The sequence below is a fragment of the Curcuma longa genome, chromosome 20, assembly GCF_044706935.1.
Source record: "Curcuma longa cultivar G26 ecotype Majalengka, Jawa Barat chromosome 20, ITB_CL_G26_1.1, whole genome shotgun sequence".
Lineage (NCBI taxonomy): Eukaryota > Viridiplantae > Streptophyta > Magnoliopsida > Zingiberales > Zingiberaceae > Curcuma > Curcuma longa.
This window is the reverse complement of record NC_133880.1, coordinates 3309035-3380331: the sequence shown is the minus strand read 5'-3', so window position 1 is coordinate 3380331 and position 71297 is coordinate 3309035. Positions and strand designations below refer to the sequence as shown.

Here is a 71297-nt window from a genome sequence, read left to right as displayed (position 1 = left end):
TGCAATCAATGAGAGAGATAAGCATCCATCTGGGTTACGACTCATTACATCCAATAGTGAAAAAGGTCTGGAGATGCTGCTTCATATAAGTGTTCGGTGTTGGTTGTCTATCCTAGTGCATTCTCAATAATTCCTATTCAGCCAGAAATAATCACCAGTTATTGGATGAATTTTTGATGCAAAACCACATCATTAATCTTCTATTTAAGATAGTGGCACAGTCTTTTTTTCTTCAACAACAAATTGTGACTGCTGAAATGACTGATTTTGGAAAAAACATTAATAATACAGTCATACTCAAATTGTGGGGAGAAGGAACAAGCTACAAAGGGTGTATAATGCTTTCAGACATATTTTGCCACATGTTCTTCAACATGTTTAATAATGTAGGCACATATTTAATAATGTAGACCTACTGGAGGTGATAAATATTTATCAACTAGCATGGGGAAATTGGGGATAAGGGAGAAGTACTCATAACCAAGTACAGTGTCTATCAAGAAAAAAAGCTTTGAAAAGTACTTGCATTTATGTTGTGTTCACTTGGATGGAAATAAAATAAAGAAAAATGATTGATTTCTTTTGCTTACTAGAAAGGAAATAAAGAAGAAGAAAGAATTTAATTCCATCCATGTCCTCTTATTTTATTCATCTCCTTTCTCTTCTCTTCACTTAAAACTATTTCATCTCCCTTCTATTTCCTCCCCTTCAAGAAAACACAACATTAGTTTGTTTGAAGAGATGAAACAACTAGAAATTCAGGTTAGGTGATCTAAAAGATCTTGTCTGTATTGCAGGCATCAATATGAAAAGGCAGTGATGTGAATTGTCAAAAGAAAAACCATAAGCTCTGGTGTAAAAGTTTGGAAGTTAGAATTTCTACCTAGCAACTAAGATGCGATTATGAGAAGTTGTATAGTTTTCCAACTCGCTGACACCATCTACCTACTACAGTTACTAAAACTACCAGAAACCTTTTCCCTTTAGTCTTTCAGTTAACTCAAGAAACAATTATCTTAATGTGTGTCACAATAAATAAGCAGGTTCTCAAGTCAAAATAAAGAAAAAGAAGTCAAAAAATCATGAATTTATACCTAAGGTTGCTTGAAATGGCCATGTAAACACCATAGGCAACACTGGTAGATACTATGGGCACATCCTCTGTTTCAGCTGCAACATCCTTGTTAATTGTCTGCCTTGCCTTGATCAAGGCATTGGTTACACCAGTCCCAATCTGTAAAACATCCAATAGAATCCACCAACATATTTTAACTGACAATTTCCATAAGTATTGGATCAAATTATGAGAACAAATCCTGTTTTTATGAAAAAAAAAACACCTATTAAGAATCCAGAGTCTGTTTAAAAGAATGCATGATGAATTTTGAGCAAGTGGGTCTGAGAGGGGCTTCTTTATAGTGTAACTCAATAGTTGGAAGAAAAATGTGTTGCATAGAACAGAACCATTACAATTGCATATAGCATTCAATAAAATGTCTACTGAAAAAAATAGCTTACATAGATTAACAATCATACATAACTATTAACTCTAACACTCCCCTAAAGCTACACCATAAATATTGATCCATGTTTAGTTTGCTACACATAATAAAGGGCCTCACAAATAGAAAATATTGATGTAGCACTCAACAAAATTGATAAAGACGTATCACTGCAACTGTTGAGATCGGTAACATAATGCTGACTGAAATTGGTGTTGATGTTCAAAAGTGACTTTGACGAGTTGATATAAACTTAAAAAAAAAAAAATTTATACAATGTTTTCCTTAACTTCCCCTCAAATTGAAGATATTACAAGATACAGAAATTTTAGAAGATCAAGTGATAATTTTGAATGGGTTTTGAAAAAAAAATAGGATTCAATATTACTATGAGAAACAAAGAGAAAGAAGATTGAAAAGTTTAGACATCTACTTGAGAGAGAGAGGATATTAGGATGGAAACAATGACTAATCTATGTTTTGAGGTTGCAACCAACTGAAAAATTAGCCTAAGGACAGGTTTACTTAGATGAAAAGATAGGAGGAAGGAAGAAGGGAGCAAGAGAAAACCTTGACTGTTTACCTCACCTCTACTAGACATGAAGCATTTCACTTTGAGATAAGATCTACATTCCACCTCCTCTTCTTTAACACGGAAAGAAAACAGAGAGGAAGAGGAGGTGACACTCAGATGGTCAAACGATTCATTTCGTTGTAGCTGATCAACACAAAATGTTTTTTTTTAAACCATGCCTTATGTATCTGCAGAGGATATCCTATTTCTTCTCCAAGTTAAACCTTCATTACCATTTGAATAAAGTTAGCATTATTTCATCTGAATTTTTTTCACTATGGTATCTGGTGGATTTGTCTCTTGATTAAAAATTTAAACTACCCCAGAAGAATCCCAACTACACTAAGAAAGAATAATTTGAAAATTTTCCCATCTGATGATAATTCTACTGTCTGCAATTCAGTTTTATGTTAGCCTTCAACATCTTTGCATTTCGTGGAGCACCCATAAAAGCACCACAATGACACAACTGCAACAGAATTTGCAATCAATGCTTTCAGAGGTGGCCAGCGCAAAATCAAAATTATTAACTATGCAAAAACAGAGATATGATGATGCAACTCAGTGAAAATTTAAAAATTTTAGAGGTGTAGAAATCAAGAGCCAATTTTACTATTTAGATGTTGACTATTGCCACAACAACTTGAAAAACTGTGTAATTTCTTTTCCTTTCCTCTTCAAACAATCACAATATCTGATTCAATACTAATACATTACTGCTGAAGGTAACAACTCCCAGTCAACTCTAGCATAATTATAAAAATGACCTAATGGAAGTTAAAAGGATAAAAATGTGGGTGTGCAAGTTGACAAGCTCAAGCACATGGACCATCATGTATAAATAATTTATCAAAGGTATAATGAGGATGAAGCTATACAAGAAAGGTCACAAATGAGTTTAAGAACTATACCACAATGATGGACTTGGACACTCTGTGTTCCACCCACCTATTTGAGACCAGGTACATGGGTCTAATCTTTGTATTGAACTCTATGCCATATTTCATGAAGATATAAATGCAAAATGAATTACTAGTAATTCTTAGTATGTGCTTAGATGCATTAAAGAACCATGTTGCCAGCAAGTTGAATATCATTTTGATTGGTTAGTTATGTTAGATATGAAGGACCTGATCTCCATGTAAATGAGTCCAATACTAAATGAAACTGAGTTCAACCTTTTCTCAAGGTAAGTATCAAAACATTTTTCCTTATGCCGTAATTACTGATATTTAAGTCCTATTTCATGGTGCTACACAAGGAAACATGAGAAAATGAAGAAAAAAAATATTTTACACTATTCAAGTATCAATCCAGATGTAAACGTTCAACGTTTTTATAACAAACACAGATATAATAAGTTACTATCAGACTTGAAAAAAAAGGAATGATTGAATAAGGGGACAATTATGCCATACCAGGGAAGCACTAGTTCCAACAACAAAAAGCTTTGATCCATTTCTCTGCAAAAGAGGTGGAAGAACTTTAAGAAATAATTTGATGGTCAAGCATAAAGGAAGGACTTATTGGTTAATCAAGATTGAATAAAACAAACGGTTATCAAGAAATATCAATAGTTTACCACAATTGCACCAACCCTCTGCAAGAGTGAATACGATGTTCCAGCTAAAGCAATCTGATAAGAAAATAATTCATATTTACTAATATTGTCAAAAGCATTTATAGACAAGTATAAGAACAACACTTACTTGAAAAGCATTATCAGGACAGCTATAGAAGAACTTTGCAATTGGTCCAGTGTTCAACTGAAGAGGTGCTCGTAGTGATACTGTCGGAGCAGGAAGCCACACAAGCATGAAATCAGCTACTATGGCCATTACCTAAGCAACATTAAGAACTTAAAAATGACAGTGCCATTTGTACAAACCTATCAATGTTTAGCACACTGTTAGATGTGTAAAATATGCAAGTCAAATCACCAATCTATAACTAACTTTAAAGTTAGCAAGCTAGTATGCCGATAAAACTTGCTTATGCCAGCACTGCAGCACAACCAAGCATGTTATGATTGTCATGGAGTGAGATAATGACCACATGACATAAAGTTCTTAATGTACATGAATAATAGAAAAGTAGAACATAGTAAAAAAGATGAAAAAGGGCAAGAAAAATCTTGAGGAATCACTATTTCCGGTTTGAATAAATTTGCAACTAATTCAGATTTCAAGCTTTGTCCACTAAACAACGTAGGTTTAAACAAGAGATAGGACTCTGACCCTGAGATTACAATCTGTTGTTCGAATGCAGTAAAATCATCAAGTTTTCATTTATTATGACCATGATCTTCACAACTTCCAAATTGCTCAATGTTCTTAGATGTCAACTCAAGAATCCTGAGGATGCAACTCTTATATATACCACTCCAAAATACAGGGATCTAAGTAAAAACAATTTAAATCAAGAGAAAGTAAGGCAAAGATGATGAAAATAAAAAATAATTAGTACTTAACATTTCTATATGATATGGACTATATCAAATGGTATTAGGTTAATTGCTAAAATTGGCTAACTATTGAGGCCTGTAACAACATTAATCAAGAATTATAACAACTACATCAACTTCTAAGTTCAACCAATTATAATCTTATCATATACAATTCGCATGACATGTCCATGTGTCTCTGTTTCAACGGTAAATACCTCAATGAGGTGATCATGTTTCTTAGAAACATCAAAATTTAGGTCCATTTTAGCAATTAGCTGCTAATTTAATTAAACTAATGTATATCTTTTAGCATTTGATTTTGAAATAAACCATGTGAACATGCCACACTTATTGATTGATGATAGAATTGCCATACTTCTAAGGTTATCTATATATCTTATCAAATCTTATTTTCTTTATAATTGTCATTTACCTCAAAGCTTAGTCGGTTTTCAGGAATTAGCCATAAGTTAATTATAGATTCAACAATTTTTCCGTAATGTTCCATTCTATATAACTGACTCAAATTCACGAATTATTAGGATTGTGTTCATCAATTTTGTATAAATCACAAAGCTCCAAACATGAAATTGAATTAGTTCATTAGTAGATAATCCACAAAACCATGTTAAAGTCCACAAAATAATTCCAGAATTGAAGCTTTAGGCTTCGTTTCATATTAGGAGAAGAAGAAAGAAATGGAGGCAGGGAAATGCGGTTGGGACCCACCTTTCCCTCTGTAACTTTGCAAAGAAATGGAGGGGGAAAAGAGTCTCCTGAAGAAGCATTTCCCTCGTTTTAAGCAAAATTGCTTCTGCCCAAAGCGCTGATCTGGCAGAATGCCACTAATTGACTAAGAAAAAAACTGAAATCATTTTTTTGTTCATCCATTTTAAATTTTTAAATGATCAATTCCACAAACCAAAGAATCCTTCTCCTTTTCTTCCCCTTAGGAAACAAAGGGCAGGAAAAATCATGATTTCTATCCCCCAAGGAAACATAAATAAAGGATTAATTTCTTTATCATTCCCAATTAAATTCTTTCCTTATCCTCACTTCCCTTCCTCGTACTTTCCTTCCTTACTAGGAAAACAACCAAAGAAAAGTAAGGACATTTATTTCAGCTGTGCAATTCACTCTGCCTTACATTTGAATGCTTTTTAGGTACTTCTTTCAGATAACTTTGGAACTAAGGCAACAGATCATCTGCCGCTATGCTTTAGAATTGTAGTTTTTAGTCATCGTTAACCACTGTTGTTATAAGCATATGCATAACAATGTAAACATGATAGTTATTTGTGCCTCCTGTACTCTTCCTGCCTATAAGCATATGCATAACCATGCGAACAGTTGTTTGTGCAATCCTTCTTCTTGCCTCTCTTTTCCTGTTCAAGACTGCATCTTTATTACCCTTCCAACCTCCACTAGATCCCACTTCCTCGATGATGGCAGATCTGTTTTTCCTTGAGTTCTGAGGGTTGTTCTATTCCCAGTCTTGCATCAACAGAGACTGTCTAACTTAAAGTGTGTGGTCAAAAGTCTGAAGTATTGTTGCGAGCATACTACATAACAGTCAAGTGCTACATACTTACACCTACAGCGTGGGTAAAAATGGCAAGTTGTATGTAGCTATGCAATTGATTTCTTAGTAGTTAGTTGTGTAGTTGGTTACTCTCTAGTTATGTTCTATAATCATATCTATGAAAAAGAATGTAGTTAATTTAAGGAAATGGATATAATAGAAAGGCACCCATTTACAAATTCTTCATTAATTTTCTTGTCTATCAATTTACAAGATCGCTGTTCTTTTCTTCGAGAACTTATATGACAGGTTATTTCCCTTCCGAGTGGCTAGTCATTTTGGAATTGATTAGGTTCTGTCCTACTTTTTAATTGCAATTATTCCATTTCCTCATTGCATATAAGAATGTGAGAACAATATACCATAACTGAGAAGTTGAATCATTCTCAAATAAAGGGAAAAAAGACTAATTACCAGAGCCTTTGAACATCAAACTTACTTAAATAGACAATAAAGGAAGCATCACGCCTTTATACATACCACATCACAGATAACGAAATCCAATTCCTTCACAAAGTTCTCTCTGCGACGCTCCCATTCAGCAGCTGTCTAAAAACAAGTAAGCCCAATAGATCAAGATTAGATGAAGACAAAGATACTTTGAAAATTAAGATATGCATAAATGAATAAGATGGTGAGGTCTCTATGAAAGGAAAAATCATTAGATGCTTGAATGCATGCTATGCTGTAAATAGTAGAAAGTAAAGTGACATCGATGTCAAAACAAATATGAATGACCAACCACAGACTCAGCTAGAAAACTGACCGTCCTATTCAGTTACTGCATGTGTGGCATAAAATCTAGGCAGGGAAAAACAACCAAACGTGTGTTGTGTCTGCTTGGGGTATTGGAAGCGATTTCTGAAGATTGATAATAGTTATCCTGCTGGAATATTATTCTGTGCCACCAATTCAGATAACTATTATTGAGAACAGTTTCTTCATTGGGATAACTATTTGAATAGTAGGGTAGAGAGAAGGAACAGGGAAAGGAACACAAATAGTTCATTTCCTTTATTAATTTTTTTGTTACTTTCCCTCCCCAGCTCCTCTTGCTTCCTACTCAGGAATCATTCATCCAAGAAATGGTAAAGCACCTACATCATGAGAAAGTGGAAATGGGAAAGCGGCAAAAGCATGACTAAGAGAAATTAGTCGAAGCATCATCAACGAGAATGGTAGAGAACACTGTCCAATAGAAGAGAAAGGCAACCCCGTTCGTTCCCATTTCTAGGAAAGAACAGCCATTGCGAGTACCCGAGACACCTAGAATACAATGAACGGATCCACGATAACACAGGCCAAATTTTGTGAATGGACAGACATATAGAGCACGGATGCTTTCCCAAGGGATAGAATAAAACACCTTGGTGAAGATGCCGACGCCGCACTCCATGGCGAGCTTAGCCAAGAAAAGGTCGTCGGCGAGGAGCCGCTCCTTGAATCCCCCAAACTGGAGCAGCCAGCGAAAGACCGGCGACCTCTCGAGCTCAAAAAACCGCTGCACTATCAATCCGGGGATCCTCCCATTCTCGATCGCGTCGGCCAAGTCCTTAGGGAGGCTCTCCAGCGTTCGCTCAGCCTTTGCCAGGGCGAGCCACGCTTCGGCGCGGTTGTTATTGCCCGATTCGCCGCTCTCCCCTCCGTCGCCCCCGCCACCTCCACTTCCGCCATTGCCGCCGTCCCCGAAGCCCCCGCTTCGGCCGGATCGGGTTGCAATGGAGCGACGGGCGGGGGAGGGTAGCGAGATTCGGAGGCGACGGGGAGGTAGCGAGGGGCCAAGGAAGATGACGGTGGAGGGAGCGGCAAAAGCGCGGCGGGAGAAGGAGTTGGGGGAAGGGAAGCGAAGGTTGGAGAGGGACGTCCCTCCGGGAGCCGCGGCTGCCATGGTCGGGGCGGAGAGGAGTGGTTGGAACGTTGGGGTTTGGTTTGTGGCGGGCGGAGAAAACCTTGATCGCTATTTATAGTCCGTCACTTTCGAGTAGGTAGGGTTGTCAGAAAGCGTTCGTGCAAGGCGACAAGTCTGCCGTTTCTTTTGGGCCTTCCTCTCAACCGCTGACCGACGTCTTAGACCGGACCGGAAGAGTCCACGGTCCGGTCTATTTACTGGGGCTCCTATCCACGCGTCACGCGACCATTGGCTGCTTCATGTATGTATGGTCGGCGATGCCATGTATGACACCTTCACATCATACAAACATCCGTTTTCCCGCGCAAAAACGGAGGGAGAACCACCGCTGTTATAAAAGGCAGCGGGAGAAGAGAAGAGAAGAGAGCAGGGTTTGCTTGTGCGGCATCGATCCCGAAACCCTACGTCCGTCGATTCCGGCCTCGATTCATCGCCTTCGACTCCGCCTCCAGCTTGATCCCGTCGATTCCGGCGATCTCCTGCAGCTCTCGGTCGGAAAGTACAGGAGAGAAGAGAAGCGCCTTCTTCGATTAGATCTACCCTTCGGCGAGTTTTTGAAAGCTTGGATGGTTGGTCGGCTAGGGTCTCCGAGGATAAATATTTGAGTTGATAAGTGCTGCTTGGGACATGGAGGACGTGAAGCCCTCGATTGCGTCGCTCGCGGATGACGGCGGCGCCATGGAAGCTCGTGTCGCTGATGCGTGCAAGGTTTGCCTGCATTTGCCGTCCAATTGATTGGCATATGCGATGTGATTTGCAGATTTGTTATGCAGAGTAAGCTGACTCTTGACGAAAGCATACCTTACTGTTTTGTTCTGTGTTTGTGGAGCTGAATCTTTGTTTCTACTTGCAGTGTTGCAGATGAAGGCAGGCTACATATTAAGTGGTTTATATGGTTCAGATTGGGAGAAGAGGCTTGAGGTATAAAAGGCATTCCTTACTTTCTGCTATATGTTATCTTGACTGAATAACTGGACACTGGTTTTAGATTGTTCTCTTCCTGCACATATGGTTCCATATAGTCAACCCCAGATAGTTGGAACTCATGTCTTGTTGTTGTTGTTGTTGGCTAGGTGAAAGAGCTACAAGAAAACATTGTCTACTTGTGTCTTCTTAGCAGGTGTTCTTTCAATTTACTTATATAGTGCATCTTGTGCTATTGGCTGTCAATTCAAGCATTACAAGATGTGTTCAAGAATCCCCAATTTTCAGTAGTTTCCTCCTACACCTTTTTCTGTCTCTACTATTGTGAGCTGATTATTTGACTCAGGTTTCTCATCGTAGTTGTGATTGCTATTGTGAGGAATTTATTCCTTCAGTGAAGCCCTTTTGGTTGAACTGGACATGCTGGTGTGAGTCGTAGTAGCAACAAAGGCACGGAAGGCAAAAATAGTTCAGATAGTTTTTATTCTATGGCATTGTATTTGCTCATTCCAAGCATGTAGTACAGGTCAAATTCTAGGACCACCTAGGATATCTCCAAGTCTCTGCTGGTCATAATGTTTATGTTTTGCCTCTGTGATCGTCCAAGGTGTGCAGTTTTCTGCAATCTTCATATGCCAATTTCATCATTTTTAACCTTCAGTTTCTTGTTTAACCTTGTGATCTAGTGTCCATCGAAGAATAAATAATTTAAATCCAGCTTTTCATAATTGTCTTTATTTGAATCATATTGGACTCGAGAAGGTTTAGATCAAAATCTAGCCTTCATAATTTAATGTCATTATCTAACTTGTTCTAAAGCAACATTCATTGTCTCCAGATGGATGCCTTGCTCTCACCAAGCTCGAAAGCCCTCACGGATACCAGAGCCCATCGAAAGATGTCAGGCATCAATGACCGTCCAAACAGGTACTTGTGAAAGGACACCTTTATTGTTTGACCTCTCTGGTGGATAACTTGATTCAGTGCCTCTCCTATATGTTCTTGCAGTGGAAGAAAGGCCAACGGTGCTACTGCCTCTCCAAGCACCAATGATGTGCCAGCTTCAAACTCAGCTGTTAAAGCTGAAGTGCTCACAGTGTGTTACTCGACTATCTCTAATTTATGCTAACCTACCACCTAAAGATGTTACTGACCATTTTCCCCTGCGAGTCATCAGAGGGTCTGATACAAGCAATCAGTACAAAAATTAAATGCCACATAATAAAGAAAATATTGCTTAAGCCCCTCCAAATTACTGAATGTGTTATTTCTGAATATTCTGGTCTGTTTTTTAACATGGTCAGTGAGTCAAAGGATGCATAGTATTCAAGTGCCAGAAGACAATATTGTGTTTTCAACGTTTTGAATAATACCATTTATATTTTTAGCAAGAATCAACCATCTAAACAAAGGATAAGAAAATCTTTATGACAGGAAAGTAAAAAAAACAAAAATATGGCATTTCAGAATGAAACTTCAATTATTCTAGTGGAGACATGCCTATTAGTATTATCTCCAAGTGCCTCATGTCCTAAATAGTTCCAACAGATGCGGCTCGGTAATGATGCCATATACAATGCATGCGATCATTAATGTCTCAAATAGACAACCGCTATACGTAACAAATTTCTTGAAGAGCATTGAATCAGTGAAGAGGAAACTTGGTATTTTTTACTCAACTGTATTGGATCTCAAAAAACTAGTTGAAAACCAAATTTATACATCAATATTAGCTCCTTCACATTACTACGTTTATTAGTGACCAACTGATGAATAATAATATTATACAGAGCGATTTATTGTTGACGACTACAAATGACAATTAAAAATGATGACTTAAAGAGTGGAGGATGAAGAACACTCACCCAAGGAAAAGAAATAGATGGCATCCTATCTTCCAGACATCAGGTTGACTAGCGATTGGTTCGCAAAGGTGCCCATGTCCCAGTCTTCGGTCGCCGAAGATAGTGTCATCAACGATACTACTATTTGTCTCATACTTGGCCTCTGCTGGGGATTTTCTTGAGTGCAACACTTTGCGAGCCAGGCCATCTAGAGTAAATGAAGAGACCATAAATGAACCTACTGTTTTAAGAGATAAAGCTTACATCAAACCCCTTCACCGTGAAGGGAGGCTTAAAATACCAAGTGGATAAATTTCCTTGTGCTAATGTTAAGGCATTCTAATTTATTATTCTATTTGTATTACTAACAAGTAGGTGTCACCTAAGTTGTAGTATGGTGGTAAGCCTATATTCAAGCAGGAGACTTGGGTTTGATCCCTGACAACAGCAATTTATGTTTATATCATTTGCATTAATCTTAAAGGTATCTGTTTGTACCTTCTTGTAAGCAGGTGTCATAGTTATATTTATTTAGGCACTATGGTTCCATTTAACTTGGCTACTATTTAAGCATTTCAGTTGCTCGGTGAAGGAAGGTTTCATCATATTATCCTATTTGAGTAGCTAGTTTCTCACCGCGAGAACGGAGTCAAGTGGATAGTCCTCACCAAGCCTCGGATCAACAAGCTTTTTCAGTTCTTCCTTTGGATCAGGTTTGCCAAGGGCTTCATCGAACTGCAGTATTTTGATGTAATGTAAATAAAATGTTTTTTTCTTAAAACTTCCTAATGATCAAAATATGGATGTTATGGATAAAATGCTTAGGGAAGTGGAATACAACCAGAGCAACCAATCCCCTTGATTCTGTAGCCGAGCTATCAGTTTTCACAATTGCATCTTTGGCTGAAATAAGTTCATAAAGAACAACTCCAAATGCATAGACATCCACCTTTGGAGAAACTTCACCATACTGTGCATATCTGCAAGATAAACCAGCCATTGCAAATTGTTTATTTCTACATTACATACACGAATATGCGGTCAAATTGATAATAAAAAACAGAAACCAGACTGTGTCATTCATTCCTAGAGATGAAAATAGTGAAAAGGAATATGTATCTCAAAGTAGAGAAAGGCTTCCATGCTTCTTACTCTGGAGGCATATAACCAAATGTACCAACAAGCCTTGTTTGCAAAGATGCACCTACTTCAGTAAGTTTTGCTAAACCAAAATCTGCAACCTTCAAAATACATGAATTATCAGCATTCGATGGGAGCATTTATCTTCCAATTCAACAAGGCTACCTTTGCTCGGAAGTTCTTGTTTATCAAAATATTAGGTGATTTAATATCACGATGTATATACACTGGAACTGTATGCTCATGGATATACTCCAGACCCCTGGCTGAATCAAGGGCAATTTGTACCCTTGTAAGCCATGGCAAAGGCTCTCTACCTACATGAAAATATATAAACATATGGCATGAAGGTATTTCATCAAGGAAAAAAACTCAAATTAATCAATTCAAGGTAGGTTTCGTGCTTTGAGTAGACTCTTTACCTAGCCCACGCAAATGCTCACTTAAGTTACCATTTTCAATGAACTCGTAAACAAGGAACAAGGAAACCTCAGTACAGTATCCAATCAAACGCACCTGCATAACATGACAACATATTCTAAAAAGTCAAATTATGGTGAAGGATTTAGTTTATAAAACTGAGAAGTATTCTATCCACTTAACAGTCCTAAATATGGTTTTAAATGTCGACCCGTGCAGGTCAACATAGGCGAAATTTATCATTCCGTTTGCTGACCGGTATAGCATCGTCAGGCATGGAGCCATGAGGTCCACTGCGACCTTGCGGCGGGTTGCGGGGTCGTGACGGCCAGTTTTTTTTTTATAAATAAAATAAAATATTACCTTTTTCATATTTTTTTCTTTCTTTTTTTTAATTTTTAAAAAATATATAATTTTTTTCCCATTCATCTAAGGTTAATTTTTTTCTTTCATGCTTCCATAAGGTAAATAGTAAAAAAAAGAAGCTAGAATACAAGTTATTAGAAAAGATAAAAACATATAATATAATTTCTAATCTTATAAAATATACTATTATTAATGAATTAAATTATTATATATATATATATTTAATTTAATTTTAAATTGATCAAAATAAATCTAAACTAAATCCAGTTTAAATCTACTTAATTATGTTATATTTACTTGGTGAACTTCATTAACACTAAATCAACTTTTACTCAAAAAAAAGATCAAATATTTCATGAGATATTATCAAATCTAACTAAAAATAAACATCTATAGTAATCAAATGTTAATAAAATATTTTTAATTAATATATTTTATATTTAAAAAATATCAAAACTATTCTGGCACCTCACAATATAGTATCAAAATCGTATCATTTCGGTCATAAACCGAAATTTTAGCACAGTTCGAAAGTTTAAACCTTGATCCTAAATATAAAAAATTTATAACTGATAAAGTAATGGTATGCAATCTTAGACTAACGTGGGATCAAATTCCAAAATATATGCTTTTGGGAAAATAATGATGTGTTCGACTGAATGATTCCCTGTGAATTCCCACAGGATTAACATTCAAATATTTGATTGCAAAAATAAACTTAAAATACTAAATCTCATCGAATTATGATTCTTAAAAACAATTATTCCTCCTCTATTTCATTCAACTAATACATATTTTTATTCAATTTAACCCTTCCAAAAATATCTATTATGAATATGGACCAGCACAACGAAAAAAAGTGATCAGGCATGCTAAGGCATAAGATGGACTAACAGAGTCAGATGAGCTAAACAAGCCTAGTGGGTTGAGCATGCTAGCTAAACCGGTTTGGTCGAGCACACCAATAATGTTGGGCATGGCAATGGTCTAGTAGGGCTAGGCAGATTGGTCATGCCAAATCGATTAATGGGGGCACTCATGTTGAGCAGACCTCTTAGGTTAGATGAGTCAATCAGCCAAGAGGGCACCTAACTAGCTTAGATCATGCTAGCTGCGCGAGTCAAACAAAATATTTCAGGTGGAGAATTTATTATTGTGAAAACAATCCCTTATATACTCTACATAAGATTCCTATTACTAACATAAGAATTGTTATTTTGAGTCTATTCCAATCCACGAACCAAACTAAGGTACTTAGTAAGTTCCTTGTCAATTTACTTTGGCAAACCATGTGCACAAGTCTTTAGCTTACCATGATTTAAAAATAACGATACAAGGTGGGGGCATTCCAAATTCACCTTTTTTCTTTTTAAAAAAAAATTCAAAAGATAAGAGTGAACCATAAGCCGTTAATTAGAAAAGGAGCATTTCAAATTCTACTTAAGTCAATGAGGTTATCTAAGAAAAAAAAATAGATCCGCCACCTTAGCGGCCCCCGTAAAGTTGGCCCCACTGGTATGGAGGGAGGTAAATTCAGATACACAGGCAGGAGGCATATGGTGGGATAAATTTTAAGTCATCAATTTTTGTGAGATTCAACCTCTGACTGATACATCAAAAATGTCATGCGTCTATCATCTGTGCTACTCCTAGCAACATGCTAGATAAAATAGAATATAAATAACAAGTAACTTAACTATTTCAACTATGTTGACAGGAAGTATCATGGGTTGGGTGGTAGAAACTTTTTTGTCAAAAAAAACAAAAATTTTAAACATATAGATAATCCTTGGTGAGGAAAAAAACTTGCTGAAGAGTTGACTGTATAACTGGAGAAACTATATAAGGTGAATGTTCTCATATTCAATATGATAGGTCAGGTTGGTAAAAACAGGAAAACAAACACATTCCAACATTTAAAAACATAAGAAAAGTGTAGTTGAGTAAAAATACTTTTGAAACATGGTTAATCTAGTCATACAGACCAATCAATAGGATTCATATATGATTGGATTCAGATGTATCCAGAAATTTTAATAAGGTCATGAAGCTAGAACCAATTGCTTTGATGAGGTATAAGTAGGGATTGAAATCTTGAACCGTTTCGCTCGAAACCGATAAAATTTTTTGTTCTACCAGCAGACCAGACCAGCACCGGCACCGACACAGCATTCCGACCGGGATGAGGCGTTGGCCGAGTCCAATAACGCCTCCGAAGGTGTCGCGCGGGCCCCAGTGCGTGGCCCGCGTGTGCCCCAGGTGTGTGGCCCACACATGCCCCGTCACGGTCGTGCACGGAATTTTTTAAAACTTAGATTTTAAACAGTGATTTTAATAATCAACTCCTAGTTATAGTTGGGATAATTTAAATAGATTTAATTAAAACATCTTAAATTATCCTATTTTTTGTTAAAAATATTTTATTTTTTATTTTTAAATATTTTTTAAAACCTCTTAAATATTTTATTTTTATTTTTAAATATTTTTTTTTTTTTTTTAGATCAAAATTTTATTTTTAGTTAATATATTTTATATTTTAAAAATATCGAAATTATATCACGACACGACACGACACGATACAGTACCGAAATTGTATCGTTCCGGTTTGGGACCGAAACCTCGACACAACTCGATATTTTAAACCTTGGATATAAGTATGACAACCGACAACCACTAAGGTTTCCAACTGTTGTTATAGCATGCGACAACCACTCTCGAGTCCTAACTATTTAGGGTTAGCTATATCAATTTTATCCAACCATTGGAATAAAATAAAAGCCAATTTCAGAAATTGATTTATATCAAAATACTTCCGCAAGATTTGGCAACAATCAGGATCCCCAAGTGAAAAAGATAACTCTTGAACTAGAAAATGGAAGACGAAAAAGGCCCAGCAAAATGTGTAATCCTGTCAACTCATGCTGTATAGAATAAATTAAAACTTACCAAATTCAAGTGATGGACATTTGTTAAGACTTTCAGTTCAGCAAGAAATTCATTAGTTGCCTGCATGTCCATTTTCTTGATTGCAGCTTTCTGCAGAAGGAAGATCAAAGATTAGGAGAGAAGGAAGAACAAGATAAATTGAGTAGAGGAAAAGAAAAGTGAACATTCTTTAGGTGCACTTATAGAGAAGTGATCTTAAGATAAAAACTTATTGGATACCGAGTTGCACTCTTAATAATCCAATGCCCATACTCAACTGGTAGGCTTTTCCCTTCAAAACTCCTTAACTGAGTACTGGAACATACTCAATTTCCTAAGCTATAGGCATTATTACACAAAGCTTTCCATGGAGGAGAATATCAGACAATCAGTCAGTGCCATTATGTAAAAGCAGTCTGAGAAATCTCTAATTCCCACCTCAAGATGTTTCTACTCACAACTAAAAAGTACATCTCTAATCTTGCAAGTTAAATGGAGGTTGGTCCAGTAGTCCAATTATTGATAGTATAGTGAAACATATATATAGTAGTTAATGAACTACTCTAAATAGTAAAAGTTGATCTCTCAAAGCTTTGTTATCATTTTTTTTCTAAAAAAAATAGATAGAGTGACTAATAGCTACTCTTTTCATTGAATCTGAACAGAGAAAAGACATTATAACCCAACACCTCCTCTTGGCATATTCTTCCCAAACACATTAGCCCCTTTCTGGTCCTTTCTATGAGAACATGGGGCAACTGGTACATCCTACAGGACCACATGACCCAAAGAAGAGCTAGACGAAACCTGAGCATAATACTCAAGGCTCATAATCATCTCTCAATACAGGAACAGTTTTGCTATAGGTACCTGCACCCTCCAGCATTTGTTATCATGATCATTAGAGAATCTAGTAGCTGTGTTATAGGAAAAAAAAACCAAATAAAGTGGTATAAATAAAATAATCTGACTTGGTTTGGTTGGTGGGTGTCGCCCCACAACCTAGGGGATCCATTGATAAAAGCAGTTCAAATTCAATGGTATTGTAATTGCATCATGCAGCTAACCTCTCCTCTAAGCTCCGCATAATAAACAATTCCAAAGCCACCCCCTCCAATTTTATTTGTCAGGCCAAAATCATTGGTAGCAATAGCAAGCTCGTCATAAGGGAATTCCACAGATCTGTCAACAGTAATGCCGGCAAATGGGGAACTATCCACACGGGATGTAACTCCTGCACTGTATATTGAAGCTTCAGCTTCAAAAAGAAAAAGGGTGTGTTAGCGACCAACAAAGTATTATGACCATACATTCTGAAGCAAACATAGAAATAATGAATTAATGGTCTTCATTGCAAAGGAGTTTAGAAAGTTTTTCCAAGGTGGATAATCCAAAATCTAGAGACCTGAGTTCCTTTCAGGATATTCAAATGTGATCATTCACAATCCAAACATAAACTAATCTCACCCATATTCATTTGACAGAAAGATTCCAATTGAGGCAAGCTGACCGAACTCATACTGATTCAAATAAGCCATAGCCCTTCCATTAAGATTACAATATTTAATTATAATAATGGCTGAAGTATAAACTTAACTATGAATGCTAACACTAGTTTTAACCTTACTAATTTTTTATCACCATTAAATGGAAATGGAAAATACATTGATTAGTTCTGGTAAGTTAACACTGATTTTATCTTTTATGGCCAATTTCTTATAGAGGAAGGATCAGCAAAAGGAAATGCTTATTCCCCACCATTTCTTAGGGAAAAATTGGCAGAATGGAAGCAATGTGCTGGGAAATGTATGTGCAGCACATGCACATATGGCTTCTGCCCAAATCAAGCAAAAGAGATACTATGCACGCTTTGACCAGAGTCAAAATCTTACCAAAAACATTTTTTAAATATGATAATAAATTAATTTTTTACACTTTTAAACAATAGATTTTGTGAATCTAAACTTTCATGCCATCTTTCTTTACTTGCAAGGAATCACAAATTAGGGAAAATTTTCTCTATTCATTTCGGCAAACTTTTTGTAATACCTACTTTCTTTCCCAAGCTATTTCCCCTCAATGTAGGAGACTAGCCCTAAAGTGATGGCATCTGATTGGTGGTCTTAGCAAAGAAAAAATAGTATGTACTTGAGCTATTGTTTCAGCTATTCTTGCTAAATTATTTTCATCACTAATTCCTTTTCTTCCTATGTTTTTACAATAAAATGCTCATCAGTACAAATCTCTGCTACTTCTGTTTGAAACTTCATCACTGCCTTTTATAAGGAGAATCCTTATATTTGATCAGAAGTTCAGAACAAGATGAATTATGTCAAAACCCTTTCAGACTTCTGCAACATATTATTGTTTGTAAAGAGAGTTCGATGATTGCATTAGCTGCATCTCTGTCTAATCATTATCCAACTGTGGTATGTAGATTTGGGATCTTGACAAGAGGCCCAGAGGTACCAATAAATACTCCTTTGTATGCAGTCCCTAATTTATGTATCAATAATGTGCCATAGATGTCTCAGTACATATAACATATAGGGTAGACATCTTGTCACGATTGGGCATTCCATACCTAACCGCATCCATTTCCTATTTTGTTTGCATTCAAGTCCCCAAAGAGTGACACATGGCAACAGCCTTTCAGGCAGCACACTCTATGATGCCATATTATGCATTAACCAAGAATTGATTTTTTCAGTTATCATAGTAAGCGTAAGGTGAAACAAACATTCCTTTATTTTCTATTTTTTTAAAAAAATCATTGTTCTGCCATAAAAAAATGAATGAGTTCAAGAAAGTAGAAAACACCAAAAACTCTCAATTTCCAATTCTAATGTAGTCTCAATATAAAATTATGGCGGGCGTGTAGCATAAGATACCTTCTGCTGGTGACAGGAACGAGGCTTTCTTTGTCTTCTTTCTCCTTTGATGATATATGTATAAACAAATTCCCAATAGTAATGCAACAATTACAGCTACAATAATCCCAGCAATAGCACCCCCAGAAATTCCTGTCGATTTTCACAACAGCAACAATAACCTCCACATGAGTTAGTAATCCAAGGAGATTTACTTTTCCATGACAGATTTATACCCTTCTGCTATAAAGATAAAAAATCTTTAAGGTAGAACAGCTAAGAAGACCTATAACCTGCACTGAATAGCAAAGTAGTGCAAAATTTGTATTAGATTACATTTACAACATTGAAAGTTACTACTGGTGAACATCACTATTTACCTTGAGGAAAGAGGGCGATAGCTTCCAGTTGGGTCTGCAAAATCAAGTAACAAATATTATAGTCAGTATAATGAAATGAAAAAAAACAAAGAATGATAAGAGCCTGCTACTCTGGAAAAGCAGATGTACAAAATGAAACACAGTTACACAGTTCATTAAAGTCAGTGGTATGGTTTGAGATGAGCTGCTCCAACAGCCCAATTTCCAGCAGGGTCCAATAAGCTATATCCCAGTGCACTGAAAACCCTATGTTTGGCAGATGTGCTCAATAGGCTGTGAATTGTCTTACTGCCAGAGCACCCTAGACTTTGGAGCTTAAGAGGCACATTTGAGAGCATATAGTGGCTGTGAGAAACAAAAATACCTGTAGAAAAAGAAATGTTCTCCTTGTGGAGAGCTTTGTGGTTGTCCAAAGAGCACTTGAAGTGAGGTTTTCCACTTTTCTCAACCAATGACGGAGAGAAGTCTAGGGTTGACCAAGAGGGACATTATATAGGTTGTATGAGGTGGCATTGTTTTCTCTAATTTTTCTTGTATTATTGTTCATAAATTATAGTGTTGAATTCTACCCATCTTAAATTTCTCTTGTTTTGTTCCTGTGTGTTTGTCATACTAAGGAGATGCAGATTTCAACATATACCCTTGTGGCTTTTAGCATGTTTTTGAGGTTGTGATGAATATGCACATGAGGGTTGTGAATTTTTTATCTAAGAGAATTATGGATCCTAGGAGATGCTTTAAAGAGCATATAAAGATTATGGAAAACCAAGAGGCTTCTAGAGAAAAATATACTTTCTTCCCATAGAGAGCTTTTGTATGTATGAGGAACACTAGAATTAAGGTTTTTCACCTTCTTCATCCTAAGAGGCACCTTAATGAAGTATTTTGCCTATTTTTCTAATATTATTGCTCTCATGTTATATAGACTTAGATTCATGGACTTCATAATGTAGGCTAACACTGAACCATATTAATTTGCTTTTGTTCTCTTTTTATAGGAATGTGCTGTTCTACCAAGGGTTACAAAATTACACTGTGGCCTTGTGGTGAAGATTATTCTGCAACATAGATATGCTAAATTTGGACTTATAGGTATGTGATTTGAGGCAGTAGGATCTCATAAGTGATGTTAAAGCAGTCTTCAACTCCACATAGTGGTACTAAAGACACACAATCCCATCAAGTAATGCCACTCGAGCAGTCATGAAGTTTCCACTAATTGAGTCAGTTCCTTGTTGAGGTTTAGCAGATTGACAATCCGCATACATAATCTGGATTCCGTTATTATTGTCACTATTACCAGGGATATGTACTCAAACACTGAACTTACTAAATCTCATCAACTCCTATGAAACTATAGAGGACCTAAAATCTTAGGCCTCATTCACTATAAATTAGGAAATATAATCAAAGATTCTTAGAAAAGCTTTTCTTCTTAGGAGGAATACCCTATTATTCATAAAACAAGTTTGGTAAATCCAAGAAATAGGTATATTGCAGAGATACTTAGTTTAGTTTCCAACACCATTAAATTGATACCTTAATCACAGCAAAACCATAATCATGATAGCATCTCTGATATAGGTTCTTTAATACCGCCACCTCATGAGATTTATAATCTTTTCAAATCTCAGAGCACGCTAACCAAACATGGATTTTATTCCATCACATAAATAAAACTCTCAGACTGTAAATGATGCAGTAATATCGTGCAGTGAAGTCGTAGGATGCAGGGTAAGTGATAAAGTCAACTAGGCAAACATTTTTTAAAAAAAATTGATAAAAATTTATCCACTTTCTTGCTCGAGCGAAGTTACTGAATCAGAATCCAATTTTCTCCCAACATGAAAAGGGCTCACCTATGGTTGGTATAAACACCGTTCCGGAAGTGAAACTTGATCCAGGGTTATAACTCTGCAGCAAACTCTCCTGCGAGGTGAAATTGTAAGCGGCGGCTATGGATGACAGGTTCTCCCCCTGGCGGATCGGGTAAGTCTCGAACAGGCCGTAGGCACTCGACACCGCCCTATCTCCACAAGAGCAATTGACAATCACATTGAGGTCCACCCCAGCCGGCACGTTATTCTCTGGAAAGCTGTTGAAATGGGCGAGCGCAGCAACCGTGGTCAGGTTGCCGTACACGTTGCTGGCGATGGTTGTGTAGGTATCCCCCGAGATGACGCGGTAGGAGAAATTGTGGCCTAGAAATTCGCCATTGATGCAGTCGCAGCTGAAGAAGACATGCAGTCGGCTATCACTCAGGATGCTGTTGAGGTCACGGACGTTGGGGTTGTAAGGTCCGAGAGCGTTGAAGTCGGAGATGCCGAAGAGTAGTGCGATGTAGCTGGCGTTGACGTTGGGGGTTACGTAGTAGGCCCCGAGGGCGAGGCTGCAGCCGCTCCGGCAGGCGGATTCCGACGAGGGAAGGAAGGGGGCGAAGGCGAGGACGAGGAGAAATCCTAGCGAGCGCAAAGGCGCCATCTAGGAATGGACCTGGAGGAGGACAACAGGGCCGATCGGAAACCCTAGCGAGCTTCCATGGCGACGCTGCACTGCTGCTTCCCGTGGACAGAGAGAAAGAGAGCGTGAGACGCAAGCACGAAAGTCGTCAGCGGAAGTGGAGTCGTCGGTTGAAATATTTTAAACCTGACGAATGAGAAACTGCCACGTACAGAGGGTGAAATCATTAGCTTGGTCCGGTGGAGCACGGCAACGGATTTCTCACGCTGGCGCGTCCTTTGGTTCGGCGGTCAAACGAAGTTAGTTGCCTTGACTGGTAAGCGGAGATTAGTACCAACATTAACTCGGACACAAGGGCCCCATGCCCCAGCACCAGTTATAAAAGGGTAAGCAAGTAATGTATAGTGTCGGGTTCTATCTACTTTTCAAAATATACTTCTCATTCTAACTGAGGAGGTAAAGTATTTTTTGAAAACAAAAATCGTAAAATACGCGGTTGCTAAATTGGGCTAAAATAATATAATAATTTTAGACTAAAAATAAATAATATATATATATATACATCTTTTTAACTAAATTGTTAAAGAGTTTATTTAATGTGTATTAATTTGGATCAATTTGGATTTATTTTATTTTATACCTTAGCAATTAGAATAACATTAAAAAATTTTAAAAATTTTTAAATATATTAGAATATTTTTTATAATTTTTTAATAAAAATAATAAAAGGTTACTTTTATTTTTTATATTTTAAAAAATATTTAAAAATTTAATATTTTTTTATGATTTCTGAGACGTTAGAATCTTCTTCGTTGACTTTTATATATATATATATATCGTAAATTGATTCAATATTTAAAAAAAAATTAAAGTTGATATTTAAAATTAAAAATTTAAAAATTTAGAGATAGATTTTATGCAAATTTAATTTTCAATTCTTGCATAAAAGAAATAAGAATTATAAAAAATAATTTTGATAATAAGTATCCATGGATTATCTATAAATGAGTAATTAGGATAATTTTTTCTATGTAAAAAAAATGGAATCCGCTACCTCACGTAGTCCGCTTCCTCATCATCTACGAGGAAGTAAATTGAGAAACTGCAATTGGTCATAATGGAGAAAAGTATTATCTCGACTTCGACTTCTACAACTTTACTTCATCGTAATCAACTCAATTGTTCTTGGGAGCATAATTAAAATAATCAAACTTTATATATATATTAGATTTGATATTCTGCGTGACTTCCTTATGCGCGCCCGTGAGCGCCACGCGATCCACCGTCCATCACGCGATCGTGCGCCAGATCTGACCAAATGCGGATCCAAATGCGGGAAATGTACAATGTTCCGCCCCAACCCCCGCCGTTGTCGGCCGCCCTCGCCGTGCCGTTCGGCTACCACCGGCTACCGACACAGGCGTGATCGACGCACCGCTCGCCGACGCATCGGGTCGATGTCATATTCTGATCGGATTGTGGCGGGAATCCGACGTAATTTGGTCAGAACGCGGGCGACAGTGGCACACGCGGTTTCCGACCAAATCGCGGTCGGATTCTAGCCAAATCGCGATTGGATTTCGACCGTGATTTGGCTGGAAACCGACGCGTGCCACTACCGACCGCGTTCTAGCCAAATTACGTTGGATTCCGACCACAATCCGATCAGAATCCGACATCGGCCGACGCGCCGGCGAACGGCGTCGTCGATCGCGCCCAACGGCGATGAGTCGGCGGGCGACGGACAGCGTGCGCGACAGCCGACCTGGCCGGACTTGCGCGGCAACGGCGATGGATCGACTGTGTCGCTCACGGAGTCGCGCAGCACGGGTCGTGCAGAATATCAAATATATATATATATATATATATATATTATGTTATTTAGTATATTCGTCTATAAATAATTTGTGAGTATTTTTAGTGATATTTTTATTTTTATTTTTTTAAAAAAATTAAGATTGAATGGGATTGAATGTTTAGATTAAAGAAAATAAAAAAAATTAATACGGTTCACGGATTGCAGTACATATTTCCTTTTACTATCATAAATACTATCGTTTATTTTTTTTTTAAATAAAACACACTATTTTTCCACCAGGACGGGTTCAATTAGGCGTTACAAGCACAGGTCGCACATGGCGGCGGAGGCGGAGGCCAGCGTGAGGAAGCGGAAGGCCGGCGAAGATGCCGACCCCGGCAGCGGCAGCGGCGTTGACGTCGAAGCAGTTGACTCGGCAACGCCGGAGCCGCCCTCGACGGTGGAGATTCCCAAATCATCGGACGATACGACCTTCAATTCCAACCCTAACCCTAGCGAAAGCTTCCTCTTCGAGGACGAATACGGATACTCCTGTTCGTGCGTCGACGATGGTGACATCATGAAGCAGTACACCGATATTCGCGCTGTGGAGGCGGCCAAGATCCCTTACCTCGGTGACAAGGTAGATCGACCTCTCTCGACCATATTGACCTCGGCTTGCTTCTTTCAACTTTTGACTTTGGATTTGTACATCATGTCATTCTTCTTATTTATTTCATAATTTTAGCTTTTTAAAGTATGGTTGTGTATCTGTTGACATTATGGGAAAGAACATTACCTTTCTTGGGAAAGGAATTCTCTTTTTAGGAGAGCATCTGGAATGCAATTCCTTACTTTCTTATTAACTTGAAATTGACTTCCACAAAGGTAAAATTTTTGCTATATCTTTCTTGCGATAAACTGGGCAGTTGAGAACTGCATTTATAGTAATGAACTTTTTTTCCCCTTCTAAGCTGTGCCACATGATACTGGAAAGCTTTGCAGTTGAATCAATATCACTACTATGGCCTTTTAACCTAGCTATGGATCTTTATACCCGGGCCTTTTGAATACAGAATGGTTTTGTGGTTTTTATTTCCAAGGAAAAATGAAACATGAAGAAATTTGTAACACTTAGGTAGCTTGCTAAGTTGACTTGAGAGTTTTTATCCAATCCAGACCCTATTGTGTGGCCTTCTACTACTATTCTTCTCCACCTAATCTCTTACCCATATCCAAGAGGAGATGGCTAGTCGGTTCCTGTAACTTTCTAGAATACCTACAATTATGCTACATCTTCTAAATCTCAGTCCTGGAAAAATTAGCCGTGGCATTTAGATCAGAAGGCTGGGGTTTACTTGGATGAACTACTACTTATCTAGCAGGGGGGGAGGAGAGAGTGAGGAAAAATATCATAAAATTCTATACAAGCGATCCATGATTATATGATCTTCTCCCTCACCTCCATCTCCCTCCTATTTTTCTGCCTAAGTAAATCATGCCAAATTGTACATAAAACAGAAACATGGTTCGCATTTTGAATGCCGTCAAAGTCACGTGATTTTTTTTTAATTTTAATTTGTGTAGCCCACAAACCCGCCAATGCCAGTCCCAAGCCCGGATGAAAAGGGTGAGGGTTGTGTGTTAGGTTGTCAACGTTGACTTTTTTTAATGAATTTGTGTAGCCCACAAAATTGACTAGAGTATTAAATTAATACCACTACGTGATAAACATAATTTTCTTGTATTGCGCAACTACATTCACCATCCTGTAAGTGGCTTATCTTTTTCTAATTTCACAGGAACCCCTTTCCTCATTGGCTGCTGAGTTTCAATCTGGTAGTCCCATTCTTCAGGAAAAGATTAAGGTTTAAGTCGAGATGATATTTAACAATTTTGGTGTTAAAGTATTTTCTTTGCACAAACTTTTTCCGAATATATGATTTCACTTGCAGCTCTTGGGCGAACAATATGCTGCAATACGACGAACACGAGGAGATGGAAATTGCTTCTATCGAGGTTTTATGTATTCTTACCTGGTAAATTTATGGTTCAATGGGCATTGTAATTGCTGTGTCCTAATTTCTGTGCATTAGTCAGTGATATATTTAAGATGTAAAACCAGGAGCATATCCTTGATACACAAGACAAGGCTGAAGTCGATCGCGTTCTTTCAAATATTGAACAGTGTAGGAAGACATTACAGTTCCTTGGTTATGCAGATTTTACTTTTGAGGACTTCTTCTCAGTAAGTTTTGTTACTTTTGATATTGGCTTGTGACATATAATTTCCTGCTCCAGGCATGTGATTAATAAGCTAATTGCACTAAAGCAAATGGTGATTACTAGTATTATTCTCATTTTTCATCTCAGATCTAATGGTGCACATCTCAAGACTGAGTGCTTTCATGAATTCTTTGTCTTCTCATTCAGACCTCCTTATTTTGTTGTAAACAACTAAACATCTGTCTTCCATCTTTTTAACCAAGGGATCATGAATAACCATGTGGCTTTTGAAAGATAGATCTTGCAGATGCAAATGTGTTGGCAGTACATTTTATGTAATTTTGAACAATTATGATCTACCACAAATTGTTTCTTTTGTTAACTCAGGGATTTTCCTTTTCTCCCTTATAGGTAGATTTTGCAAATGCAAACACATCCATTTAAACTTGCAACTAGCATTAGTAGCATTTGGCTTAACTGTGAATGGGCTTGGAGTTTGATGGCCATTTAAAGACAACAAAACTGTTGCAAATAGTCTATTTCTGCAGATGCTATTTGCAATTGACCAAATAATTCAAAAGTGTTAGACCTTTATGATATGGATTACTCTTTGGAAGTTTTCTATTGTCGCTTTGAATTCTAGCGAAGGATATGCTTAGAGCTATCACAATGCATTATGGAAATAGGATAACTACAATAATTTATATTTTTATTTATTTTATTCATCCTTGGATGATTTTTTTCCCTATTTGATCGACTGTCCTTTGCAGCTCAGCTCTTTGATGGGCTGTGTCATCTTTCTTATGGTATATTTGGTTCATAGGAGTACCTATTCAATTCCAAATGGGTTTTGATCAAATAGCTATTCTTATGTTCAATATAAAGGATAGATTTGGATTATGCTAGAATAATTTTTATTTTTAGTACAACTTAGTTATTTATTCCTCACATTAACCTAAGTAATTGTTAATCTGAGCTTTCTGGTGGAAACTATCCCTATATTCAACACAAAGAGAAATCTCAGTATTCAAAATACTGACAAAATATTTTTGATTTTTAATACAGCTTAGTTGTTCCTCTCATTAACCTAAAGTGATAGTTAAGCTGACCTATCAGATTTGTTATTTTCCAAAATATCTTTCTGAAGTTATCCATCTCTAGTATATTGTTTACTTGTTCCAGTGAACCAACAATAGGAATGAGAACAGGCTTATTTCTATTTTCATTACTACTATTCTCCATTCACCAAGAATAACTATTCTTTTATTGTCATTTGATGAACTAGATATGGTGTTAGATTTTCAGTATCATCAACACAATGTTAATACAAGACCTAGAAGAAATTAAGCTTCATTGGCAATGATTCTAACTGAATCTGTTCTCCTGACTGCTTACTTTAGCTACTAGCTTATTTATGTGTGATGATTGCTTTCAATGCATTCATCCGTGGCCTTTATCATGTTTACTTAGCTTGTTTGAGTACCTTTAATGAACACAAATTAAGCCTTTGCTGGGCTCGATGATATAACCATCTGGGCTTGATAACATAGCCTAGAAGAAAAATACTCTTTATCCTGAAGCTATTCTGATACTGTATCAGATATTCATTGAGCAGCTAGAAAGTGTTCTGCAAGGAAGTGAAACCTCCATAAGGTATAACAACTTGTTATGTATTTGCCACCAACTAACAATATCTTATCATGTTAACCATTGAGCATACTGTATATCAGCGCAACTAACATGCTTGTCTTGCATATTAAGTCATGAAGAGCTTCTAAAGAGGAGCCGTGATCAATCAATCTCAGATTATGGTAAGATAAACTTCATCCTGTTTAATTCAACCTTATCCTTTACAGTATAATTTCGTCTAATGTTATTTCCTGTTCAGTCGTTATGTTCTTTAGATTTGTAACTGCCGGTGAAATACGCAGACGGGCAGAATTCTTTGAGCCATTTGTTGCTGGGTTGTCCAATATGAGTGTCAATCAGGTTGGTTCTGATTTCTGATCATAGATGTATTTCCTAAATGGGTTTATTTGTTATGGATCTTCATAATATTTGTTATGGATTTCATTTATGGGTTTTATCGTTTACAGTTCGTCAAAGCTTCTGTGGAGCCGATGGGGGAGGAAAGTGACCATGTGCACATTATAGCTCTATCTGATGCCTTAGGCGTGCCTATTCGCGTTGTCTACCTTGATCGAAGCTCATGCGATTCGAGTTCTCCAACCATAAACCATCACGACTTCATCCCTTCGTCATCATCGTCGTCATCGTCTGCGTCTGATCACCCGACAAAACCAGTGACCTTGCTGTATCGGCCAGGTCACTACGATATTCTGTACCCTAATTAAATTCAAGTCGGGTTCTTTCTTTGCAGAGTCGGTGTGTGAGTTTAACTGAAAATTGTTATTCGACTTCCTGATCATTGACTTGCACTCACCACCTTTCTATAGTTCGGCACTAGTTGCTCGTAATTGTGATTTGTCATCCATTGTGCTTCGTAATGCACCTTGTGTTTTCGTAGCAAGGCTTTTGTGCCGTAGGGTTTTGGTTTGCAGTGCTTTAGGGTTTTCAATAACAGTTCTTGTCGCCGTTTTTAAACCCGGACTAAATTAGCCGGTACAATCTATTAGGCAATTGATCGAGAGTAAGGCAGATCTAAAACAATAGTTTTTTTTTTCTCCACCATTTTCTTTGTTTTTCTTTAGAACTGTCGTTGCTTTCAATCGCTGCTTTTGTTCCCTTGCTAATCCTGTCTTTTTTTTTTAGGGGTGTAATCGAACTGATCCGAGCTAAACAGTAAGAGGTTCGAGCTCGAGTTCAGTTCGTTTTTCGTAAGTTTAAGTTGGGTTCGAGTTTTAATTTTTAAGTTCGAGTTCGAGTTCGGTTCGTAATGAAATTAAATAGTTCATGAACGGCTTGAGTTCGATTCGAAAATAATTCGTTTAAAAGTTAATCGAGTTTGGCTCGTTAAACGAATATGTTCGCGAACTCATGAATCAAATACTGTTAAGTTCGAGCTCGATTCGATAATATTTTTAAGCTTAAAATCAGGTTCGAGTTTAGTTTGTTAATTTAATCGAACGAATTCAAATGAATTTTTTTTCGAATCGAGATTCGAATAGTTCATGAGCCGTTTGGTTCGTTTAGATCCCTAATTTTGTGTGTGTGCATGTGTTTTTTATATTTTTTTTAATGTTTGTTCTAAAATTTGAGAAAATAAAATTTCATTAGCCAGCTTATCCTATTAAATTAAGAAAGGCTCATGCATGTTTCGGAGCATAGCTGAGTTGGTTACGACGCAGCAGAGTTGCAGAAGAGGACAAAACTTCGAATTCTGGCGAAGTCAGGCAATACTCCTAATCAATTACAATTTCTCGATCATCTTGTAATCTAATTAACAGATGACTATTTCACATTTTGCAGAAAAAGAAAGGCTCACGCATTGTAATCTAATTAATCATCATTATCACTCATTGGTGAATTAGAGCACGACAAGGAGACTACAATTAATCATCGATTTGATGGCTCTTTCGTTAATTTGATAGGTTAAAGCTAATTTTCCACCGGTTGTTGCATTGAACGGTAACGGAAATAAATTAGGGCCCCGAATCCTCCTCGCTACTGGAATTCCCCTCCAAATGCGGTAAAGGAGGACGATAACAAAAAAGAAAAAGGAGCTTCTTTTTGTTCCCCCTTTCCTTCTCCTCCTCCTCTGTCCTCCCGATCTCTGCGATTCTTCCCTGAACTCATCCTGCGGATACAGTTTTGCTTCTGGATCGACGTTGTTGATCTCCTGCGACCGAGCGATTTGGCGGCGAAGGACCTGCGTGTTCGACTTGGTGGGGGACGAGGAAGGAAGTGGATTTGGCGGAGAAAATTAGAAAATTTTCTTTAGGTCATCTGGCGGGATCTCGAAACGCGTTCCGGTGGTAGCTCTTTCCTCATTTTGGAGAGCGTTTTTGTTCGATTTTGTGGTCTGCGGGAGAATGCCAGCCGGTGGTTCAGGTTGAGGGCGGGGTAGAGTGTGCATCCGCGTTGATGAGGATTGACTCCGGAGAGGAAAGAAAGGTCAACGATTCGCCATGTTCTTCTCCAAACTTGACGATTCTCCTATGTTCCGGGAGCAGGTGAGAGACTTCTTAGCTAATTCGGTCTTGATTTTATGCAAGCTGTATGGGGATTGTGGTTCATTAACTCTTGGATTTGGGAAAGGTGATTACTTTCCGGACGAAATTCTGCAATGTGGCTACTTCGTTAACGCAACTTAGCAACTTCTTGGCATTTTAGATTCTTTTGCTTTGCAGAAGGTGAAAATTAACACCTGTAGTTTTCAGCAACTTGACTATGATCATTTGTGATCCAGCAGAAATGTGGTGTTCGAAGTCAAGTCTAATCACTCCATCACTTCGTCATAATTGTTTTAACTTTTCCTCATGAGGGTTATTTTCTTCAAATTGAAGGGCTCTTGGGATAAGTTGTTACATGTTCATCAAGTTTTGGGGAATCAAGCACAGGATCTCATACCGACTACTTGGATAATTCAATATGGGTTCCATCAGAGTGGATGGAAATATGGTGGAAAAAATAATTAAAGGGATTGTAGATGCACATTGTGCATATGTCATAGTTTTCCCCTGAGGCCAAAAAATCCAGTGTGAATGGTGACAAGAATACTCATTTGGTGCCTTAAGTATAATATATGATTAACTATCCTTGAACTGAAATTTAAGGTTCAGCCCAAGTAATGCACTGGTAGGATACAAAGAGAGTTTCAATAATCCAATAGTGACAAAGACTCACTTAACACTGTAAGTAGACTGTAGCTTACCTTAGTACTTAAAAATAAGTAAACTGTAGCTTACCTTGTTTGCCATCTAATGGCTTGTGCTTGGGGTCTGCTCAGTAAGTTATACTGTTCAAGATTTAGGGTCACTTAATGAATGATTCAGCTTGTTGATTTTATTTTATTTAGATATGTCTTTCATCTGGGAGCAATCAAATGTAGCTTCAATAGATGGTAAAATGAAAGAAATGAGATGGTGAACATTAAAAAAAGACCAAAAGATTTTCTGGTTAACATCACCAGCACCACGTGTAATAAAATGGAAGCAATTAGGTGAAAGCTCCAAGAGATGACAAAATGAGAGATAAATTTAATGATGTGAACAACTTCAAATGCAATGAGTAAAATTTATAGTTAGACATTATAATCATTGTATGTCTGATAAATTTTGATTTTATAGATGGTATATCATCATCACGTGTTGGATTTAGGTGACTCCTAGTATGAACATGTCATGATTTGAATAGGAAACATACATCCAGACAACTTGACAAAAAAACACCAATTGACCTTTTTGAGTGAGGATAGTCGAGTATATTGAATATTATGTGCTCTTTGTACTTTTTGAGAGAAACAAGGGTATTCCTTGAAGCAATTGTGCATTGTCTAGGTTAAAATGACCTTGTAACTTTGATCAGTTTCTTTGATATCTTAATTCACTGTCTTTCTTTGTTTATTTATAATTAAATTTTATAGTGCAGGTTGTCTCTCATTCATCATTTAAGTAATTTACTAGTTTTCCTTCTTGTCTGATAATTTCCAATGTTATGAACTTTGCCTTTGAGAAATCAACATGCAGTACAAGGGAAGCTATTGAATACAATTTAACCTTGTCGCTTGATTCAGTGTTCTAGTTTTGTTATGGCAAATGAATCTGCTCCATATTGGGGACTATATGGTTGCATCCTGATATACTCTCAGCATCATTCTTCTAGTATACTGTTATTTCTTTTAAAAGAAAGGTTATCTTAGTGCATGGGACGTCTACCAATGTGGGGTGTGGGAGGTACAATGTTCCGGCCCTTGCTCTTACGAAGCAAAGTGTGTGTTTCCTTGATTTGAAGCCCAGTGGGATGTGTACCACAGTTGACAAACTTGGGATGTGTACCAGTGGGATCGTGATTGACGATGATTGATCCAATATTGACCCAGATATTGGGTTTTTTTTATGATTTCAAATGGAGCATCTATAATATCGAAGAGGAGATCAAAATGAACAAGAATTCAACCAGAATTGACTAAAATTAAGTGAAAGCTGTGGGATTCAATAGGTTTCTTTCTTCAAAATCAATAGTATCTCAGTGATTCCAAATTCCTCTCATTACATCTAGGTGAGGAACAGCAGTGCATCAGTGGGGAGAGGAGAGGTTGCTACGTGGGCGACAAAGTAAGGGATGGAGAATCTGAATTGTATTAGAGCCTCGTCTGGAGCGAGGAGACAAAGGGTCAGAACTTATGAGGCGAAAAGTGATGAGGCTTTTCAACAATATACTAATATTAAAGAGTAATTGGAAGTTTGGAACCACAAATTACACTATTAACTATGTTATACTGGAGCTTTTAATGTCTAATTAATTGTATAATAATAATAATAATATAATGGCAATATAACTAATCATTGTTATTTACATTTCTCTTTTTGCATTCAATTTCTGTTTTGTAAAACAATCTTTATTTGTTTATTTATAATAACCTAGCTATAATGCTATATATAATAATTTTATTTAATAACCATATTATATTATATTATTTGTGATATATAATTTTAAATATTTAATATGGTATATTAATATAAGTTCACATAATATTTTTTTACTTTTTACTATGCTAGTAAAAATATTGAAAATTTTTATTTAAAAATTATGAAACATATTATATTATAATGATTTTTATTAAGTTTTGTTTAACATATTACTAGTTGAAATCTGATGTGATATGATATGAATCAGTATTATTTCAGATATTTGTTAGTTAGAATTTGACAATGCAAGATCTGACCTTTTATTTTAGTGCAATCAATGAATTTTAATATTTCTAATTATTAAGGTTTTTTTATTTTTTTTCTTACATGTATTATTTATTTTTTTTTTTTTTTGAATTTTTTTCATTGGTTCAAATAATACTGATTCGAATATCTTTTCAATGACCAATACCGATATGACTACCATGATCTAATAATGGCACAACCTCATAGTTTTACGAGTGCACCAATTGCCAAGCTCACTTCCACACTGCCCATTTTAAAATAATTCTTGCTGCAGTTAGGTTTGATATATCTGATAATGAGCTTGGCTGAGAAACTGATAAGTTTCTTTCTATTTGCCTTCTTGTGTTTTTCTTGCTTTGTTACAGTCAATAAACTAATTTTAGGACATAATAGGGAAAATTTACTTCTGTAACTGTTGCTCAATACTAATATTAGCTTTCGTGGTGCCTAGTCATAGCATGAATAGTAGACAACAAACAATTCTTTGGGTTTCTGCTTTTCAATGTATTACCTGTCTTTGTTATACTATTTGCTGTTGCTCTTCTGCTTGACAGATTCAGTCACTCGAAGAAAGTGCTGAGTCATTGAGAGACAGGTGTCTAAAGTTTTACAAAGGCTGTCACAAATACACGTATGTTCATATTTACAGAAGTTGCAAGTGTCTTTTTTAGCTGAAATTAATTAATGTCGCTCAAAGTAAGAATACATGAGAAGTATACTTTATCACATTTTTGGGTCTTTGGTGTTCAAAATTTCTTGCTGGCAAAATAAATTGTAGGCCTTCCTGCCCATTTTTCTGAATGTTTCCCAAATTCACAAAGTTTGATGGCAATCCTTATATCCAATTGAAGGGCTATCCTTACCAGGACATTTATCGACTAAAAACAAAGGTTATATAATTGTATGTTATTTCTTTTATCTGATATCTGAGAACCTTCTAATCAAACTGGAAACCATCTGAAATATGATACCTATTGGCAGGCTGTCAAACTTACCCATCTGTGCTGAATGTAAAATAAATATATGTTGTTTTCTCCGTTTTTTTTAATCTTTGCACGATGGCATTATTGGATTGCATGGCATAAATTTTTTTCTCTTATAACATTATCGGATTGCATGGCATCAATCCTTTCCTCCTGTACAATGACAATGTTAGATCAGACAACACTTGCAGTTCAACACTCAAGCCAAAGTCTTCACCATACTTTCATGGTGCCTTTTAGTTATTTTCATTCAAAATTGTTGTATGTTGCCTTGTAGTGAAGGACTTGGAGAAGGATACGATGGCGATATAGCTTTTGCAAGTTCTCTTGAAATGTTTGGAGGAGGCCATAATGACCCCATTAGTGTTGCTTTTGGAGGTCAGTATTTTAGTTGCATATGATTGACACATTTGCTTATTGACCACTAATTGTGTCCTCGCTCTAGTGTATTTCCTCTTTTGTTTCATTTCTTTATTTTTCAATTTTATGTGAACATTGATTGTGTTGGATATCACAAGGTGGTAGAGCTTTGCATTCTGGAGGATAAAATCTATGTAGCTAACTCCAAATACTTGGGGCTTGCTTGGTTTGATGATGGCGAAGATGATCATGATGTCCACATTAACATCTCCATTCCAACTTATTTGAGCTTAAATCAGGGTCAGCCACAAGTGGTGTATTATAAAGATGTAAAATATGTAACAATATAGCCTTTTTATAGAGTTCAATTGATGGATAAAATCCATGTAGTTTATCCCAAATATTGGCACAAAGAAGGCTTGATGATGATGATGAGCAGGAAATATATGTATATTTTTAAAACAATTTTTTCTTCTACAGAAAATTCTGTTTTCTTGGCCTGTAATTTCCATCTTGAGGTTTTTATCTACTCTAACTCATGTGAAAATTTAGCTTTGTAAGAGCTATTCCTAGCTCCTAATTTAATCATCTGATTGCAAGCTTTTCATAAGTACATATTTTTCCATGCTGGGAATCTGACTATTTAAACAATTATTTCCTTTCCTTTTCCTTTTTATCTATGAATTTAGTGTGGTATTTTAAAATAAGAATATCCTTGTTTAATTGTATGTTATATTATTTGCAGGGCCTGTCATGACCAAATTTACTATTGCTTTGAGAGAAATAGGCACCTACAAGGAAGTATTACGTTCCCAGGTAACCTATCTGAAAAATTTTATGCAAAATTTACTTATTTGATTGGTGGTGATTGGTTCACTGTTGTGTGGTCCTCATTTAGCAAAAACACAGCTTAGTTTCTGAATTCAACGAGGATGAAAAGCACCATTTTCCATTTCCCAAGTTTAGATTTACCAGGTAAACCTTTTGATGCAATTGGAATATGTTGAAAGTGGGGTGGAGTCCACTCCGTTCCAAAATGACTATCCATTTGGGAGGAGATGCCCCTCAATATTAGGATGCCATGAACTGGTACACTTATTCACTTGGTACTAGGGCTTCAAATGTTTGACATTAATTCATCCCCTCATGCCCATCATAGCTCAATGGTATGAGTCTGATTTTGGTACCATGTTGAGGCAGGAAGGTAGTCATTTGATCCAAATTTATAGCTACTTGGGAAGGGGCATCCCTCAATATAAACACTATGGACCATGGAGCTTTCAGATATCTTTAATCATTAACTATAAAATGGATCTTGTCAAAATAATGGAAACTATGTTTCTTGCAATGTTGTCAATCTGAAGGTTGAAGTCACTGAAATTTCTCTTTTAGGGGGAAAAATGAAAGTTTGATCATCAAGTCAAGATTTTTGAATGAAGGATAAAATCATTGAATTATCCCTTTTGTAGGTATATGTATGAACATCCTATGTGTAAGCAAACCCTACAATGTTGACCTAAGGTTTAATATGGTATTTTTTGTTCCCACATTGTAATTGATTTTAGTGTTTAGATTGATCATTTAAGCTACTATTATCCTAATTTCTCCATATTCTATGGCTATGTTGATTACTTACTAATAAATGCTTTTTTGGTTTATAGTTGGGGAGTAAGACGCACAGGAAAGGAAATGAGGGAAGAAAAAAAATTGGTTACATTTTGCATATGCTCTCTTCTAGAAGAAAAAAGAGAATTATACCAGGGATACATTTCTTCACAAGTGGGACTTTTTAATAGCATGTTAAAACTTAATTTTGCTTTCTTTTTCCTGGTATTGTGTAGTTTAAATATGACATTTACGGTTATCTACATTTAAGTAATTAGAGTATTGGGACCTTCTAATAAGAGGTAAGAGGTTGAAGGAGACTAAGAAAACTCTAGTCAATATAAATAAAGGTTATCTAAATAATATATGATTTAATTGATTTGAATATTTCAAACGACTGTGATATAGCTATACATAGAGGTGAGATGCATGTAACTATATCTAAATTGTTGAAGCAAACTTGATTTCATAATGTTTGTGATTATCTATGAAAGTTTTTGTAGTATGCATATGTGTTTGTCTGCTCTAAAAGTTCAATTTTTAGACCTATGTTTGATTTTTGTTCTAAGTAGGGATTAAAATTTCAAGCCGTATCGCGCGATACGAGCGAAATTTTTTGTTCCGCCGATGGACCGACATCGGCACAGTGGTTCCTGCTGGGCGAAATTTTTCGTTCCGCCGGGGCGAAATAGTCGTGATTTTAGGTTTTTTTGGGGTTTTTTAACTTAGCGTTTAATTAAAGTTTTAATAATCAATTTCTAGTTGTAGTTAGGGATAATTTAAATAGGCTTTATTAAAATCCATAAAATTATCTTATTATTTTTTATTTTTAAATATTTAGATTAAAATTTTATTTTAGGTAATATATTTTATATTTTAAAAATACCGAAATTATATCGGCATGGTACGATACGGTACCGAAACTGTATCATTTCGGTTTGGACCAAAACTTCGGCACAGTTCGATATTTTAAACCTTGGTTCTAAGATGTGAAAATATTGACTTGACCTAACTTCATTTGAAAAGGTTAAAATGATTTGTTTTAAAAATAATCCATATGATTGTATTATGAATATGCAGCATTTTGTTTCTTCAGGTGTGCTTGCGTATGCACATGTAATCACATATTTCTGTAATCTTTAATTGGTTCACTCTACAAAGTCAAATTTTCACTTCAATCTAACTTAATATGTTTGGAATAAATTAGAAAAGAAAATAGTTTTCTAGTTTTTTTTTTAAGAGTCGACAAGAAGGGAATACCGAATAGATTTTGATGAGTCGATGAAAAGAGATCCCTTAATTGAGATGCAATATTTAATGGAACTATTGTTTTATGGTTTACAACAAACTGAGACCATACTAGCATCTAGAGCCATTGAGCAACTAACTAATATATACTGGATTCACTCAATGATGCAAATAATGATGGATCAATTCAAAATTTATTTTGCTTGGAAGCTTAAATTCTACATACGAACATAATTTTGAAAAGCTGAGGTTGGACCTGCTTGGAGTTATTTCAATTTGGATCAAATCTCTGATTTATCTTTCAAATGTGTTGGATATTTCTCCTATTAACACCTAATCTGTTCCATGATACTCTCAAGTGCTTGTTTACATGATTCGTGATGTTCTCCTTTCTGTAGATAGTGCATCTTAAGTGTGCTTGTATCTTTTTTAAGTCGGATATTTTTCTTCCCTTTGCTTTGGATTTTTATGCATACATCGTATTTTATTTGCTTATCTTGTTGATCATTCCAGATTGAACATATATTAAATGACAGATTGCTGCAATTTGTTGAAATTGATTCACATGCAGTCAAGGTACAGTAATATTCACTAATTTTTGTGAATATATTGGTGAAATTTTCAAACCAATGTTTTCTATACTGAAAATATCACCTGATGCAGGATGCTCGCAAGCTCTTTGACAAAGCTACCCTCCAGTATGATCAGGTTTCTTATAAGATTATGATTTGGTGTATTCATGTTGTGCTTTGTTGAGCATCGTTACTTATTCCTGTGATTGCATTCAAGTATCCTTGATTTCTTTGACAGGATTAGATGGCAAAGCACAATAGCCTTCTGAGTTATCATCTTTTAATCATATTATAGTTGTTTGTACAATGAATAATGTAGTTGCCGTACTTAATCTGGAACTGCTTCTTGGAAGTCCATAATGTCATTGCTGTTGAATCAATTCAACTATCAAATTGCTGCAGATTTAAATGGTTACTTTATGACAATTGGTAAACCTAAAAGAAATTTTGATTTACTTTATTCCTTTGAAGAGTAAGGAATTTACCAGTGCTCAATTTCTTCTGAAAAGGAAAGAGTTGTGGTTATAGATTTACATTGTAGAATCAATCTACTCAATAGAAGATATTGCCTGGACTTCTAATCTTAACAACAAGAATCAGTAAATAATGTCGGGCCAAAGCCATAATTTAGAAGAATAGAGTATCTCTATTGAGTAACCACAACTCTCAAAAGTTATGCACAAACAATTTGACATCCATATCTGAAGATGCTTAGTTGAACTTCAGTAAGGGTGCATGCATGTTAACTATCATAAGATTGCAGCACCATCCATGCATTTTGCTTAATAACTTTACTCCATTAACAATGATGATAACCATGCAAACCAACAAACATGATAACTGCAAAATATCACAACTAATGTGATACATCCAGAACCACAAGCGCAAACCAACAAATAGTTTATGTAGGTAGTATACAATGGAGTCACTGCATAACACATGTGGTATGCTAACTAATATGGTCTAACCTTTTTTTATTGAAAAAATACATTTATTATATGGCAATAATGTATAATATCATGTACTAAAAACTATGAGTTTATATCTACGGTATTAGATAAAATTAATCAACCTAAGCAATCAATTTATAAAATGCTCACATCTGTTGCTTATCATTTAATTTAATCATCTTAAGAAAACAATAATCTCATATACAATATTTATATGAATCTAAGCAAAAGCAATTCATATAACAGAAAAAAGATATAACATTTAATAATGATGTTAACCAACTGATGTGGCCTATATAAAAGAAAAAGAAAAACAAATTGACCTAATGAATAGATAAAATGCTCGCCTTTTTTTATTGATTTATATTCCTTTTAATCTAACTTAGATATTCCTCCCATCGACCTAAGATAGTTATTTTGAACTATCAAATTTGTTGTTTCTCAAAAATACTCCTTTGAGGCCACCCATTTTTTGCCTATTGTTCACACAAAACCTGCAAACCAAAGATAAGAATTATGTTTTTCCTACACAGTTCCATTGGCCATTTCTAGCCAATTTCATTCCATGAAATAAACAGTAAATTATATCATTGCTACCATCACACCACCCTTAGTATTTGGTAAATGTTATCTTGATTTTGATTGTTTACTTTTTTTTCACTTCTGATATGAAGAAAATTTACTTGTCAATGTTCTTTCACTGGTTTATTCGAAACATCTATTTGTAGTAGACTATGCGACATTGATTTTTATGGAAATTATTCAATATGCCTTTCTCAATATTCAATACTTAGTTTTCTTTGTTTTAATTTTTGCCACAGGCCCGTGAGAAGTATCTGTCATTGAAGAAAGGCACAAAAGCTGACATAGTGACTGTCTTAGAGGATGTAAAGACAAGACTTTACCTTATATATATTTTTGCATTAGTCAAATTGATTTACATTCCTTTCATCACCCTTACCTTTGTTGTAGTTTATATCAAAACTCCTGAATCTAAATGTAGTTTATGTATTGTAGGAGCTCCATAATGCAAGGTCTTCATTTGAGAAGGCTCGTTTTAATTTGGTAAAACCATGCTTACCAATTTAGTAGTTCTCAACTTGACATTCACTTTGACTGTTCTCATGTGATATACTAACTACTAAGTTGAGTTCCTTGCTATGCTCAGGTTACTGCTCTTTTTACAATTGAGTCCAAAAAGAAATTTGAGTTTTTGGAAGCTGTTAGTGGAACAATGGAGGCTCATCTTCGCTATTTCAAACAAGTACTATCAGTTTGGCAATTTATTGTGTTAATCTTCTTTGTGGGTCAGATTTGCACCTTTTTCACTGGCCACTTGTGCAGGGATATGAGTTGTTACGGCAGATGGAGCCATACATCCATCAGGTTCATTCTTTATTCTAATAAACTAATTTATTTTATTGGTTGCCTTGTCATCTCATACTTACAAACTCCTTGATATCCAAAGATATGTTTATGGAACTAATAGCTAAAAATAGCTTTTGGCCTTTGTTTGATAGGAGAAATTCACTCTTATAGTTCTACTTGCCTTGACAATTTTATTTGATGAATGATTCTTTTCATATGGGCAAATAATTATTTTGGCTTTTATTTCAAGAACCATTCAATCAGAAGTTCTAGCAGATAAGTTTATGATTTTGTCTTATATTGTATTTAATTGAAACTCCGCCCATGATGAATTAACTCTGTCATGACCTATCCCAAGCCCAGATAAAGGCGGAGGATTGTATTATGTTGTCAGCTAACGTTAAACTAAGGTAAATGTTTAATGAATGGATCTATTAAACTATTATGCTAATGCTAGGTTGTTCCCTGGAAGGAATGCATTGCAGGGTCTGATTGTAATGTCTCGACAAAGATTGCTACATCTCCGAAACTCAGGTGTAGTGATAAATATGCAAAAGTTCACGTTGCATGGTTTGCATGGTTCGACTGTAACGTATCGTCAAGGACCGCTACGTTTTCATGAGAACTTGGATGTAGTATTAAATATGCAAGAGTTCTCACACTATATGTTAGATGAAAACAAATATTATAGGAAAATTAATAATCTAAGATTTAGAACATGGAACATAGGAACCCTCACTGGTCAAACAATAGAAGTAGTAGATACGATGATTATGAAAAAATTAGTATTTTATGTGTACAACAAGAGATAAAATGGGTAGGCGAGAAAGCAAAGATGATAGAGAACTTGAATTTTAAGTTATGATACATAGGAAAGAATAAAATAAGAAATGGAGTGAGTATTGTTGTAGATAGTTTGTTAAAAAGTGAAGTTGTAGGAGTAGTTAGAAAGGAGGATATAATTATAGCTCTCAAAATAGTAGTAGAGAAAGAAACTATAAACGTAATTAGCATATATGCACTTTATATAGGATTAGATGAAGATACCAAATCAAGGTTTTAGAACGACCTAAATGAAGTATTATAAAATATTCAGTCACATGAAATGATTTTAATAGAAGACGATCTAAATGAACATGTCAAAGTGAAAAATGAGATATACGAGAGCATGCATGGTGGTTATGGGTTTGAAATAACAAATGAAGAAGGAAAAACTATATTAGATTTTACGATAGCATATGACCTTATATTAGCTAATATACTTTTTAAGAAAAGAGAAGAATACTTTGTCATGTTTAAAAGTGGGAATAATAAATCGCAAATTGACTTTCTTATGGTTAGGAAGAAGGATAGAAAGATTTGTAAAGATTGCAAAGTCATCACTAGAGAAAGTTTAACTACCCAACATAGGTTAGTAGTGTTAGATATACGCTTCAAGCATAGTATCAATAGAAGAAAAATATACACGACTCCTAGAATTAAGTTGTGGAAGTTAAAAGATGAGAAGGAAAACATATTTAAGGACAAGGTAGAAGTACAAGCATTATGTGAAATGTATGGTGACTCCAATATAACATGGGATAAGATGGTATCAAAGTTGAAAATAGTAGTCAAGAGTATACTTGGTGAGTCAAAGGACATGTATCACCAAGTAAGGAATTTTGGTGGTGGAATGAGAAAGTACAGGAGAAAGTGGAGAAAAAACAAACAACCTATAAGGAATTATATATTTGTTAGAATGAGGAAAACTTTAAAAAATATATACAATAGCCAAGAAAACAATTAAGAAAGTAGTGAATGATACTAAGAATAAAACTTTTGAACGGTTATATAGAAAATTGGATGCAAAAGAAGGGGAAAAAAGACATTTATAGAATAACTAAAGTGAGAGAGAGGAAGATAAAAGATTTTATCCAAATAAAATATATTAAAGATGAATGCAATAGGGGTACTAGTAAATGATGGGGAAATAAAAGAGCGGTGGAAGAAGTATTTTCATCAACAATTTAATGAAGGTTTAGGTGACCAACTTAATTTAGGTAATTTAAGTATGTCAAATGAGTATAGAAATTTAAAATTTTATCATAGAATTCAAACTTCAAAAGTAGAACAAACTTTAAATAGAATACAAAATAGAAAAGTCATTAAATCAGATGATATTCTGATAGAGGTATGAAAGTGCCTAGAGAAACAAGGTATTAAATGATTTACAAATTTATTTAACATGATATTGAAAACGAAAAAATGTATGATTAATGAAGGGTAAGTACTCTAGTTTTCTTATATAAGAATAAGGGAGACGTACAAAATTATGCAAAATATAAGGATATTAAACTAATGAGTCATACTATGAATTTTTGAGAAAGAGTAATAGAAAAAAATTAAGGAAACCACAGTAATTGAAAATTAATTTCGGTTCATGCTTGAAAGGTTGACAATAGAAATTATATATTTTCTCAAGCAACTAATTGAAAAGTATCAAAAGCAAAAGCAAGATCTACACATGATATTCATTGACTTAGAAAAAGTTTATTATAGAGTCTCAAGAGAAATTATATGGAAAATTTTAGAAAATAGAGGTGTTAGCATAGCATATATTGAACTAATTAAAGGTATGTATGAGGATGTAACGACCAGAGTAAAGACTTTAGACGGATTAATTGAAACATTTCCAATAAAGATAGAGTTACATCAAGGATCAACTCTAAGTCTCTATGTTTTTACACTAATCATGGATGAACTCACTGGACACATTCAAGACATAGTATTGTGGCATATGCTGTTTGCAGATGATATTGTTTTGGTAGATGAGATGCGCGAAAGAGTAAAAATTAAATTAGAATCTTAGCAGGAAACACTAGAAGTGAAAGGTTTTAGGCTTAGTAGAGTAAAGACAGAATATATGGAATTTAAGTTTAATAATATTAGATGTAATGAGATAATTGTTAAGATAGAGGATAACGAATTGTCTGGAACTGAGAGTTTTAAGTATTTAGGATCATTTTTGCAAAACAATGGAGGGATTGAAATAGATGTCTTACATAAAATACAAGCAGAATGGTTGAAATGGAGGAAAACGTCGGATGTTTTATGTGATCATAAAGTACCTCTAAAACTTAAAGAGAAGTTCTATAAAACGGCAGTTGGACCTACTGTGTTATATGACGCTGAATGTTGGACTATGACTTGAGCACATTAGTAGAAGATGAGAGTTGCAGAGATGAGGATGTTAAAATGGATGTGTGAACATACGAGGATGGATAGAATAAGAAATGAGAGCATTAGAGAGAAAGTCGAAGTTGTATCTATTGAGGGAAAACTCCGAGAGATAAGTTTAAGATAGTACGGATATGTTCTTAAACAACCAATAATGTTTTAGTTAAGCAATGTGAAATTATGGCGAATATGCAGATTAAACGAGGAAGAGGAAGATAAAAAGAAATTAGTTAGCAATAATAAAATAAGATAAAATTTATTTAAGTATAGATGATGATATAGTAGGGAATAGAGCCCAATGGCGTAGAAAAATCCATATAGCCGATCCCACTTAGTGAGATAAGACTTGATTGTTGTTGTTGTTGTATTATTTAATTGATGATATGAAGGTAACAATACATCTTAGTTATATATGCAAGTCTCGCCCAATCCTCTTGATGAAATGTCAAAGAGGATACTTAGTGAAACACGGATTACATAAGTAAAGGATTGTGAGTAATAAAAAGAAGTATGATTTTAATATGTAGGGATATTATTGGGCTTAGGGGCCCTTCGTCCCACTTGCATCATGTGTAGACACGAGAGCTCTATAATGCCTTAAAAGAAACATGGTTATGCTTTTGTTTTTCTTATCAGCCCAAGCATTTGGAATGTATTATTTCTTGAAGGAACAGTATTGACATTTTCTTTTTTTGAATAAATAAACATGTATTAACCAAATGTGATGTACAACGTCAACCTTGAATATTTTATTACGTTTGACAAATTGTTAGATCTGAGTAGACGTTCAAGGCCCTATGTACATGAATCTATATCCTCTTGAAGATACTCTCTACATCCATGTGCTCCCTCTCACAAAGACATCGGTTTCTAGCCATCCATGTATGATGTATCATGCATGTCATGGCTAAGTGCCGCGCCTTTGTCAAAAGCCGATTGCCTCGATAGTGTCTCTTGAAAACTCTGAACATTCTTTTGTACGTGGTCATCTCTTCCTGCATCTCTAACCAGCCTCTGACTTTCCTTAAAAGTTGCCCTGTCACGGGACATCGGAAGAAGAGGTGTTCTTGGGTTTCCTCTGCCTCTGCACAAAGAATGCATGTTTTCTCCATAACATGTGGCAACCGGTCTTGAGTAGGTAGCCTCCCATGTGCTATCGGATATTACTCCTATTTTCAACCGAGCATCGAGTGTATTACTCCTATGTTGCTATCGGATATGGTGATTAAATGAAGCATGGGATTCTATTCCTAGATGATGACTATGGCATTCATTTCTCAATCTGAATCCAACCAGATTGAATTTGTTTGAGTACTGTATGAAAAGCAAACAAAACTGAGTTCCAACAAAAAAAACTAAACCCTTAGTCCTGCTGCTATTTTTTTGAATTTGATTTGTGCTAATTCAGTTCTTTGGTTTGAATTGGATAATGGACTCTTCTAATGATGATAAATTTTTGTCTTTTTTTGTTTATATCTTGTCTTATTGTATGTGTCACTATGTAGATGGAATTATGATTCTAAAGATCAGGAGTCTTCAATTACTAGGCATTAAACTTTTGAACAAACCATGTTTCTAAGTTGGTCGCTATTCTTCTTAGTCTTACACAACATTCTTGCTATTATCCTTGAAATTTGAATCACGGCTAAGATTTAATTATTTGATCCCAGGCTCATATTTGTTATAACTTTATCTGAAATTATTATGCCACTCTTATTTGCATGTCTATTAAAAGGTTCTGGCTTATGCACAACAATCAAGGGAACGGTCTAACTATGAGCATGCAACTCTCATAGAAAGGATGCAAGAATTCAAGAGACAGATTGACCAAGAAAGCCAGTGGTCTCCAAATGGGTTAAAGGATTCGTCTAATGTTGATGGTATGCAGGCCATTGCTAGAAGTTCTCACAAAATGATAGAGGCAGTGATGCAATCAGCTGCTGAGGGAAAGGTATATTGCTGGAAAAGTTCATTTTATGGCTCTAATTTATTAGCTACTTTTGTCCATATCATAAATAAGCTTAACTACAGTTATTAAACCAAACTGTTCTACTTTCAACTCTTTGCTTCTTAGTTTGCTTTCCTATTAAGCTTCTGCATATTATGTTTTTGTAGGTTCAAACAATTCGCCAAGGATATCTATCAAAACGGTCATCGAACCTGAGAGGTGATTGGAAAAGAAGGTTCTTTGTACTTGATAGTCAAGGAATGCTGTATTATTACCAGAAAGAGTGGAGTAGAGCCTCTGTAGGTCTTTAATCATGATTAATTGAGGTTTATTTTGTTAGATATGCATTTATTTCTAGGACTTCATGAGTTAGCTCTTTTAAACCTATCTATCTTGGAACCTTCTTTGCACTTCAGGGAGGTAATAATTCCATTCAAAGGGATCAGTCTGAACATGGTCCTGGATTGCTAAGCCGTTGGTTCTCTTCTCATTATCATAGCATACATGATGAGAAGTCTGTTCCGCGTCATACTGTGAATTTGCTGACATCAACTATAAAAATTGATGCTGACCAGTCAGACTTGCGGTTTTGTTTCAGAATTATTTCTCCATCAAAGAATTACACTTTGCAGGTGATGTTATCATACTGAAAAACCATTGGTAGTTTCAAGGTCATTCATTGAATGAATTTTTCTGATCACGAGATCTAAATTTTAGAGTTTTGCTGTTGGATATATCTGTAGTAGACTATTGTCCCTCAGGACGTAAGCCATCTCCAACTATCTTATGATACCATATACTTGAATTAATATGCTAATGCAGGCAGAGAGTGCAAAGGATCAAATGGATTGGATTGAAAAAATTACAGGTGTTATTGCTTCTCTGCTTAACTCACAGTCACCTGAACAGGTCTGTAACTGAACCTTCATGAATCTTGTTGTTCTCATAGAGTTTATAATAACACCTCCATATTACTTCCAGCACCTCGCTCAGCCTACAAATAGTGGCTATCACCATTCAGCTAGTAGGAGCAGCTCATTTGGTAATCTTGATGATGCTGTAAATGAAGAATTAACAATGGAGAAAAATTCTGGTAGCAGGAACTTTGGATTTCCTGGTAGAAGCTCACAGAATCATAGGTTCAACTCAAAGCAAGAGAGGACAATTGATGTTCTAAGAAAAGTACATGGAAATAATGTTTGTGCTGAATGTGGTGCCCTTGATCCTGATTGGGCATCCCTGAATCTTGGAGTGCTTCTCTGCATTGAGTGCTCTGGGGTTCATCGCAATCTCGGCGTTCACATCTCTAAGGTAAGAATGACTGATAATGCATATCGCATGCTATGAATAAGATGTTACATTCGGAGAACAACAATTATGCAACCAACCATGTAGCATGCAGAAGATGTTAGACCTGTTCTTCCAATTCTTGCAATTTGTCATGTTCCATTACAGTTTCTGCCAATATGCTGCCCTAACTACATTTTGATACTGTGATTGTGTTTGTGGTAAATGGATGGTGCACAACTAGTGTTGTCTTTTTTCCATATTAGGTGGGTTTGCTATTGGCACATTGTTGATGCAACATAAATGTTCTTAATTCCAACCCCGCATTTACTGTTTTGACTGGGTAAGAAATATGATACTGAAAATAAGAGATCTAAGGAAGACATATAATCTTAAGGAGGTCAAAGGTGGTATTGGAAGTTCCTTTGCTGACCGAACTTCAACCACATTTTTATTACTCATTTGATTTTACTGTCTAAATCAGTATTATAACCCTATATTTCTAGTCCTTTTTTTCGAACAGTTGGTGTACCTCAATTAACAAATATTCTGGAAAATTAATTCAATTTGTTTATGAGAAAAAACTGTAAATTTTCATTTGAAAAGTCTTGCTAAGGTTTTTAAAATCCCAATACTATTCATTTAACAGTTCAAAATTTTCCAAATAGTTTATTTCTAATAGTTTTTCTAGCTATGAAGGACTCAAAGAATAGAAGGTTCAATCATTTGGGGTCTACGACAATAATGTGCAAGCAATGTATTTAAATGTAATAAATCAACATCCTGATTCGATAGTTTGGTCGCAGCACAAGTTTAGTCCTTGTAAGAAACTCAGCTCACTTAAACTTGGGCAATATAAAGCATCAAGACTTGTTTAAACATTAGCTATAACCAATTTAATCCAAAGATCTGTGATACAACTCAACTCCGCCTGTGATAAGTTTACCTTATCATTGCCGGTCCCAAGCCCGGATAAAGGAGGAGGGTTGCGTTAGGTTGCCAGCCAGCGTTAAACTAAGGCAAACACTCATGAATGGATCCATTAAACTATTGTGTTAATGCTAGGATGTTCCCCGGAAGGAACGCGTTGCAGGGTCCGACTGTAACGTCTCGGCAAGGACCGCTACATCTCCATGAGAACTTGGGTGTAGTGTTAAATGAGCAAAAGTTCTCACACCATAGGTTGGGTAAGAATAAAAATTATAGGAAAATTAATAGTCTAAGATTTGGAACATGGAATATAGGAACCCTTACTGGTAAAACAATGGAGGTAGTAGATACGATGATTAGGAGAAGAATTAGTATTTTGTGTGTACAAGAGACAAAATGGGTAGGCGAAAAGGCAAAGTTGATAGAGAACTCGGGTTATAAGTTATGGTACACAGGGAAGAGTAAAACAAGAAATGGAGTTGGTGTTATTGTAGATAGTTCGTTAAAGGATGAAGTTGTAGGAGTAAATAGAAAGGGGGATAGAATTATAGCTCTCAAAATAGTAGTGGAGAAAGACACTATAAATGTAATTAGTGTATATGCACCTCAAGCAGGATTAGATGAAAATACCAAATCAAGGTTTTGGGATGACCTAGATGAAGTATTACAAAATATTCCATCAAATGAAATGATTTTAATAGGAGGTGATCTAAATGGACATGTTGGAGTGAAAAATGAGGAATATGAGAGGGTGCATGGGGATTATGGGTTTGGAACAAGAAATGAGGAAGGTAAAACTATACTGGATTTTGCGATAGCATATGATCTTATACTAGCTAATACGTTTTTTAAGAAAAGAGAAGAACACTTGATCACATTTAAAAGCGGGAATAATAAATCGCAAATTGACTTTCTTATGGTTAGGAAGAGGGATAGAAAGATTTGTAAAGATTGTAAGGTCATTCCTGGAGAAAGTTTAACTACCCAACATAGGTTAGTAGTATTGGATATACGTCTTAAGCATAATATCCATAAAAAGAAAATATCCACTACTCCTAGAATTAAGTGGTGGAAGTTGAAGGATGAGAAACAAAACATATTTAAGGAGAAGGTAGAAGGACAAGTATTAGGTGAAGTATACGGTGACCCTACTACGACATGGGATAAAATGGTATCAAAGTTGAAAATAATAGCCAAGAGTATACTCGGCGAGTCAAAGGGGCATGTACCACCAAGTAAAGAATCTTGGTGGTGGAATGAGAAAGTACAGGAAAAAGTGAAGGAAAAACGAATAGCCTATAAGAAATTATATATTTGCAAGAATGAAGAAAATTTAAAAAAATATACATTAGCTAAGAAAGAGGCTAAAAAAGCAGTGAATGAAGCTAAAAATACAACTTTTGAGCAGTTATATCGAAAATTGGATACAAAAGAAGGAGAAAAAGACATTTATAAAATAGCTAAAGTGAGAGAGAGGAAGACAAAAGATATTAGCCAAATAAGATGTATTAAAGATGAATGCAATAGGGTATTAGTAAATGATGGAGAAATAAAAGAGCGGTGGAAGAGGTATTTTCATCAACTTTTTAATGAAGGTGTAGGTGATCAACTTAACTTAGGTAATTTAAGCAGGTCAAATGAGTATAGAAATTTAAATTTTTACCGTAGAATTCAAATTTCAGAAGTAGAACAAGCTTTAAACGGAATGAAAAATGGAAAAGCCGTTGGACCAGATGATATCCCGATAGAGGTATGGAAGTGCCTAGGGAAACAAGGTATTGAATGACTTACAAAATTATTTAACATGATATTGAAAACAAAGAAAATGTCAGATCAATGGAGAGTAAGTACTCTAATTCCCTTATATAAGAATAAGGGGGACGTACAAAATTGTGCAAATTATAGGGGCATTAAATTAATGAGTCATACCATGAAACTTTGGGAAAGAGTAATAGAAAAACGATTAAGGAAAGAGACTATGGTCACCGAAAATCAATTTGGGTTTATGCCTGGTAGGTCGACAATAGAAGCTATACATCTTCTCAGGCAACTAATTGAAAAGTATCGGGGGCAAAAGCAAGATCTACATATGATATTTGTTGATTTAGAAAAAGCTTATGATAGAGTCCCAAGGGAAATTATATGGAGAATTCTAGAAAAGAGGGGTGTTAGCGTAGTATATATTGACCTAATTAAGGATATGTATGAGGAAGTAACGACTAGAGTGAAGACTTCAGGCGGATTAACTGAAGCATTTCCAATAAAGATAGGGTTACATCAAGGGTCAGCTCTAAGTCCTTATCTTTTTACACTAATCATGGATGAACTTACTGGACACATTCAAGATACCGTACCATGGTGCATGTTGTTTGCAGATGATATTGTATTGGTAGATGAGACACGTGAGGGAGTAAATGCTAAATTAGAATCTTGGCGAGAAACACTAGAAGAGAAAGGTTTTAGGCTTAGTAGAGTAAAGACAGAATATATGGAATTTAAGTTTAGCAATATTGAACGTAATGAGACAAGTATTAAAATAGGAGATGATGAGTTGTCTGGAACTGAGAGTTTTAAATATTTAGGATCATTTTTGCAAGCCGATGGAGGGATTGAGAGAGATGTCTTACATAGAATACAAACAGGATGGTTGAAGTGGAGGAGAGCATCAGGTGTTTTATGTGATCGTAAAGTGCCTCTAAAACTTAAAGGAAAGTTCTATAAAACGGCAGTTAGACCTGCCATGTTATATGGCGCTGAATGTTGGGCTATGACTCGAGCACATGAGCAAAAGATGAGAGTTGCGGAGATGAGGATGTTAAGATGGATGTGTGGACATACGAAGATGGACAGAATAAGAAATGAGAGCATTAGAGAGAAAGTTGGAGTTGCATCTATTGAGGAAAAACTCCGTGAGACACGTTTAAGGTGGTACGGACATGTACTTAGACGACCGATAAATGCTCCAGTTAGGCGGTGTGAAACTATGACAAATACGCATATCAAACGAGGGCGAGGTAGACCAAAAAAGACTTGGTTAGCAACAATAAAACAAGATAAAATTTATTTAAATATAAATGATGATATAATAGGAGATAGAGCTCAATGGCGTAAAAGGATCCATATAGCCGACCCCACTTAGTGGGATAAGGCTTGGTTGTTGTTGTTGTTGTTGTTGTGATGTGAGAGCATGGGATCCTTCGGTTATCAATCTGTTTCAATCATTGGGCAACACATTTGCAAACTCCGTCTGGGAGGAATTGTTGCCATCAAGGAATGGAACATGTGAGAATGATACTAGGTAAAATTTTATTTATAGAAAGGAGGGAAAACACACACTGGGACACTTGTATATCTATTAATGTAAATGCAAAATAGAGTATGCTTATGTCACACTTTCTGGATTAAAGATAATGAAATTCCAAAATCATTCCATGTAGTTCCCTTGATATTGACAAGAACCAAGAGCACATACCTATTTGCAAGCCCAAGCACCTGGATCCTATTTCAGTGAAAGAGAAGTTCATTCATTTAAAGGTACGTTTTAATTTAATTTCTACATGCACATTATTGATTATATTATGGATTGATTGAAATTATCTTTTTATCATTCCATTCTTAACCTTAACATTTGGATTATCAAAATTATGAATTAGAAAAATTAAAGTCCATAGAGTACTTAAATTCTGAAGAGTATGTGGTTCTGGTGCTGGTGGTGGTCAATATAACACTTAAAAAATGACACAACCATTCTATGTTGGAGATGTGCCGATAACAGTTAAGAGGATGTTTATTTTAAATTCAAGAATTCTATACTGTCGTACCTTGGACATAATCAGCACTAACTGTAGATGGTTATCTTCCTATGCCTAAATGTTTGAGATGCGCTTTGTGCTTATCATTGTTCTCTGTTGATCTCATGTCGGCATTGTTTATATGCTACTCCCTAGTTATAGCAGTCTTGTATCTTGCCAAAGATTTTGCAGCCATTTTGAACTGAAAATTCTGTGTTCCTTATGATTTCTTCATGCTTCGGTTCTTCCAGTATGCAGACAAGTGTTTTGTCAGTAGACCAGAGGTAAATCAGCTTGTAGTGGCACAACAGATGTGGGAGAGTGTCAATGCAAATGACAAGAAAGCAGTGTACCGCCTCATCGTAACTTTCAATGTTGATGTCAACATTACATATGAGCAAGCATCTTTGAATTCAAGTTAAGTCTTGTGAATTTATGCTTCTGCAAGACTGATCAACTGCATTGTTTGATTGAATATTATCTGTTTACTAGGTTATTCTCAGCAAAAGCCTTCCACCATAAATTTTTGTAGTTCAACAAGCACAAACGACGACAGAAACGAGTTGGATGACTGTTTCCAAGGTTTCTCCCTACTTCACCTGGCTTGTTGGACAGCAGATATTGGAATGATAGAGCTCCTCATACAATATGGAGCAAACTCAAATTCTACCGACTCGAGAAGGAGGACACCTCTTCATCATTGTATTCTCAAGGGCAGGCATTTGTTTGCTAAACTACTGCTTTCCAGGTGATATGGCAATTCTCATTTCCTAGAAGCTTGAAGTATTTCAAAGTATTTGAGATACTTCTACAGTTTTACTTCATTTTTCTAATGAGTTAAATAGGAACTGTTTTGATAATGATCCTCATAGAACTAGGGTTGTCCAATTAAAATTGTTCTAGTTAGAGGGTTCATAGCTCAGGCATAAGTATGAAAGCTTTGCGAATGCGATCACAGCTAACTTACTATTTCATTCCATAACCAAAGCTTACCAATAAACAATGATTACATGTTTTGACTTGATGCATATTATTGTATTTTCAATGGCATCTTGCGGTTCTTTGCCTTTGTTAACTTTAAGAGCATACATTTGCCTTTCATTATTTTGTGATGGCGATTATAGTTCCTTCTGAAGTGGAATCTGAGGATGTTACATCTCAAGGATGATGAAGTGGTACTTTCTTTCCTTCTTACCTATCAAATAACAACCTACACTTGCTATGATTTCATACCCATTGGATCTCTTTCCTTCTTATTTTGTCGATTCTTTATAGTTGTGTTAAGTCAAACAGAAACTACATCAGCTGTCTTCTTTATGCTTGGTTTATTCCAAAATGTAGGTGAGTAAATTCAAAGATCAAAGCAATGTGTAACTGGCTTCATAAGCATAAGCATTAGCAGACATGTATGTTTTCACCATTGCATATCCTTGTCATACTGTTTTAGCTTTGCCCTGAATGAAGTCGATATCCGACCTCTGCTAAGGTGACCTTCGTCATACTCATCGAGAGTCCCTATGTGCGGTTCTCATCTGCTTTTGAATATACCAGCAAGTCTAACATCATGGTCCATCGGCATGTGCTACTTTCCGTTCTCTTCCGCGTGCATTCCATTCAAGTAATCAGTGTATAAAAAAGTTGTACCAATGTATAAAAAAGCAAATTCAGATGATGAGTGTTATAATTGTGTAGAAGTACATTCCTTTGTCTAGAACGGAACGAATTAATTAGACACTATTAGTTGGGAGTTAAATATCCATTTGCTAAATGTATTACTATCCTCATGGCTTCGAAATGATGTCAATCTGGTGCTTCTGTATGGCTAGTGATCAAGAACTTTTCTGTCTACTATGTTTAATGAATCATTTATGCTAATGTACCGTTGCACGATGCAGGGGAGCAGATCCACACGCGACCGATGACGATGATAAGACCCCCCTACAATATGCAATAGAAAGCGGCGACATTGACTACGAAGATCTTCTCGCCCTCTTGGATAGATAGATAGTTCAATGGAAAGTTGGCAGACTTGCAGCTAGAAAAAGGATTTCCCAACAGCTGGTGAATTACTATCACTTGAAGCAATCGCTCGGGCCTTGGAAATCTTGACATCGACTTGAATGTATACGGCGAACATATCTACGAACGACTGGCTTGTTGGCTCTCCTTGCATTATTTGTATGCAGAGTTTTGAGTTTTGCGAATTTCATTCTTCTAATTGTATCGAACTACCCGGCCTCTTCTTCAAGATTATCGCAAAGTTTGTACATATTGTTATGCTGGATTAGTACTAGTGTGAAGGTGTTGTAATCTTAATGCAAAGTCTATGTTGATTCAGTTTACTTTCTTCCTACTTATCAGGTTTGTTTTGATGTGGAGCGATGAGCATGAATCACTAGCCCTGATGAACTTAGCCAGATCGATCAACCTGCTCGAACGAGGACGAAAGATGCAGATTAGAAATTAGAAAATCGATCGGCTACTTCGATTGCTAGAGCATTCCAACAACAACAATACCACAAGTCATTGCAACAATAGATTATAACATCCAGAAAAAAGAACAAAAAACTGAGAAATGTTGCATCATCATTCTGCTGCAAGATGGCGAAAATCAGTTCACACTTGAAGAACCATTAGGGCATGAATCTGCTTCCTCTACTTCCGACAAGAAGCCATTCTCAAAAAATGCCAAATGCAAAGCTTAGAAAATCGATCGGCTACTTCGATTGCTAGAGCATTCCAACAACAACAATACCATAAGTAATTGCAACAATAGACTATAACATCCAGAAAAAAGAAGAAAAAACTGAGAAATGTTGCATCATCACTCTGCTGCAAGATGGCGAAAATCAGTTTACACTTGAAGAACCATTAGGACATGAATCTGCTTCCTCTACTTCCGACAAGAAGCCATTCTGGAAAAATGCCAAATGCAAAGCTTCGATACACTGCTTTGCCTCATTGTCATGAACTACCAAGGAAATGTTCACCTGTAAAAGAGAATAAATCACACAATCAGACCGACAGGCCACTCGGTTTCAACTGAGCCATAGGCCAACCCGATCCTGTTGTCGCGGTCGAATACAGATTGTTGGATCATATCACTCGTCTGGTTTTTGAAATATTGGAATGAAACACAGCATAGTTGGTTTATACCTTGGATGCTCCCTGAGAGATCATTTGAACGTTGATTCTGTTCTTGCGAAGAACATTGAACGCCTGAAGTACAAAAGCATTTCGTTAGTCTCTATCACTGGCATGATGATGAACTGACATAGAAATTGATCGAATCAATGAGATCCAACCCGACCTTCTCTAGTACTAAGGAAGATCTCTGCACGTTCCCAATAAGAGAGATTATTGATCTGTGTTGAAGGAGATGAACCACAGCAATCTTCTCCAGCTCTTCGATCACATGATCAAGCTCCTGCATTTGGTTGTTCGAGATGCATAAAGATTTTGGTCGATCCACTTACGACAATAAGTACAACTGTGTAAGGTTGAACGACTCTCGTAGACTTGGCAACAAATTTAGAGACGAGTTTCTTCAGAGGCAAGTGAAGATTTTGTTGGAAATCAAATTTAGCAAACCTGTTGAATCAATTCTCTACTCCATAATTTTGAAGGATCTAATGTTAACGATATACTGACTTCACTCGTGGCCACGCAGTCGACAGAGATTCCCAAGTCTTCAAATATAGAGAAAACCTAAAGGATGTCATTAAAAACACAAGTGAAACTGTGATTCTATAGTACCGCTAAATGAATGAAACAATCATAAGCTTACCTTTGCTAGAAAACCATACTGTCCAAGCATTCGAGTGCTGACAATATCCAACATGGTCACGTTCGACTTCAAAACAATGCTCGTCAATACAGCCTTAAATGTCCAAAATCGAGGTCATGTTTAAGGAACAAATCTAAAAACAATATCATTTCTTCAAACAATCAGTATCAGTAAAAGAAATATTTCACTACTGACCTTGCTCATGTCTCTCATTTTAGTGATGACAGTTCCAGGAGCTTGAGAGTTGTAGGAATTCTTGACCCTAACAGGTATATCACCTTCTCTGGCAGGCCGCATCGACTGGGGATGCAACACCTAAACTCGCAAAATGGCTAGCATATTAGAAGAGATATAACTAAACACATCAAGTCTAGAACATCAAATAAGGAACCAATATACAAACTGTTTCAAGCGTGAGAGGTAGCTAGGTTCTTGAACCAAATAATCTGATTTTCCGAAAATTTCTGAGGCAAACAAATCAGGAATATACCTGTGCTCCACAATAAGCAAGCTCAGCTGCCTCTTCAAACGTCACATGAGGAACAGGCTTCGCGTTTGGACATATATTAGGATCGCATGTCAATAAACCATCAACATCTTTCCAAACCTGTTGCATTGTTTTTTTAAAATGATAGAAATGTGACAATTGCCATTGGTTTCTTTATCCATGCCCTAGAATCTAGCAAGACTTGCTGTTTGTGGTGCAGGTAAAAAGAACCATCATGTATACAAATTGCTCGAGCAATTAACATTAGAACTGACCTGGATTTCACGTAAGCCCAATGCTTTACCTATTGCTGTGGCAGTCAAGTCACTTCCACCCCTGCCTAAGGTAGTGACGGCGCCAGATTTCCACCCCTGTAGTTATCAAAATATGCACAAGCCTTTCAGTGTTTCAGTGCCAAATTATAGTAGTATATCATCAAAACTACAAGAAATTAGGAATATGTTGACAACCTTTCCAAGAAAGCCAGTGACAATGGGAATTGAAGGGTCGATGGCCCAATCCCCTTGCAATCTCTTTGCAACAGCTGGATAAGTTGCTTCCAAAATATCCGCATTGGTAAAATCATCTGTTGTAATAAAACCAATGTCGAATGCATCATACTGCAAATGGTTTAAAGTCATGTAAGTAGCAATTCATTACATTTCGAGTGACAATTCAAGACATGGAATTCAAACAGGAGAGGTTGGTAATACAGGACTAGATGAAACATGCATCATTTATTTCCATCCTTGTCAATAATGGCTCATCAAGAAAACTATGTTTTCCAACACATGACCAACTGGGTTCATGTGCACACAAGAATTTATGCTATAAGATCAAGGATTTCATTTGTCGGTGTGATTTTGCCACGTCAAGCATGATAAAATCACATGGCGAAATAGCCACCAGAAAATCACTAGTGAAGTTATATTGATTTGGGTCGGAAAACATAAACATTCTATATACTAGAATAAATCATTATAATCCTGCAAACTCCAAATGGAAACACTATGTTTTGCTAAAGATCTCAATGATAGATGCACCAGGGTCTACAGACATTTCCATGAGCTTTATCTCTTCACATTGTCTTAAAAGAATCTCCTTTATCATAAAGAAAGGAAACCATATGCATTTGATAGAAGGATATTGCTGATATGATCAAAGATTATTTTCAAATTCAGCTAACATGAGAGTGCTCGACGACAAATTCACCATGTCAATATTCCAAAAACATGAACTAGTACATATCATCTAATATTACCTGTCGTGCTTTGATACCCATTTTGTTCAAATATGCAGCAAAAATCCGTGTAGACATACATTCACCGAAAGAAACTAGATAATCACGTGTACGAGGTGTTAACTCTTTCATGATGGCAATGCCTTTCAAAAGTTGCTCTAGCTCAATCAAAAAACCTGCAAACATTTGTTCAGATGCTTTTTAAAATAGATTACTCTGCATAAATCCCTAATTTTTTCATTGACACTGACTTGGAACTGACTATCATGTATACCGAAACAAAAATTAAAAAGGAGAATGAGTGATAATTTAAGGATAGAAATTTTCACCCTAAGATCTTGAGGCATTGAAAATTTACTAAGGCTACCATCGGTAGACTGAAACTAAGTACACCTCAACTGATCAGTTGGATAATCCCTATCTCAATAATTGCCATTTGGAAGTCTGAAGTAGCTGAAACAGGCAATTCCATTGTCATCATTGAAATACTTTTAGCCATTTCGTTTAAAAAATAAAGCTACAAACATTTTGTAAGCTTTGGATGGAGCAAGATTTGTGCTCCTATATACATTTCTGAAATCACAGGACTCCTGACACCGTAGTTATGTAAATGAATGGGCAATGACAAATATATGGCCTGAACAAAATGTATTTTGGTTGATAGATCAAACTGTTTGTACACGCAAAGATGCAGTTGGTCCGAATATGGATGGGTAATTAGAAGAGAAGTGCCAGTTTTCGCTCATAATTTCACTACCAACATAACATCACTAAAAGGTGGTTCTTTGATCTTCAAAATAATAGTGCTAACAAAATAATGAGAACATTTATGAGACTAAGGTTAATTTCATAATACTTGTCTCAAAAAGAGGTTGACTAAATAATACACTGTACAAACCTAACTAAGCGATATGATAAAGCTTCATTCTAAGCAGAGATGAGGAACAAAATCAATTATTTGTGAAACAATCAATGAACTCACCAGAAATAACCGACCTATCAAGTCCAAGTTCATCAACTGTCCTGGACCATAAAACGATATAATCATCAGAAGAAAATCTCCAGGGCAATTAAAATAACCACTAGAATCTAAAGAATGCATAGGTTCATACTTGAGATGCAACTCTTGCACGCAAAGAAACTCACGCAACTCAGACACATTAGAAACACCACAGCAGACTGCTTTTTCTCCAGCCTAAAAGCCAAAAAATATTACAGCAGATGAGAAAAATGATCAAGGATGGGGCCAAAAACATAAGAAAAGATAAATATATCACCAGCAGAAGATTATTTGTTGTCTTGCCCATGGCGGATAGAACAACCACCGGCCGTTCCTTCGGAAAGCTGAGAATGAGACCAGCAACTTCTTTCATCCTCTCAGCAGAAGCCACCGATGACCCACCAAACTTCATCACGACGCTGAGCTGTGTGGCATTTCCCTCAGCAAGCTCACTCAAGGAAGCATCTTTTTCCACAATGGCAGAAGTTCTTTTCTCGCAACTCACTTTCAAAGCTCTCCTCTTTCCAAAGCTCTTTTCATCGTTAAACCTCGAATACAGCTCAAAATCAACCTTACTACGCAAGTTCGCCGACAAAGCGAAAGAAGTCGATGAATCGCTCTTAACTCCTAGGCAACATGCTCGGCTACCAAACCGCGCCGTGGTCATTGCTAAGGCTTAGTGAAAAATCGAATTTTTCAGGTACTCCTGCAACCGAAACAACTCGATCCATTAGAAAAAAGATTTAAGTATAGCTGAATCACACCTATAGACCAAAAAACGAATAAAAAGATATAAATGAAATGCAGCGCATTGGAAACCCGTGAGGTAGGATGAGAAAAACCTAATTTGTCATAGTGAGAACGATGACGATCAAGGAGGCAACAGAAAGCGAAAAAAAAACTTACTTTTTGAAGCAGAATCAGGAAGAGTGTGATCAAGGGATGAAAGAATTAAAGAGGCTGGCTTCTTCCTCTTCCTCTCCTCCTCTCTCTTCTTGCTAGAGCGGGAGAGAGGCTGAGTGGGAAAGGAAGCGCGGCGGCGGCGGCAGCGTCGGCGAAAGTGCTGCGTGACGAGAAGCCTATTCAATATTCATTTCGAGAAAATTTCGTTTCCCCCCCTAAATTTTCATTTATTTCACACACAATTTGAAAGCCTTCAGATCCTTTTTTAACGGCAAATTTCTCAAATTAAATGAATTTATTATTTCAAAATTCAATTATGAAAATGTTTTATTTGTATTTTTCTCCCATGAAAACTATTTGATACTCAGAAAATTTTTTTCTTTTTTAAAAAATATATTTTGCCAATTTGTTATAAATATTCAAAATTGATATTTGGTGGAATCCGTCACTCAACGGCTCTTACGATTGGTCTCATGATCATTTATGAGAAGATAAATCGAGAAGTTACAGTTGGTCACGATAGAGGAGGACATTATCTCAACTTTATCGAGATTTAACTCTTGTCCACTTCAACAATTCTATATCAAATCTTCAATAAAAGATATAATCCGTTACTTCAACGGTCCTACACGGTCGATCCCACAACCATCTATGAGGAAGTAAATCGAGAAGGCACAATTGATTACGACGGAGGATGACATTATCTTGACTTCATCGAAATTCGACCTATGCTCACTTCAACAACTTTACTCCGTCGTAACAATTATGTCATAGGAGTCCATTGTAAACAACTCAATTATATTCTGGAGACTTCAAAATTGATATTTAGGCAAATTTGGCCCTTGGTCTGTTTGTTACTGGTGAATATTAATATTAAATATTAAGGAAGTCTTTAAAAGAAAAACAACAGATGTGAGTCAAAGTTTGCCAGCTGAAGTCTATTTACAAATTAGGACTTTTAAAAAATTACTTTTAAATTTTTATTAATGATTAGAATATCTTTTATAATTTTTTATTTTTAATTAAGAAATTATTCGGAGGGAATCTTAATGGAACGGTGAGACATCGTATCGATAGAGACTATTTTTTTTAATTAACAAACGATTTAATGCCTATGTTAAATCAATCGCTTTCGCTTGCGAAAACATGTCCTGAACAACTCTAAATTAAGGCATACTCAAATTTTAAAATTTTCACGTTTTAAATAATATATTTTGGAAGTTTTCTGTTATTATCTCTTCCTTAAAAAATTAGATTGCCTTTTGACGATATCAAAAATAAAATATATACTTTTTTTTTCAATTGTGTTTACGACTTGAGAAACGAATTAGGTAATGCACGACACACGGATTTTGATTAGTCATTTTTTGTCTGCCACCGCACTTACAGGTGATCGACTACCACAGGATATGATATATTTAAGTGTATTTAATGATTTAAAAAAAAAATTAAATTTTTTTAAAATATAAAATATAATATTTAAGATTCAGAATTTAAGATAATACTAAATAAAATTTTAAAAAAAATTATATTAAATACCTACAGTTGTAGGCATGTACAGTAATAATGGAAATTGAAAAGCATAAACATATTTATAATCCAAATTCAACGCTTTTAAAAAATTCAACGCTTTTAAAAGAAACATAAAGTGAGTTTGATTGGCATCATCATCTTTCATGTTTTAGAAAGCTCCATTTAAACTTTCAAAACATAGTTAAATTGGTTATAATAGAGTATAATTATAGAAAAGGATAAGAGTTTGAATATAACATTCTCATCCATTATGATCAATTGTAATTTTTTTAATTTATATGCATCTTCATTGATGATCATGAAATTGACCGTGTAAGACTGTTGGATGGCGAATTTTAACTTTATACAGAAGAGAAAACTTCACTTAAAGAAAAAAAACGAAATAGTTGCAGTGGTACTTGTTCATCTGGAAAGTACAGTTCTTCCTGTTGTTGCAGTCATCAGCTTTTAATTTATAAATATTTTAGAGGATAATTTTTAAATATCTATAAATTATATTTAAAATATATCTTATAGATAAATTAAAGATGAATAGTTAAATTATTAAAAATAATAATAATAAAGATATTTTACTGAATCACATAATGAACTTTTATAATTCAAAAAACATGCACGTATATCTCTCGTTTCTTTCCACGTTCAAATTTTATTCTTTCCATATCTTTTAATTTTTTCTCAGCCCGTTTAAAAATTCATTACTTTCTATTTTCATGATCGAATTCAGATATGAGAGCATAAATATAATAAAAAGACTTGTAGGACATTTGAAGTAATTCAGATCAAATCCATTAGTTGGTTTCGAATGAAACTAACTGATAGATCTATATCATTTAAAAATTTAAAAATTTAAAAATTTGATATTTTTTAATCAGGATGAAATTGACTGATGAACCTATATTATTTAAAATTTTAAGAGTTTGATATTTTTTTGAACCAGAAGAATCCTAAAAATTTATTGGTAGTATTAGTTAATGAGTATCATTATCATTGGTCTGATAATAAATTTGTGATAAATTTTATATCAATTCTTTACAAATTTAAAAATGTATTACTCTTAATTTATGTTATTAAATTCAAGTCGGAGGACATGAAGATATCAAAGAGGTTTTAAGAATATATTGATTTTGATTTAAAGTGATTCAAATTTTTCTAAGTTTATCAGTTAATTTTGAATTAAATTGATTGATGGATTTAAACTATTCAAAAATTAAATATTTTTTAAATTAAAGAAATTCTAAAAACTCATTAATAATGTTGATTAATGAGTATCATTTCCTAAATCTAATAATAAATTTATTATAAATTTTATTAAATTTTTATAATTTAAAAATTCACCTCAATTTAATTACATTGTCGATCTGAAGATATAAATGCATCAAAGAAACTTCCAAAAGTTTCAAACAATAAATTTGATAATATAGAATAAGGATGTTGAATTTTAAAATAGGTAAAATAAAAATTTAAATTAAAAAGAAGAAAATTAAAGGGTATGTGTTTTTGACATTATGAAAATTAAAACCGTGGAAAACGAGCTAGTACCTTTTTCGACAAGTTGATGAAGGAGAGAGCTGATTGATGTATTCCTCTTTCGAATCTTTCAGTATATATATATATATATATATATATATATACGTGACGGAAAAATACGTGACCGTGCGCGACTTGAATATGGCCGTTCATCACACGATCGTACATGAATCCGGACCATCCAATTTAGGAATGCACAGTATTTCTTCTCTGACCCCGCCGCTTCCGGCCGCCCTCGCCGCACCGTTCGGCCACCGGCCGCGCGCCACTCGTTCGGCCACCGTCGGCCGCCGGCGGCGGCAGTGGGCGCGCCGAGAAACGGTCGACACACGGTCCTTCCTCAGCCGGTCGCGGCCGGAGACCGGTCAGGCCGCGATTTGGTCTTAGGCCAAATCGACCGGAAGTGGCTTGGCACCGTAATCGGCAGTTTCCGGCCACTCGGATTCCGACTGGAATCCGACCACTATCCGGCCGGAATCCGGTGCTGGCCGGTGCGCCGGCTAGTCGCGCGTCGATCGCGCCCGGTCCGGCGGCCGGCGGTGGCCGGACGGCAGCGAACGGGGGTCGCGTAACGATCGCGTATTTCTCCGTCACATATATTATCAAATCTATATATATATATATATATATTTATTTATTTATTTATTTTTATAATTAAATCATTTAAGAATTTTATTCGAGAATTTATAGATTAGATTATAATATTAAATATAAAAAATATGTTAAAATAAAAAAATTAATTGCTTACGTAATGTGTCGAATAAAAAATATGAGATAACAATGCATTCCATATTTTTCTTGACTTTAGGAACTGCTTTTTATTATCATTCTTGACTTTAGGAACTGCATTATTATTATGCATCGATCAAGCCTTCCCTTGAGTTATTTTCAACGCATGCTTAATTTTTCTTCTAACTAGAAAATAAAAAAAAATAAAAATTAAGAAACAGAATTTTCACGTTTACCTCGAGCGAGGGAGCTAATCCAATCCTTCCATTACACGATATGGCGAGTGAGTGGCCTTTCCCTTTCACAACTTGTCTGTCTGTCTTTCTTTCTTAGCTTGTTGTCTCCCCTCTAGCTCCTCCATTCTCCTCGTGCTATATTTCTCTCAATATATATCTTCAATTCAAAGAAGAAGAAGAAGAAGAATTATTTAATTAAGGTGCGGAGATCAGATAGAAGCGATTAGTATGATGGATTCTTATATGGAGCACGATTTCTTGGGAGTGGACGTTAATGGAGGTCGGCCAAAGAAACCCACCATGGAGAAGAAGAACTCTTTCAGAGGTACATACTCATCTTCTTTTTCTTTTTTTTTTCTTTCCTTTTAAATAAGACAAGGCAGAATGCTAAGGGATAATATAAATTTTTGGATAAAAATAAAAAAAGACCTCAAATTAAGAAAAATATCAAATGGATTTCTCTTTTTTTAAAAAAAAAAAATTAAATGGACATCTCATCAATAATTTTATCTCGAAAATACCCTTTTAACTTTGTGTTATTATAACTGCTACAACGTATTTAGAATGATTTTAAAATTTAGTTTGGTAGAGGTGAATTTATAATTTAAGATTTAGGATTGTAGCATTTACATAATAGCTTCTATAATTATTTTAAAATAATTTTAATCAAGTTGATAAATAATATTTTGATATAATAGTATTTAGAAAGCTATTGGATAGCTTTTATATGGTGTAAATCATAAATTTATAGCAGCTACTCAATAGTTTCTATATTGTATAAATCCTAAATCTTAAATTTACCTTAAATACATTTGTAGCAACTAGTTGTTCAAGAGATATCTTCAAAATAAAATCATTGAAGGGACATCCTTTTGAATTAATTTATTTGTTTAAAAGAGACATCCTTTTATCCTTTTGATAATTTAAAAAAATTTGAGGCGGACTTTTAATTTTTGTTCTAAATTTTTTGATTTAGCTCTGAATTATAGGGTTTTTTTTTTACGAAAAGGATTATAAAATATACATAACTATTTATTTCGACAATTAATATTGGTGAAGAGATATCGAGGATGAGTCCTGAAATCATAAGAAGTGTGATGGCGATCACCTCTTCCTCTTCCTCCTCCCCAACAACAAGGAAGCCTAATGCGCCACCTTCGCCACTTCTCACCTCCTGCTCATCCAGGTACTAATTAATCACCCTTATCCACTAATTAAAATAACTCATAATTAATTTTAAAACTTAGTGATTAATTGCCATTTAATTGAGTCTTAATTGCAGATCAAAGGATGATACTGTTCGGGGTCCAGTGGCTCCTTTCACCATATTCTACAATGGCTCTGTCTTAGCGTTCAACCTTCCACATGACAAGGTAGATTACTATACTAATCACTGTTAGTTAGTTAGTTAATTAAATAATTAATGTGTTTACTTTGACTGATTGGGTAGGCAGAGACTCTTCTGAAGCTGGTGGAGGGAGAGGAGACTACTGCAGCTCTTGTCGATGAAAGAAACAATTAGTGGCCTTAAGTTGTAGTTCATTATTGTAGTTTACTTGTAGAATTTGATTGTAATTAAGTTGCTTGAGTCGTGTTATTGCTCGACGGACTGGTCGAGTTGATCTAGTTGGACGGTTAGGTCGAGAAGATCAAGCAGATTGGGTAGGTTGGATATCGCGTTTCTGTCGATCAAGTTGGGTGGGTGGGTGGGTGTTGAATGAAAATAATGGTTTTGTTCGCTCTATTTGCGTTCTACCATGCCAAACATATCCCGATTGTAAGTGTATATGTTGGTATATTTGAAAGGTGTCCTAAGGCAAATCACCTTATGGTTATGCTATTTATTAGATAAATAGCAATTCACTATTTGAATGTACATTCTCTATGTGTTTGATTGGATCTTAAACTTATTTACTGAATGTCCGCAATACGATTCAGAGCATGAGAGAATTTGTGATTGGACCACAACCAGTGAATATCTCTACATGTGCAATTATGAATGTATTGAAATTATCTTTAGTTGATGAATCGATAAGCACGGACGCCCTCGATTCTATTGAAACTAGCACGTTTTTAACTCCTTGGTGAAGGTGCCTGGAATTCCGTCCTGTTCAATTTTTGTCAGACAAAAATTTTACAGGGATGGAACCTTTCCAAGCAACATACATCTTCAATCAGATATGTGCTTGATTGATCAAGCAAGTTCTTGATCAATCGAAGCACACCTTGATCGAAACATAAGATCGTTGGACTCTTGTGTTGGTATTCAGGATCCATACAAAGAAAACAACTTACGCAGCGGAATAAATAAATTAGTTGTACCTTTCCTTTGTAGATTGTATAGAAGATGGTTTGTACCCAAAGACCTCTTGATCTTCTGTTGTATTCCTCTCTTCTTCTTGGACATCGTATGGGTGACGATCTACCAAGCAAACAACCACCCACTCTTGCTTTCCTTTCTTCCAACCCGAAGGCAACAAGGGAAGGGAGAACCTATGGTTGAGACACCACCTTCTCCTTTCCTCTCTTCTTCTCTTCCTCTCTTCTTCTCCCTCTTCTTGCCGCTACCTTCCTCTCCTCTTCTTCCTTCTTTGGGTGCCGACCCTAAGGGAGAACCAAGGAGAAGAGAAACAATGAGGGGCGCCGACCCTAATCAAGGAAGTGAAGAGGCCTCAAGGGGGGCGCCGACCCTAATCAAGGAGAAGAACAACCTTAAGGGGCGCCGACCCTAGGAGTTTAAAGAGGAGAAAAGGATGATGTGGGTGCCGGCCCTAGCAAGGGAAAACCACAATTGAATTCGTTGTTTAAGCGCCCCCTCATCCTCCTTTTATAGCCTTGTCTCCCTAGGAAGTTTAGGAAAAAATAACAGAATTTTTTATTAGATAACAAAATTAACATAATTCTGTTGGATAACAAAATTAACAGAAATTCTATTTAGGATTAATCGAATTATGTTAATATTAACAGAATTCTGTTGGGATGGATATGAGACTTCATATAGAGGCTACAACAGGAACCTAGAGGAGGAATTGATTTAGGCCTCCTGATGGGCTTGAGCTTCCTGTGTTCAGCCCGAATACTCAACTCAAGTCCATCAATAATAACTCATACCACTAAAGGGTTATTATTGAACTACCGCACCAATCTCATATTACAATATGAGCTCATTCTTATTATGAGTGCATTAATATCCCTGTGTTTAAGATATAGTATGCCCATTAATTAAATGAGTTACTGACAACTCAATTAATTAACTTCTAATTCCAAGAGTAGTATTACTCAACTTTATTATCATGCGGAACTAAGTCCACCTGCAAAGTTTACATGATAATCCTTTTGAGCTCCTCATGGGGACATCATCAGCCTAAATAATTAGGACACAGATTCCTTCTATAATCAACAACACACCATATAAATAACACTATCTCCTAACTCATCGGGTCTATTGATTTAATGAATAAATCTCACCCTTTGATAAGTTAAAGAAATAAATACTAAGTATATGTGCTTATTATTATATTGGGATTAAGAGGACGCACATCCATAATAACAGAGATTTTGTTCTTTTATATAGTCAGTATAAAAAGAATTACCTCAGACAGTCCTGCTCAATACACACAAAGTGTACTAGTATAATTTTATATTCAAAATAAACTAATACCATTTACACTACAACCGTTCAATGGTTTGTCTCAATCCATTTTGGTTGTAAGCTACTATTTATAATTTATAAGGAACTGATAACATGATCTTCTGTATGACACCACACACCATGTTATCTACAATATAAAATAATTGGGCAACTGCATTAACATATATAAAGAATATAAAATACAAATATTTGATCAAAGTGATTCTCATTTCAAATTATTTCAAAATAGATGTTCCACACACCATGTTATCTACAATATAAAATAATTGGACAACTACATTAACATATATAAAGAATATAAAATACAAATATTTGATCAAAGTGATTCTCATTTCAAATTATTTCAAAATAGATGTTCATACAAAAAGCTAGGTTTATAGTATGCATCCCAACACTTGGTTTACCAAACAACTATTTTTGCTGGCTGGAAATATTGGATGTTGAGAGTTAAATGTAAATATTAGTTCATTGAAGTGACTTGTCATGAGACTTCATATAGTTATATGCATATGTCAATGAAGATTTCAATGCAGTTTGAGTGCGAACTTCCTTTGACTTGCAGTATTCAAGTCACATTGGTCATGAATGTTTATACTTTGACATATTAAGCAAACATCTCCAAGGAGATGTGAACCCAAGATTATTGGGTATAAGTCGAAGTGCCCGAAGTTGTTTGAATAACCCACAGAAGATTTACCGCTCTTTGTAAAAAGAGACGTATACCTTACGGCCACTTGTTAAGATTGTTACTAAAGTCTTTGGCCAAAGTATCACACATCAAGAGTACAACACTTGAATCCACACGATATTAGATTAACTAAAGTCATTAGACTGACTACATCACACCTAGTACAAGCTTGCTTTCTTGTCGTGTGGATTCAAGTTATTCATACATATGTCATGAACTAAACTGGTATAAGATGGTAAAAGGAACAAGACACGTTTTATTATAGTTGTTGAAGGGTTTAAATTAGTTCTGGAATGAACGGTTATCATTAAACCCTAATGGTTAGGATCGATTATAACCATTCAAACCTTAAAACCCATTAAATCCGATTTGCTACAGTACTTGATCCGATTTTCTATAGTAACTAGACCGGTTTGCTGCAGTAACCACTTGATTGAACCCGATTGTCTTCTTCTCTTCGCTCGGCCGCCGCACACGCACATTGCGCGACCTCCTCGCGATCTCAATTCTACCAGAGATGGAGTCTCAATCCCGCATCCTCCGGCGGTAAACTCAGGAGGATCAAGATATAAGCTGGCCGATGGCACAGGAGGAGAGGGTACGCCAAAACCCTAGCTGAGCGCCACTTCTTACTCCCTAATCGCGGTGTCGTCCCCTGCTTCTCCTTCCCAATCTTGATTTTCCTCTCGTTGGTGCACCGCTGTTTTGATTGCGGCCAATCAGAGAAGAATCGTGTGCGGTTGACCTCCTCTCCTGATTGCCCTTTCGATTGTGATTCTGTGAGTGTTGCCTGACTTGCAAACTTGTTGCCGGCTAGGAGGAGACGGAAACCAAGATGCGCGCCGCCCTTCCGTCGTGATTTTGCCTCCGGCAACCCAAGCGTGTTTTGTCTCCGGCAACCCGCTTGGTGAGCATGGTGAGCAAGAATAGTATCTCGACGAAAATAATAAGGAAAGAATATAGTGCAACAGGTATAGGTATCAGGTACATATGATCATGTATATAATGTCATCTAAATGCAACAATCATAGCAAATATGTGCAACACACGTAAGCATATAAGTAAATTAAACTATATAATAATTCTACCAATGAATGCATGTAAAACACACGGCAACCATCGCAAACAAATGCAAATCTCTGTCCGCACTCTGCTTTTCCCAGTCACTCTCCCAGAGCTCAGTGAACTGAGGGGCCAGACAAGACATACTGCACAGCTCCAACAACAAACCACCACTAATCTAGTAGAGAGCGGCAGTGTAACAGGAGGGCTATATAGTCAGTCATGGTTGCACCCAACAATAGTGCAAGTATGCTCTTGCCACTGAATCTCACCACAACACGGTGCCGGGCAAGAGCCAACAATGTTGTCCACAACAATTACTACTAAGTATGAATGTATGATGATCATCCCAACATATAATAACTACGATGAATCAGTATGTTCAACAGGAGTTAAGAAGAGTCAACATGGTCAATAGTATAACAGTTAAGAGTTCCCTACAATAGATAGGTCAATTGAAGGTCATACTACAGGTATCAAGCACCGAATACTACGGGTATCAGCATAATGAGTTTTACAGATAACTAAAGTATCAACATAGCAAAGGTAGATTCTCATAAGGTCAAACAACAAGTTTCAAGCAAGGATATCAAATGTATCAACTAAACGACTACCTCAAACAGCAGAAGTATCAACAGGATAGATGAAATAACAATAAGGCATGTACTGGAAAAATTGACCTGTATTGACCAGATACAGGGTACCCACCTGAATCAGATGGGCGTCGATAAAGAACCTTCAAATACGAAACTTCGTATAAGCAAGAACAAGTCAACGTCCTGCAATTTACAACTTAACACACTAAATACATTATTGTATTATAATAAAGTATATTCTAACTTAATATTTAAGTTGATCCACCTCTCCCCATAACTATCACCTATTAATTAGTTAATCCAACTAACAAATAATTAAATCTATAGTAACTAATTGCATAATTACATTTTAAATCATCCTGTTCAAGTTCTAAAACAACTCCAACTAACTTCCAATTAACTCCCCTTAATACAACTCGGTTATTTTAATGTAAGCTAACCTCATGGCTATCTTGTGAGGAAGAAGAATTTGCAATTTACAACTACTAGGATAGCTATTAATTACTAACTCAATTAATACTTAATTGATATGTTCTAATCAATTATTAATCTGATTAATACTTCAATTAACCCTCCAAATTAAACTTACCTAATTATCGAATAAGCAGATTAACCCTAAATATTAATTTGATTAAACTTAATCAATTAACTACTCATTACTTATTTAACTTAATGAGGTGGTTACTAAACTAATTAATCAATGAACTAATTAAAGGAATTAATTACTAACTATCAACTAATTAACAACCATTAATCTGATTACTAATCCAATTAAACTAGATTAATTATCACATATCATTTGTTTAAGCCCTAATTAATCAACTAACCGTAATCAAATAAATCACTCAATAAACCTTTACTATTTACCTCGACCGGCGGCAGGGCTGAGGAGGGAATCGACGGCGCGGGAGACACGGTGCTGGTCGGCGGGGACAGCGGCGTCGGGCAAATAAAGGGGGCGGCGGTGTCGGTCCGTGTGGTGGCGTCGGGCAGAGAGGGATCGCGAGGGGAGGAAGGCGGCAATGAGGAGGAAGAAAACGAGAAGAAGAGAGGCGGTGGTCGGCGGTTGAACACGAACAGAGGGCTTCTTCTCCACGCGGCGCAGCGAGGTCTCGGTCTGGGAGGCGAGGGCGGCGGCGAAGGATGCTGGTTTACAGGGGCGGCGGCGGAGGAAGGGCACAGCAGCGTCGGCTTCGGCTGGTGAGGGAGGCGGCGGCAGCGAGGAGGAAGAGAGAAGAAGCGGTGCTGAGGGGAAAAGGAGCGATTTTAGTTTTAAAGAGAAATCACAGTAATCGGCGCAATTAACCTAGATTTACTGGGCTCAATCAACTAACAACCTAAGGTTTATTATAACGATTGAATCGAGTACGATAATAAATCGATTAAATCTTGGTTCGCTTGGTTTACTAACCAAACGAATTCTGATTTGATTCAAACTAACTTTGTTGGATTCATCTTCTCAAGACGAATCTTTTCATTCATTTTATTTTATCAAAACATCTTCCAGTACAAACCAAACCAACTTGGTTCAGTTTGGTTCAATCTTGATTCGTTTGGTTCACTCATCAAACGATCTCTGATTTGACCCAGTTTGGTTTCGTTGATTTCGTCTTTGCAAGACGAGTCACATTCTCCCGCATCTTATATTAATAACCTAATTGTCTTATTAAATTAATTAAAAGTTACTTAATTAAATCTAATCCACTTTAGGTTTAACTTAACTAACCTTCCTAATCTTCCCTAAACCCCTGAATTTAAGATTAATTTTATTCATAAATTACTCCCAAATTTTTGGTATTTTACAATCACCAGTAGCGGCGGAGCTTTGATAGAGTCACTCGATTAATACTAATTCTATTCCATGACATTTGCTAGGTATACTTAGAATAAATTATTATTTTGAAAATTTTTAAATTTCAATTATGTCTTGTACCTGTTGTATCATGTATGCATGTGTTGTGAGTGTTGTAATAATTAGATTTAATTATTATTTTATTTCCACTGCATATGATTATGAAATATATAAACACGCGCAACGCATCGGACTGATCATAACATATACTGTAAATAATTCATTGTCGATGAAGTTAATGGCTTTGTGTTTTTCGCAAAGAACATGTAAAATGAGCACAGAGCTGTGCTAAGGCACGACCTTGCCGCAATGAGTCAGGTCATGCTAGGCCTGAGACTAAGTTGGTCGACAACTACGAGGCTTGTGGGCCATTTAACTTTATTGATCGAATCAATTGACCCAAGTGGAGGGTGTCATATTGAAATCGAATAATGTTAACTTGATTTACTTTATTGGTCGAATCAACTTGGGCTGATTGGATGTCATATAGACATTGAGCATGTTAACTCGATCTAATCAACTTGACTGGATGCCTAATAAGTTTTGATGGATCTGAGCAATTTGGCTAATTCAACTTTGTCGACCTAAATGACAATTTGAAAAATAAGGCAAAGGACTGAGGTAAAAATGAAAATTTTACTTTTTGTTACTAATAGAGTTGAGTATCAAGTTGAAATCGAACTAAATTGAATTAATCAAAATCGAACTGAATAAATTTTCTTTGAACTAATTGAATCGATGAAAGTTTTAAATAAAAAATGAATCGGATTGATTCAAGCGAAAATTGAATTAATTAAAATAATTAAATTTCTTAAAATATTATGAAAGATTTATAAATTTATTCATTATTATTTATTTTAATTAATTCAGTTTAAAGAAATTTTAAAATTAAAATTCAATTGAATTAATTAATTTTTTTTTAAAATAAAATTTTTAAATAATCAAATCGAATTTTTAAATTCGATGATTTAATTTATTCGATTTAATTTAATTTTCGCTCAACCCTATTTACCGAAGCCCGAAGGATTCAAAGGGAAGATTGGAAATAATTGAAACAAAAATTCTCGAGCGACTGCTTCTCTCACGTCGCTTATCTCGAGCGGCCCTCTTCTAGCATCGCACCTCTTCTCGCATCGCGCCGGCTTCGATCTCGAGGTATGCTCTCGCTTTCACCATCTTCGTCCCGATTTTGTTTTGCTGTTTTTCGACGTTGCTTTTCTTTGCTTTCTTGCCCTGTGTAAAAGGAAAACCTTTGTTCGATTCTTGATCAATCGTTAGTTCTTAAAAAAAACGGTTTTTTTGGACCGTGAATGTGTGTTTATGCAATGATCATGATGTGGTCTTCTTGCAGCTTCCACTCCGAGGAAAGATGCTGGGAATTGTCAGGCGCAAGGTTGGATGCGAGGTTTTCTCCGCGACGGTGAAGAAATTATTGTCGTTTTCCCCCTGTCTGATTTCTCAGCCTCTTTTTTTTTTTTTTTTTTACTGAAAAAAACTGCCTTTTTGAATGTTTATTTTAGAAATTATCCCTAGCGCTGCGGAAGG

General features: G+C 35.8%; 6 protein-coding genes and 1 pseudogene across 6 annotated transcripts in view; 4 read left to right on the top strand and 3 right to left on the bottom strand.

Moving 5' to 3' along the window:
• Window positions 1-8017, bottom strand: part of LOC141813865 (protein RETICULATA-RELATED 4, chloroplastic-like) — a 9624-nt gene extending 1607 nt beyond the window's left edge. Inside the window, exons 1-6 of the mRNA XM_074701862.1 lie at window positions 7471-8017; window positions 6585-6653; window positions 3786-3917; window positions 3659-3712; window positions 3495-3539; window positions 1095-1234 (exon numbers count right to left, since the gene is read on the bottom strand). Coding sequence (XP_074557963.1) covers window positions 1095-1234; window positions 3495-3539; window positions 3659-3712; window positions 3786-3917; window positions 6585-6653; window positions 7471-7992 — 962 coding nt within the window. The 5' untranslated portion in view covers window positions 7993-8017. The remainder of the gene's footprint in view (window positions 1-1094; window positions 1235-3494; window positions 3540-3658; window positions 3713-3785; window positions 3918-6584; window positions 6654-7470) is intronic.
• A 2592-nt stretch (window positions 8018-10609) lies between these two features.
• LOC141813961 (chitin elicitor receptor kinase 1-like) lies at window positions 10610-21477 on the bottom strand (annotated as a pseudogene).
• Window positions 21478-23454: 1977 nt separating this feature from the next.
• LOC141814041 (OVARIAN TUMOR DOMAIN-containing deubiquitinating enzyme 1) lies at window positions 23455-27794 on the top strand. Its single transcript, XM_074702041.1, has 8 exons — window positions 23455-23783; window positions 24943-25008; window positions 25096-25179; window positions 25266-25388; window positions 26967-27019; window positions 27128-27177; window positions 27255-27355; window positions 27463-27794. Exons 1-8 carry the CDS (start codon window positions 23478-23480, stop codon window positions 27718-27720), a joined length of 1041 nt encoding a protein of 346 aa, XP_074558142.1. The 5' UTR covers window positions 23455-23477; the 3' UTR covers window positions 27721-27794.
• A 1170-nt stretch (window positions 27795-28964) lies between these two features.
• On the top strand, window positions 28965-52797 carry LOC141813183 (ADP-ribosylation factor GTPase-activating protein AGD3-like). Its single transcript, XM_074701099.1, has 20 exons — window positions 28965-29499; window positions 32757-32833; window positions 33463-33563; window positions 34291-34361; window positions 36912-36974; window positions 37062-37106; window positions 38742-38807; window positions 38938-38985; window positions 39089-39184; window positions 39265-39306; window positions 44240-44455; window positions 44620-44751; window positions 44869-45084; window positions 45275-45361; window positions 45434-45770; window positions 49835-49967; window positions 50107-50203; window positions 50712-50877; window positions 50953-51208; window positions 52356-52797. The coding sequence occupies exons 1-20, from the start codon at window positions 29455-29457 to the stop codon at window positions 52462-52464; spliced, it is 2403 nt and encodes an 800-aa protein (XP_074557200.1). The 5' UTR covers window positions 28965-29454; the 3' UTR covers window positions 52465-52797.
• A 126-nt stretch (window positions 52798-52923) lies between these two features.
• On the bottom strand, window positions 52924-58000 carry LOC141813223 (aspartokinase 1, chloroplastic-like). The gene is made up of 14 exons (XM_074701151.1): window positions 57881-58000; window positions 57252-57680; window positions 57087-57169; window positions 56957-56997; window positions 55996-56150; window positions 55205-55354; window positions 55010-55105; window positions 54738-54854; window positions 54443-54562; window positions 54248-54340; window positions 54052-54168; window positions 53771-53887; window positions 53617-53679; window positions 52924-53450 (listed from the first exon to the last, which is right to left on the bottom strand). Exons 2-14 carry the CDS (start codon window positions 57639-57641, stop codon window positions 53310-53312), a joined length of 1683 nt encoding a protein of 560 aa, XP_074557252.1. The 5' UTR covers window positions 57642-57680; window positions 57881-58000; the 3' UTR covers window positions 52924-53309.
• Window positions 58001-62083: 4083 nt separating this feature from the next.
• Window positions 62084-63737, top strand: LOC141812841 (protein TIFY 9-like). The gene is made up of 4 exons (XM_074700798.1): window positions 62084-62227; window positions 62962-63088; window positions 63173-63275; window positions 63353-63737. Exons 1-4 carry the CDS (start codon window positions 62131-62133, stop codon window positions 63422-63424), a joined length of 399 nt encoding a protein of 132 aa, XP_074556899.1. The 5' UTR covers window positions 62084-62130; the 3' UTR covers window positions 63425-63737.
• A 7069-nt stretch (window positions 63738-70806) lies between these two features.
• Window positions 70807-71297, top strand: part of LOC141813273 (pyruvate dehydrogenase E1 component subunit beta-1, mitochondrial-like) — a 6372-nt gene continuing 5881 nt past the window's right edge. The window contains exons 1-3 of the mRNA XM_074701210.1: window positions 70807-70907; window positions 71104-71172; window positions 71273-71297. The exon at window positions 71273-71297 is cut by the window's right edge and continues 53 nt beyond it. Coding sequence (XP_074557311.1) covers window positions 71122-71172; window positions 71273-71297 — 76 coding nt within the window. The 5' untranslated portion in view covers window positions 70807-70907; window positions 71104-71121. The remainder of the gene's footprint in view (window positions 70908-71103; window positions 71173-71272) is intronic.

Bases quoted from the DNA above. Each gene is read 5' to 3' on its own strand.
- LOC141814041 (XM_074702041.1), top strand. From the start codon at position 23,478: ATGGCGGCGGAGGCGGAGGCCAGCGTGAGGAAGCGGAAGGCCGGCGAA. The intron at 27,178-27,254 runs GTAAGATAAACT...TTTCCTGTTCAG, and splicing joins TCAATCAATCTCAGATTATG to TCGTTATGTTCTTTAGATTT. The intron at 27,356-27,462 runs GTTGGTTCTGAT...TATCGTTTACAG, and splicing joins CCAATATGAGTGTCAATCAG to TTCGTCAAAGCTTCTGTGGA.
- LOC141813183 (XM_074701099.1), top strand. From the start codon at position 29,455: ATGTTCTTCTCCAAACTTGACGATTCTCCTATGTTCCGGGAGCAG. The intron at 38,986-39,088 runs GTAAAACCATGC...TGCTATGCTCAG, and splicing joins AGAAGGCTCGTTTTAATTTG to GTTACTGCTCTTTTTACAAT. The intron at 44,456-44,619 runs GTATATTGCTGG...ATGTTTTTGTAG, and splicing joins AATCAGCTGCTGAGGGAAAG to GTTCAAACAATTCGCCAAGG.
- LOC141813223 (XM_074701151.1), bottom strand. From the start codon at position 57,641: ATGACCACGGCGCGGTTTGGTAGCCGAGCATGTTGCCTAGGAGTTAAG. The intron at 54,855-55,009 runs GTCAGTTCTAAT...ACAATGCAACAG, and splicing joins TGGGCTTACGTGAAATCCAG to GTTTGGAAAGATGTTGATGG. The intron at 53,680-53,770 runs GTCGGGTTGGAT...TTTGTACTTCAG, and splicing joins CTTCCTTAGTACTAGAGAAG to GCGTTCAATGTTCTTCGCAA.
- LOC141812841 (XM_074700798.1), top strand. From the start codon at position 62,131: ATGATGGATTCTTATATGGAGCACGATTTCTTGGGAGTGGACGTTAAT. The intron at 62,228-62,961 runs GTACATACTCAT...ATATTGGTGAAG, and splicing joins GAAGAAGAACTCTTTCAGAG to AGATATCGAGGATGAGTCCT. The intron at 63,276-63,352 runs GTAGATTACTAT...CTGATTGGGTAG, and splicing joins TCAACCTTCCACATGACAAG to GCAGAGACTCTTCTGAAGCT.